Source organism: Nicotiana sylvestris, chromosome 9 (assembly GCF_000393655.2).
Source record: "Nicotiana sylvestris chromosome 9, ASM39365v2, whole genome shotgun sequence".
NCBI lineage: Eukaryota > Viridiplantae > Streptophyta > Magnoliopsida > Solanales > Solanaceae > Nicotiana > Nicotiana sylvestris.
Window position 1 is genome coordinate 87,676,940 of NC_091065.1, and position 72,089 is coordinate 87,749,028.

Genomic DNA, 72,089 nt, shown 5'->3' on the forward strand with positions numbered 1-72,089 from the left:
GAAATTGTTTCCCCGTTCTTCCGAGAAAATTTTCGACAATCGGCAGAAAATTTTCTGCCCCGGTTTTTGGTGACTTCCCCGGCGTTGCCTCTCGCTGCCATCATCAATCCTTTGTTTTCCTACAGCAGACAAAAGAATTTAATTAGTTTTAATCGTGGTGGTAGAGGGTGCCTTTCCGGCGAACGATTTTTCTCTCTTCCCCTTTTCTTGCTTCTATGTCCCCATAATTGGTTAGTGGACAAAATTGCCTGCTGGGGGTCTCTAGCCTGCTGGGGATTGGCTTTCAATTAATCCCCTTTTCTGCTTTCTCTTTAAGCACATGCTGTGGGAGTCTGTTTTTAATTCCCGAAACCACTCCCTTTATGAGCTTACTTCCTCCAAAATTGCCGGGCACGATCACTGCATTGCCTGGGATCGGCCTTTAAGACTGTTTGTATTATCCTGCATTGGATGAATTCCCCTCCGGTTTCTGGTAGTAAGCTTTGAAAAATCCTTTCAAGACACATTTTAGGAAAAGAAATAAAAGATAGAAAAAGGGGAAAATCTTTCTGAACCAATATTTTGGTGGGAGAAGAAACTCAAAAGAACTTATCTGGAGGACATGACTGGTCCCCGTGATCATGACGTGCACCACCGATTCCTGACCCAGTCTATTTGTATCAATCGATTTGCCCGATGGTTTGATTTGCTGGGGCTGATAAAGGAGTGTCCATTTCGAATGTTGTAGCTTTTGTTGATCTGTCTTGTCGCCTCATAGTGCCCTTCGAGGGGTTTTCACTAATGAGACTCTCTCTTTTCTCTCATCTCCCGGCGCCTTATGGTGCCTGTGAAGGTTTTCACCAATAAGACTCTCTCATTTCATGTCCCTCATCTTACATCGCCTCTTGGTGCCTGCGAAGGTTTTCACAGATAAGACTCTCTCATTTTATTTCTCTCGGGGAATCGGGGTGTTGTAGATACGACCCTCTTTTCTGGAGATTCCCTTGACCGTCAATTCATTCCCAGTCTTACGATCCTCTCCTTTGCTGGGGATCAGTGTATCATTCTCGGCCTTATTTGCCTGACTTGGCATCTCTTGGACATTGATCGGGAGGTCTTTTGGACGTTGATGTTGGTTTTGGTGTGGGGTTAAAGAAAGGCTATAAAAATGAAAATAATTTGATGGGTGATGTGCTACAACTTTTGGAATCAAACCTTTGTTGGAACTTAAAACATAACCTCTGCCCCAGTTTTCTTGCTTGGGGAATTTATTTTTTTACACTTATGTTGCGCTATGTGCGTTACGCACACTGTGCCTATTATGCACACTATGTACATTATGCATCCTATATTCGCTATGATGCATACTATGACCGAGCCGTGAGGCGCCTACGTATCCTCTTCGAGGAATCAGGTCAAACGTAGTTCCCACGGTTTTGTATTTCTTTATGATTTCATCTTCTTCTTTTTTTTTTTTCTTTTCTTTTTTTTTTTTTTTTTTCGTATCTTTCCCATTAGTGATTCCAAAAGAGGGGTATTGAAAGAATTTGCTTAAGGCTCAAAGGGGGAAGCAAGGGTTAAACAGTGTTTGGATAGAAGAAAGAATTGCCTCCGTCATCTCATTATCCATCAAATGCCAAATACAAACAAATAAACCAAAAATTGCCATAATTAAAGAAATTACGCATAATATCTCTTGACTGCATCTGAATTGATAGCCATGTCGACACATCTACCTTCGATATCTGTCAAACACAGAGCGCCGTTGGACAATACTCTGGTCACGATATAAGGCCCTTGCCAATTTGGGGCGAATTTGCCTTTTGCTTCGACCTGATGTGGGAGGATCTTCTTTAACACCTGCTGCCCTACCTCAAACTTCCTGGGGCGCACCTTCTTGTTATATGCTCTTGCCATTCTCTTCTGATACAGTTGACCATGGCACACTGCTGCCAATCTTTTCTCATCTATCAGGCTCAACTGTTCCAATCGAGCTTTTACCCATTCATCATCATCAATCCCGGCTTCAGTGACAATTCGGAGGGACGGAATTTCGACCTCCGCTGGTATCACGGCCTCAGTTCCGTATACCAACAAGTAAGGAGTTGTGCCTATGGAGGTCCGGACGGTAGTGCGGTACCCCAATAAAGCAAAGGGTAATTTCTCGTGCCACTGTCTGGACCCTTCCACCATTTTTCGCAGTATTTTCTTGATATTCTTATTGGCTGCTTCGACTGCTCCATTTGCCTTAGGACGATATGGGGTGGAATTGCGGTGTGTAATCTTGAATTGTTGGCATACCTCTCTCATCAAGCTGCTATTAAGATTCGCACCGTTATCCGTGATGATCACTTTTGGGATCCCAAATCTGCAGATGATATGGGAGTGAACAAAGTCCACCACTGCTTTCTTAGTTACTGATTTGAAGGTTTTAGCCTCAACCCATTTGGTGAAGTAATCAATGGTCACTAGAATGAACCTATGACCGTTGGACGCTGCTGGCTCGATGGGCCCAATGACATCCATGCCCCATGCTACAAACGGCCAGGGTGCTGACATCGTATGTAACTCTGTTGGCGGAGAATGAATCAAATCTCCATGTATCTGGCACTGATGGCATTTCCTTACGAAAGTGATACAGTCGTGTTCCATGGTTAGCCAATAACACCCTGTTCGAAGGATCTTTCTTGCCAATATATATCCGCTCATGTGTGGCCCACAAACTCCGGCATGTACTTCCGCCATAACCGTCGTTGCCTGCCCGGCATCTATGCATCTCAACAATCCCAAATCCGGGGTTCTTTTGTACAATACTCCTCCACTGAGGAAGAAACCATTCGACAAACGCCGAAGGGCTCTTTTTTGGTCCCCAAAAGCATGTTCTGGATATATCCCCATCCTAAGGTATTCTTTGATATCATGAAACCAGGGTTCGCCATCCGCTTCTTCTTCTATGGCATTGCAGTAGGCGTGCTGATCACGGACCTGGATGTGTAGAGGATCAACATACATTTTGTCAGGGTGGTGCAACATTGATGCTAAGGTGGCTAAGGCATCTGCAACCTCATTGTGAACTCTCGGGATGTGTTTGAACTTCACCGATCGAAATTGCTTGCTCAGATCATGCAAGCATTGTCGGTATGGTATGAGCTTTAGATCTCGTGTTTCCCATTCACCCTGAATTTGATGTACCAAGAGGTCCGAGTCTCCCAAGACCAAGACGTCTTGGACATCCATGTCAGCAGCCAAGCGCAGACCCAAAATGCAAGCCTCATATTCGGCCATATTGTTGGTGCAATAGAAGCGCAGTTGAGCCGTAACAGGATAATGCCGTCCTGTTTCAGAAATGAGTACTGCTCCTATTCCAACTCCTTTTGCGTTTGCAGCTCCATCGAAGAAAAGCTTCCAACCCGGTTCCTCAGGTAATTCCAAATCAGTCGTGTGCATCACCTCTTCGTCAGGAAAATACGTTCTTAAGGGCTCGTATTTTTCGTCAACGGGATTCTCTGCCAAATGGTCTGCCAGTGCCTGGGCTTTCATGGCCGTCCTCGTTACGTAGATGATATCAAACTCTGTGAGCAGAATTTGCCACTTTGCCAACCTTCCCGTGGGCATAGGTTTCTGAAAGATATACTTCAATGGGTCCAAGCGGGATATGAGATAAGTAGTATATGAAGACAGGTAGTGCTTCAACTTCTGAGCTACCCAAGTTAGGGCGCAGCATGTTTTCTCGAGTTGAGTGTACTTGACCTCATGCACTGTGAATTTCTTGCTAAGATAGTAGATGGCCTGCTCCTTCCTTCCTGTGTCATCATGTTGCCCCAGTACACAACCAAATGAATTTTCCAAGACTGTCAGGTAAAGGATTAGGGGTTTCCCGGGCTTAGGTGGGACCAACACGGGTGGATTAGACAGATACCCTTTGATTTGGTCGAAAGCCTCTTGACACTCTGTCGTCCAACCTTCTGCAGCATCCTTTCTCAGTAGCCGAAATATGGGCTCACAAGTTGCTGTGAGTTGAGCGATGAACCTGCTGATGTAATTGAGTCTACCCAGCAAACTCATTACCTCTGTTTTGTTCCTTGGCGGTGGCAAGTCTCGGATGGATTCAATTTTGGATGGGTCTAACTCAATCCCCCGTCGACTGACGATGAATCCTAGCAACTTTCCTGATGGAACCCCGAATGCGCATTTGGCCGGGTTAAGCTTGATATCATACCTCCGGAGTCTTTGGAAAAATCTCCTTAGGTCTGCCACATGGTCCTCCTGACGCCAAGATTTGATGATCACATCATCGACGTACACCTCTATTTCTTTGTGTATCATGTCATGAAACACAGCAGTCATTGCTCGCATGTACGTTGCCCCAGCGTTCTTTAAACCGAACGGCATTACCCGATAGCAGTAGGTTCCCCATGGCGTAATAAACGCTGTCTTCTCAGCATCCTCTTCGTCCATTAGGATCTGATGATATCCCGCATAGCAATCCACAAAGGATCCGATCTCGCGCCCAGCGCAGTTATCGATCAAGATATGAATGTTGGGTAACGGGAAATTGTCCTTGGGACTCGCTTTGTTGAGGTTGCGGTAGTCGACGCACACCCTGATTTTTCCATCCTTCTTTGGGACTGGTACCACATTGGCCAGCCACTCGGGATACCGAGTGACCCGAATGACCTTCGATTGCAACTGCTTAATCACTTCTTCTTTGATCTTTACACTCATTTCTGTTTTAAATTTCCTTAGTTTTTGCTTGACCGGAGGGTATGCCGGGTCAGTGGGCAATTTGTGAACCACTAAATCGGTGCTCAATCCAGGCATATCATCATATGACCATGCAAAAACATCTTTGAATTCCCTGAGAGTTTCGATCAATTCTGCTTTGACATTCGGCTCAATGTGGATGCTAATTTTGGTCTCTTGGATGTTATCAGCGTCTCCTAGGTTCACAGCCTCAGTGTCATTTAGGTTAGGCTTGGGTTTCTCTTCAAATTGGCACAGTTCTCGGTTTATTTCTTCGAAGGCTTCCCCTTCGTCACCTTCGGGTTCATTATCACAAACGACCTCTTGCATCATTGAGTCAGATTCAGATTGATTATTTAGACTAGGTCGAAGATCCGCTGTACATGCCATGTCATTAGGACCAGTAAAAAGAGAACTGTTCAGAGAAAAAAAGAACAAAACAAGAAATTAAAAACGGGACAAAAGAAAAGAACTTTATTAAATTTGCAGGATAAAAAGGGTTCACACTTTTACAAAACGAAAGTAAAATTGGGATTACACCCTTGAATAATCCGATCAAACAAACAAACAAACAAAACATTAATCAAAGCCTACTACCAAGACTCCCCTCGGACAGGGAGAGGAGTAACCGTCCAATTGTTGGTCTTGGCCTCAGGCCCCACAAATTGTATCTCTGCTCTGCTGGAACCCTCTCCAGCTTCCACCATACTGACATCCGCGAATAGTCTCTCAAAACTCTGATTCAGGTCTTCACTTATGCCGATCAAAGGTCCTCGAATCTTTGGGATCGCTGACCCCTTGGCACTAGCTTTAACAAAAGACCTCGAGAGGCGTGGCACTGGTTTAGGCAGAAACCAGACCCTCTTCTTCATTTTTCGCGCCTGCTTCCTGTCTGCTGCGGTTGGTTTGAATCCCAACCCGAAAGTTTCCAGATTCTTAGGAAGGGAGACAGGTTGGACTATCCCTTGAAGTTCAACTCCCAGGCCTTTTCCCGGCACAAACCCATTACCCAGCATTTCTGATACCATCATTACTGTTGCGGCAGCTACCCTAGGGTGCAGGATGATTTCTCCTTCAGAAATTTTGTTGGCCGACCCTGTATCGAGAATCTGGTAGACCCAAGGACCCTTGTCATCAGTGGTCTCTATGAAAGGCACAATGGTTCCGCCCATGGTGCATGTTGTATCCTCACCGTGCAACACGACCTCTTGTCTTTCCCACTCGAACTTCACTGTCTGATGTAGGGTGGAAGGCACCGCTTTAGCTGCGTGAATCCAGGGTCGTCCTAACAGCAAGTTGTAAGATACCGTGGCGTCCAATACCTGGAATTCCATGGTAAACAGGACCGGGCCAATGGTTAGTTCAAGTACAACATCCCCCACAGTGGCTGTTCCGTTTCCGTCAAACCCTCGGACACAGATGCTATTCTCCCGGATTCTTCCACGGTCAATCTTTAACTGGTCCAGGGTGGATAATGGACAAATATTGGCGCTTGAGCCATTATCCACCAATACTCGGGTTACCACCGAGTCTTCACATTTGACAGCTAGGTATAGAGCTTTGTTATGCTCCGTACCTTCCACCGGTAGGTCATCATCTGAGAATGTCACTCTGTTCACCTCGAAAATCTTGCTAGCAATGGTTTCCAGGTGGTTTACAGAAATCTCACTGGGTACATGGGCCTCGTTCAATATCTTTAACAGGGCCCGACGATGTTCCTCGGAATGGAGGAGTAATGACAATAGTGAGATCTGGGCAGGTGTTTTTCTCAGCTGCTCAACCACAGAATAGTCTTGCACTTTCATCTTCCTCAGGAAGTCTTCAGCCTCTTCTTCTGACACTGGCTTCTTGGTTGCCACTGGGTTTGTTTTTCTTAACTCCACCGGAGCAAAGCATCGACCTGATCGAGTCAGCCCTTGCGCTTCACAACTGACTTCTTCCACCTGTTTTCCTTGGTATGTCACCACTGCTTTTTCATATTTCCAGGGCACAGCCCTGCTGTCAAGCATTGGCAGTTGGACCACCGGCTTTATGGTTACCCGTTCTCTACATACCCCTTTCAACACGACCGCCGGTGTGGGCAGGATCCCTGGTATTACCAACTTGCTTGGCTCGGGTTTGCTTGCTATGGCGGACGGGTTCTTCCCCCATATTACTACCGGCTTGACGCCTTCTCCCTGCGACTGTACATTTGTTCCTCCACTGGTTAAGACTTCTTTTGGGGCAGCTTGGATCATCATCACTGTTTGTGAGGGTTTTCTTAATTCACCTCCCTCACACACCAACTCAATCATGTGAGCTTCGTGGTGCGCTGGCAGCGGGTTTTGGTTGATGTTAGGAGCCTCCGGTGTCTGGACCTCGATCTTATTGGTGTCAATAAGATCCTGTATGGCATGCCTTAACTTCCAACACTTCTCGGTATCGTGCCCGAGCATCCCTGAACAGTATTCACAACTGATTGAACGATCCAAATTCTGAGGCGGAGGATTTGGTTCCCGAGTATGGACAGGACTAACCAAACCTAATTGCCGCAGCTTGTGGAACACAGCGGTGTAGGTTTCTCCCAGTTCGGTGAAGGTTCTTTGTTTCCGCAACCTGTCATTTCTGGCATCTGGATTTCCCCGGAAACCTGCCCCTGAAGGATTTCTATATGCCCTTGGTGGAGGGTAAGTGTTTTGTGGTGGTGCATATATGTTCTGGGGAGCCGGTGCGCGCCATTGTGGGCGAACCGGGGGCTGAGTGTATATCTGGGCTTGGTGTACGGAACAATGCGGTTCTCGAGGTGGATAGAAATTTTGTGGTGGGTTGTATGGGTAGTTTGACCTGTGAGGCCTGGGTTGGTTGTAGTGCGGCCTGCCAGCCCTGGACCAACTGCCTGCCTCGATCGTGGCAACCTCTTCTTTCTTTCTTCTTAGCGCACCTCCCGTGCCGCTTTGAATAGCCTGGGTTGTGGCCTTAAGTGCCGAATAGTTTAAGATCTTGTCCGACCTCAAACCTTCTTCTATCATGACCCCTATTTTGACCACCTCGTTGAAAGATTTTCCAACCGTTGTCACCAAGTGACCAAAGTAGGTTGGATCCAATGTCTGCAAAAAGTAGTCTACCATTTCTCCCTCTCTCATGGGAGGATCGACTCTAGCTGCTTGTTCTCTCCAGCGGAATCCGAACTCGCGAAAACTTTCCCCGGGTTTCTTCCCAGTTCTCAATAATGTGAGACGGTCGGGGACTATCTCTAGATTGTACTGGAAATGACCTGCAAAAGCCTGTGCCAGATCATCCCACGTGTACCACCTGCTGAAATCCTGCCTGGTATACCATTCCAGTGCAGATCCGCTCAGACTTTGGCCGAAGTAAGCTATCAAAAGCTCATCCTTGCCTCCTGCCCCTCTCATTTTGCTACAGAATCCCCGCAAATGTGCCATGGGATCACCGTGCCCTTCATATAAATCAAACTTGGGCATCTTGAACCCAGCCGGGAGTTGGACATCTGGGAAAGGGCACAGATCTTTGTATGCCACGCTGACTTGATTGCCCAGCCCGTGCAAGTTTCTGAAGGATTGCTCCAGGCTTTTGAACTTTCTTAACACTTCATCCTGTTCAGGGGCCTTAACCGGCTTCTCAACCTCTGCCGGTACTTCCAAATGGGGATTGTAAACCTGTGGTTCCGGTGCGTGGAATGTAGGCTCAGGGGGATAGTATTGTGTATCGTGAGCCTGAAACAATGGCTCACTGGTCGTTCGCTGCAAAGGGGCTGATGCAGGTCCCACAAAAATGGGAATATTGGATGTTGGGAGAGGTTGATGGGGTGGTGGAGCTTGGGAATCATGAGGGCTTCTTTCTTGATGATAGAGGGGGTTTGGGCGGCTTGTGGAAGGGCCAGAGTGAGGGTACTCCGGCACGTGTCCCAGTGTCTCAGGGCTCTTTTGCGTTTTGGCCAGGGCTAGCTGCATTGCATGCATCTCTAGTCCCATCCTTTCAATCTTTTCCATTGCCTCTTTTAGCAACTGGCTCATCGGCCTTTCTTCCTCATTACTATTCTCAGAAGTGGTCATGCTTGTTGCTACCGGTCCTTTGGATCTGGTTTGGTATGAATGTGTTGCCAGAATTCTTTAACAACTAACTGTCTTGTATCAGACAACAACAAACTTTGTTAGTGTTAGAGCTTAACAGATTTGATCATAACACATAGAGGATGCAATGCACCTAGGCAATTAATCGTTTCTACATGCCTTGCCTCAAACAACATACGTCATCCCGGTTTGCTCATTCATCCATTTTTAAAGTACTTTGGGAAACCCTGTGTTTTATTTTGTATTTTTATTTTTATTTATTAAAAGCGGTCGAATCTTATGGGGATTGCCTACGTATCACGTCCCCGCGTGAATCAGACCAGGCGTAGTTCTGCCTTAAAGTAAAGAAACACAAAATTCTTGTGAAATCGTTAAATTCATTCTCAAAATTTTGCTATTACAAATTACTTCAAGCAAGGAATAGCAATAGTACAGACTCCACAGTTCTTAAGCCGTTTTGACTAAAAGAAAAGAAAACAACATATGGAAAAACAACAAAACCAAATAAACAAGACTCAACCAAAGATTAATTTTCCAACTTAGGGGCCCGCGAGGCATCATTCGGCCTTTCCGCGGCCCTTGGTGTGAGGTCTCTCTGCAGACCTTTCAACTCATTCATGATTCGGTGGACGCAACCCATGATGGAAACAAGGAGGGTCTTCCGAGGCATTTGCTCGCATGCCAGGCATCTCATGTAGATGTAATGCCCAATCTCGTCGATCCTTCCTCGAATGTTGTCCCTTTCTGCGAACAAATGCCTTATCTGTCGGTTCTTCAACCCCAGTGTTTGCGCATTGTTGGCAAGCTGATCCTGGAATATCTCCATTCGTCTTTCCATTCTGGTCATTGCATCGTAACATCGCCTTCTGTCGGCTTGGGCATCTCGTGCTTGTTTGACGATCCGATCATGTAGAGTGGAGTTCGTCTCCCTCAATATTCCGATGCTCATCTCATAATCCCTTATGACCTGTTGCAAACGCTGCTTCCGGGCCATTGTGTGCCTTGCCCATCTGACCTTCATCCTTGCTATGCATGCTTCTGATTGTTCTAATTCTTCTTGGCTCTGGATGACCTGACTTCTCAAACTTGCTATCAATCTTTCGTCAGAGCGACGCTTCTGTCGGTCAACGTCACTCTTACTGTCTTGGTGAAGGCGGGCCTTCAAGATTTGGTTTTCTTGGGCTAGCTTGTTTCTTTCAGCCTGCTCCGAAGCGGCTTGCACATTGTTCTCGAATGTAAGTCTTTCGACTTGTTGCTTTAGCTTCCCGATTTCAACCCGGTAACCTTCCTCCCTTTTTAACCATCCCCATTGCTCTTGCGAATCATCTGTGAAGTGTTGGACGTGTGCCCTTTTAGCAGGTCTTTGCCGAATCTGAAACCTTCCTTCGAACCAAGCATCGTACTTTGGGTCTACCTCACCTTTGGCTAGTTCTCGCACCATGGTCTTGGGCTCCAAGAATCTACATTCATGCCACAGTTTTCTAATCTTCCCCTCGGGGAATATGACTCCCGGGCTTAATTCTAAGGCATGCTTGCTCATGTCTTCGTCAGTAGGGACTACTTGAAACCTGCCCAATTGTCGTAATACCCGATGAGGGGCATATGGCTGGATGCTGCGAAGGCCTATTAAGAGAACATGACATTCTTCAGCCGACATGTAGATCACCTCAGTATCAGCCAACCAACCGAATGCCCATTCAATTTGGTCAGCTGTTGTTGACCTTAACCGTGTAAACCATGCTTCGACGCCTTCAGGAAATCTGGCGCCTGTCATGCGCTTCTTGAATCCGCTGATACAATTCCTCTCGGTCAACCCGTGGTTCATGTATCCTACTCGGTGATGGAGATGTTCCTGCATCCATAGCTGAAGTAACAGGTTGCAACCTTGGAAGAACTTGCCTCCTTCTCGGCATATAGTCAGAGCCCGGTAGATTTCGGACAAAATCAAAGGAACCACAGTACTATTGGTTCTTTTGATTGCCACGTCGGCCATCCCTACCAGACCTATCTCTATCTTTTTATCCTTCCTTGGACAGACCATGACTCCCAAGAATGCTGTGATAAAAGCCAAAGTACGTCTTGCTTCCCATTTGTTTCTGTTCCCTCCGTGAGTTAACCCAAGGTTCGGTTCCTCAAAACCCTGCGGGGTTCCGTACCGCTGATACAAGAAATGGAGATCACAATATCCTCTCGATAAATCGTCATGTTGTACCTTCCGACTAATGCTTAGTAGATCCAGAAACGCATGCGGAGACACTGGCCTTGGCGAAAGCAAATATTGCCCTCTTAACCTCTCATTCAATCCCGCATATCCGGCGACTTCCTCAAGTGTTGGTGAAAGTTCAAAGTCAACAAAACGGAATACATTGCGGGTTGGGTCCCAAAATGGTATTAGAGCTTCAAGAATATCTGTCCTTGGCCTAACGCCCAACAAATTTACAAAACCTCCCAATATTCTTCCTACTACCTCTTTGCTATTGGCTTCCAAATCATTCCACCACATGTGGAGTTGTAGGGGGACCTCGCTGAGGGCCGAGAATGGTTCATTTTTCTCTGTGCTCATCCTGCACATTTATTAAGGTGACCTTTTAGGCCAAAACAGAAACCTTTATTTTGACTCTAAACAAAAATCTTGGAAAACAAAACAAACAGTATATGTATTTATATACATGTGTGTACATATATGCTTTATGGTATATCATTATTGGTAAAATGGAAAGGGGAGTTGGACCCGATGAGGGTTGCCTACGTATCTCACATCCGGTGAGAATCAAACCCGCGTAGTTCGGGCGAATAAACTATTTTTGAGAGGACCCTTTTCCATTTTCTATATTTTTTGTTTTTGTTATTTTTCCCACGACAATCAAATAGACTATTATTTTTCATTCATAACAAACAAACAAATTAACGAAAAACATAAAACATTCCTTCTTTTTTGAGAAGGTGGGGTTGGACCCGATGAGGGTTGCCTACGTATCTCACATCCGGTGAGAATCAAACCCGCGTAGTTCGGTCAAATAAGAATAAGTAGGCAAATAATAATAAGCAGATGGACTAACCCCTTTTTTTTGAATTTTCGTTTAAAAGAACTACTTTTAAAAGAAGCAAGGAAATATTATTTTTTGATTGATTTTCTTTTTAAAAGCAAAACTAATATTTTTGAATTTTCATCATTTTTTTATTCTAAAAAAGAAGAAAATATTTTCGGAATTTTACCTTCAATATAAGAAATGCTTCTAACATGTTTTTTGAATTTTCTAAAGAAGAATCTATTTTCGGATTTTTCATTTATCTTTTTGAATTTTGAACCTTCTTTTGAATTTTTTTTTTTGGATTATATATATACTTATTTTTGGAACAAATAATAAAATCACATTCAACGCTGGACTTTTTTTTTATTTTTATTTCTGGCGTTTTCATAGACAAACAAAATAAAATAAAATAAAATATTTTTTTTTTTTTTAAAAAAAAAACAAACTCTTTTTCATTTTCATTTAATGGCAAAACAAACTATTTTCTTTAATATTTTTTTTTTTAAAAAAAACAGATAGAACAATGGTGATTTTTTTTTATTTTTCCTTTGCTTTTAATATAACAAACTAACAAGACATTTTTTCATTTTTAAAATTTCGGCAGAGTTTCGACTCTACTCGGACTTCTATGCTGTTATTTTCTCCTCTTTTTCACGATTTATTTTTAATCTGTGGAAAATAATGAAAACATACAAAATCTTTTTGAATTTTCATGCTTTGTTTTATTTGTAATTTTTTATTTTATTTATTATTTCTTTCAAAAATGTGGCATGGGAGACATAACGATTTCCAAGACTTCTTGGATTCCGCAAATGCTCCTCATGCGCTTTTCCCAACATATGAAGCGTGGGGGACATATGGGAATTCCAAGACTTCTTGGATTCCACAAATGTTCCCCATGTGTTTTCCCAAAAAGCAAGCGTGGGGGACATAGGGAATTCCAAGGCTTCTTGGATTCCACAAATGTTCCCCATGCTTTGATTAAAATAACATTATGCTGGGAATGACCCAATGACCCATACGCCCTTGACTAAATACAACATGTAGCACATAGGATGCCATAAGATGGTCTATTATTTTCAGGTTGCTTGTCCTAGACGGACCCAACCCCTGTGTTGAGTCCCCTAAGTCAAATGCACATGATGCAAATAAACGTTCCTACTAGGGATCCGGCATGTGGCTTTGTTATACTAGGTTCAGAACCTGGGTGTTTGTTCTAGACCTGGCTTACCCGAGCGGACAGCTCGAGCCGAGGGGGGGCAGCGTACCGGGAATACAGAAGCTTCACCGGCTTAGCAACTTATCCGAACCTCGTTCTAAATTGGGATTTGACACTATACAGAAAAGAAGTCATACGAAGTACGCCCTTCTTCATGATTTAGAAGACTCAGAGAGAAGATGGGTTTCGGCACAATTTATATACAGTTCACATAATATCAAAGCGGTAAAAGCAACATTTAGCACATTAGGCTTAAAACATGTAAAAAATCAGATAAAGCCAAATATAACAATTTATCTAAGCTCGAATTTCTAACCCTGAACCAGTGGTTCTGGGTTATTAGTCCCCAGCAGAGTCGCCAGAGCTGTCACACCTCCTTTTTCCGCGCCCGTGGGGCGCAAGGAGTTTTTTCCAATTAAAGGACAATCGAAACGGGATTGGTTTATTTATTTCAGAGTCGCCACTTGGGAGATTTAGGGTGTCCCAAGTCACCAATTTTAATCCCGAATCGAGGAAAACAATGACTCTATATTACAGTCTGCGTACCAGAAATCTAGATAAGGAATTCTGTTAACCCGGGAGAAGGTATTAGGCATTCCCGAGTTCCGTGGTTTTAGCACGGTCGCTCAACTGTTATATTTGGCTTATTTATCTGATTTTTAATACAATATGAACTTATGTGTAAATTTATTTTTTACCGCTTTACTATTATTTTTTAGGAATGTGAACATCGCTTAAAATATATCTTTGGACTGTGTCACATGAAATGCACCCACAATCCGAAACATATTTTATTTGATGTTTTAGGATTTGGATTTGGGTCGCATGAAATGCACACCCGAGTTTAAGAAAATTAAATTATTAAAGGTGCGCCTAAAGAGACTATCGCGTTATTATTTTGCGGAGGCCGTGAAATTCGTTAAACGACCCTCCTGAATTCTAAGTAATTTTAAACAAGTATTTACTGAGGGCCCCTCAATTTGTATTTTTATTCGGCGAGGCTCATCTCATTCTTATTTTTTTTTAAAAAGAATTCGCAACGTCATGAAAATGCGTCTCGGGCCACGCCACAATCAATGCGCCCGTGACTAGAGACATATTTCGACTCCGTTGAAATTTGGATTTGGGTCACATAAATGTGCACCCGAGTTTAGGGAGATAACATTATTAAAGGCGCGCCTAAAGCAACTAGCGCATTATTATTTTAGGTGGGGCCGTGAAATTTTCTAAACGGCCCGTCCCGGAATCTAAGTGTTTAATACATACATTTAGAGGGCCCCGCGGCTTGTGCATTTTTTCTTTTCTTCTTTTTTTTTTTTTTTTTTTATTATTATTTTTTTTTTGCGAGGCTCGTCTCATTTTTACTATTTAAGGACAAACTTAAAACAACTACGATTTCCTACTAGTGAAGCCATCCGAGATTAAACAAAAAAGCGATTCTAACAGGTAATAATATCCATGGTAAAAATGAAAAATAGAATAACCTCGTTCATATGCTCATATTTACTTCAAGCATGCAGTAACCAAACATAAAAATACCATTTTTAACACAACAACAAAAATTGCATCGTTGACATTCATAAATATAGAATATTTTCATTTATTGCCTTGAATCATAACATGCGAAACGAACAAAATAAAACAAGGGACGAAGAACACCAACCTTCGAACCTCGACAATCCTAGAACGACAAACAGTGCCTCCTACGGAACTTGAACCGGACTTCACCGAACAAGGAACAACAACGAAAACTCGGAATGACCTCGACGTTCCGGACCTCGACGAGCAAAACAACCTCACCGGACTGAAGCAACGACTGAGCTACTCAGCAACGCAGCAACGCAGCAACAGCTGCTATTTTTCGGCGCAGCACTATCGCGTGAAGCTGAGGTCGTCGGGGTGCAGCGAGGGAGGGAGTTTTAGCGGTCGTCCATGGTGGTTTTGACAATAGGGTGGTGATGTTTGGACGATGAGGGGGAGCTGTTGGTCGTGGTCAGTAGGGTCGTTGATGCTGCAGCTGTTCCGGCGAGGAAACAACAGCTGCTGCGTGATAGCAATGGACGTGGGGGTGTGACCGGTTCAGTTGCGACGCAGTAGGGTTTTTGGACGGGTGTTTTGAAGAAGACGGAGGAACAGTGGTCGTTTGGGCAGCTGGGAGGTTGTCGATGGTTTGGGATCTGTTTGGTGGTGACAGGGAGATGAACGGAAGGTTGTGTGGTTGTTCACGGCGAGGGGGGAGTGACGGGGTGGTGTTCGGACAGTGGAGGTGACGACGCTGCTGCTACTCGTCGGACTGGGTAGTGACGATGGTGGAGCTGGGAGGAGGAGGGTCCGTGTGGTGGTGGTGTTTGGAGCGTTTGGACGTGGGGAAGGTGAAAAAGGGGGGGGGGTCCGGTAGGTTTTTTTCTCTTCTTCTTCTTTGTGAAGAAGATGAACAGTGCCAAAGAATTTTTCCCGTTTTTTTTTCTTTTCTGACCAAAATCCCAAAAGTCCTCCCCTTTCATGTTTTGTCCGTGTATTTGTAATGTTTTGCCCTCAAAAAATGAGCCCCACGCGTGGTGGGGTTCAAGGCATATGTCCCCCACGCGTGGTGGGGTTCCCCACGTGTCCTGGACACGGTTTATTATGGGCTCGGTCCGAAAATTAGGCCTAAAACCGGGTAGTTTGAACCCGAATATTATTCTTTTGCCCGGACCCGAGAAATAGGAATACGCTGCTTAACTAGTCCTATGTAAGCAAAATAACTACCAAAAATAAGACTAGTATTTAAACGAAACTATATATTTTTAAATATTTTTTCAAGATTTTAACATAGCTACAAAAATATTAATAAAACTATTTTTTTGTAATTTTCGTAAATATTAAGATAAAATATGAAGTACTATTTTTGTATTTTTTCAAAGTTAAAACGACTATAAAATATTAATAAACCATTTTTTGTAATTTTCGTAAATATTAAGATAAAATATGAAGTAATGTTTTTTTTGTATTTTTCAAAGTTAAAATAACTATAACATATTAATAAAACTATTTTTGTAATTTTCGTTTTTTTTTAATAAAGAATAAAGACAAAATATGAAATAATATTTTTGTATTAAAATGACTTCAAAACATTAATAGAATTATATATATATTTTTTGTTAATTTTCGAATTTATATAAAGTACCAAAATAAAGTACAATTTTTGTATTTTTCAAGTTTATGAGAAATACATAAACTAAAATTTATATATATATTTTCTGATTTTTTCTTTTTTTGCAACAAAATAAGGTAAAATAGTTAAAATAGTTATACTAGACCCAATTTCACATATTCACGCTAAAAATGTGAAAATTCTCGGGGAGGGTCAAAAATCACGTGCTTACATCAGTGACCGGTTTTAATTATTCAAATGATTTTGTTTTTGTTTCGATTTTGGAAAATTGTAATCAAACCCTTGGCTTCATTTGAGGGTTGATTTTGGAAACGCCAGTCCCCAAGTATTTTTATGGGTCAATCTAAACAATTTCGTAGTTTTATGACTAAGTTCGAACTTAGTCTTAGATTTTTTTACATATTAAGAAGTTTTTCATGTTATTATCTTAAACTTCTCTTTGCTTTATTCTCGCCTTTATTTTTAAGGACTTACAGAATAATTTGCATTTTTGTTTTCCGAAAATGCTTCTGTTAACCTCATGATTAATTTAAACTTGAGTTATATAAAAGAAGGCCTTTTTATATTTCGACACTTAATGAAGAAGACGTCTCAACTTCATAATGGTGTTATCATACGATAAAAGAAATAGGAATACACATGTTTCTCTGAAATAACTTTGACAAGTTTTTATTTTTTGAACCTTGTCTAGTTCTGAATAAAACTTTACATGTATTTGAATTACATCTATAACTTTCTCGTAACTGTTTTTCTTGTAACAGATTTAAAAGAAGAATAATAGACACAGGGTTTTTCCTTATAACCCATTTTAGTACATAGCCTTTACCCTAACTATAGTGAGGTTTTTCTTTGGCCTTAGCTCATAGCTTTATGACTTTTACTCTGCACTTGACTCTTTCAGGCTTGATTTTTCTTTAATCTTCTTTGCCTTCTTTATACACATGTCCGTGTATATTATGTAGTCCCCCAAGTGTTTGAGTATTGAAGTATGAAGCCTCGAGCACTTGATAGTTTCTCTCATTTGGTCCTTTTCCTGAAAAGGAAAAATATACGGGACTCGGAGGGACGATTATAGATGAAGACTGCATAACCCGTTTGCATTTCTATCAGAATAATTGTAACCTTAGGCCAGGAATTTTAGGTTACTCCATGTGCCTTACAAGCCGTGACTCATCATTTAGTATGGGTTACCTTTTTGCCTATCATCTAAAATCGTTAGTAAAATTTTAACAATTCAAAAATGAAACTTAAAATGGTTATACCTGACCGTGGGTTTTCCTTAGAAATAGTATCTCTTTAAATGAACAGTATTCCAATGCGAAGGTAGTATCTTGCCATCCATTGTTTCTAGTTCATATGCCCCTTTTCCTGCAACATCACGCACTCTGTAGGGTCCTTCCCATGTTGGACTTAATTTCCCTGTGTTAGCTACCTTTGTAGACTGAAAAACCTTTTTAAGCACGAAGTCCCCAATTTTGAAGAACCTGAGGCGTGCTTTTCTATTGTAGTATCGTTCTATGACTTGCTTTTGTGCTGTCATTCATATTAAAGCAGCTTCTCTCCACCCCTCGAGTAAATTTAGGTTGACCCGCATCTCCTCGTCATTAGATTCTTCTGTCGCATGTGTGAACCGTGTACTTGGTTCCCCTATCTCAACTGGAATTAAAGCCTCAGCTCCATAAACCAATGAGAACGGTGTTTCTCCTGTACTTGTTTTTGCAGTTGTGTGATATGCCCATAAAACTCCAGGTAACACTTCAGGCCAATTTCCTTTTGATTCCTCTAGTCGTTTCTTTAAATTGTTGATAATGACTTTGTTCATTGATTCTGCCTGTCCATTACCCACCGGATGATAGGGTGTTGACGTAATCCTTTTAATTTGCCAACTTTGAAAAAATTCTGTGATCTGAGCTCCAATATACTAGGGACCATTATCACATACGATCTCCTTTGGTACGCCGAATCGACATATGATATTCCGCCAAATAAAGTCTCTGACTTCCTTTTCTCGCACCTGTTTGAATGCACCTGCCTCTACCCATTTAGTAAAATAATCAGTGAGAACAAGCAAAAACTTTACCTGACCTTTTGATTGCGGTAAGGGACCTACGATATCCATTCCCCATTTTATAAATGGCCATGGCGCAATGACCGAATATAATAATTCCGCAGGTCTATGCATATTTTTACCGTACCTCTAGCATTTATCACATTTGGCCACGAAACTTTCTGCCTCCTCTTCCATTTTAGGCCAGTAATAACCTGCCTTAATGAAGGTTCTTACTAGTGATCTTCCACCTGCATGATTCCCGCAATGACCCTCATGTATTTCTCTCATTACATACTCTGTTTGCGAAGGTCCAAGACATCTTGCTAAGGGACCACCGAACATTTTACGATATAGATTGCCTTATTTTAAGCAATACTGAGCGGCCTGTCTTCGAAGCGCATAAGCCTTTTTCTTGTCATCAGCGACGGTTCCATACTGCAAAAAAGCAACAATTTTGTTCCTCCAATCCCGGGTTAAGTTATTAAAATTTACCTCATTCGCATCAGGATAAAAAACTGAATGAAATAAATGTATCACTGAGGCATTTGCATCGTTTGCCATGTCGGCCGCAGATGCGAGATTAGTTAGGGCGTCTGCTTCAAGATTTTCGTCCCTGGTTATTTGTCTAACTTTCCAATCTTGAAATTGTTTTATCAATTCCCGTACCTTTTTCCAAGTACTGCTGCATCCTTGCTTCCCTGGCTGTATAAGTCCCCAGCATTTGATTAACTATGAGTTGTGAATCACTCTTGATTATAATCTGATTTATGCCAAGTTCCTGTGCCAGTTCTAAACCTGCAATCATAGCCTCATATTCTGCCTCATTGTTAGTTATGGAATGACATTTAATAGCTTGCCGAATGGTTTCACCCGTATGTAGTACCAATACGACCCCCAAACCTGCTCCTCTCACATTAGATGAGCCATCAGTGAATAAAGTTCAAGTTCCTGGGTTAGCTCCATTGAACACCTGTATTTCTTTTTCTACTTCTAACTATATTCCCTGACTAAAATCAGTCACGAAATCAGCTAATACTTGTGATTTTATAGCAGTTCTAGGTTGGTATGCAATTTCGTATTCACTTAACTCTATTGCCCACTTAGCTAACCTACCTGATAACTCATGCTTATGTAATATGTTACGTAAAGGGTAGGTAGTTACCACAACGATAGGATGACACTGAAAGTAAGGTCTTAACTTTCTAGATGTCCATGATTAACGCAAGTACAAGTTTTTCTAACTGAGGATACCTCGTCTCTGCATCTAACAAAGATTTACTTACGTAATAGATAGGTGATTGCTTACCTTGCTCTTCTCGGACCAAAACAACACTTACCGCCACTTCCGAAACAGCAAGGTAGAGGAGTAGCTTTTCCCCAACCTTTGGTTTTGCCAACAAAGGTGGATTTGATAAGTACGTTTTCAAATTCCTAAGTGCTTGTTGACATTTCTCATTCCATTCAAAATGATCCTGCTTATTAAGGGCTGAGAAGAATTTAAAACACTTCTCTGATGATTTAGAGATGAATCTTCCCAATGCCGCAATTCTCCCTGTTAATCTTTGAACTTCTTTCTTGTTTGAAAGTATGTCAGGGATTTCCTCAATGGCTTTAATATGTGCAGGATTTACTTCAATTCCACAGTTAGAAATAAGAAAACCCAAAAACTTGCCTGATGCAACGCCAAATGCACATTTTTCGGGATTTAACTTCATATTAAATTAACGCAAAATTGAAAATGTGTCAGATAAGTGTGATATATGATTTTTTGAGTACTAAGTTTTAACAAGCATATCATCTATATATACCTCCATAGTATTTCCTAAATATTCCTGAAACATTTTGGTAACTAACCTCTGATACGTTGTACCTGCATTCTTTAGACCAAAGGGCATTACTTTATAACAGTAAGTCCCTCTGTCTATCATGAATGAAATTTTTTCTTCATCTCTTGGATCTATTTTAATCTAATTATAACCTGAATATGCATCTAAAAAACTTAATAATTCGTGACCTGCAGTTGCATCAATCAATTGATCTATGTGTGGTAGTGGAAAAGAATCTTTAGGGCAGACTTTATTAAGATTTGTATAATCTACACAAACCCACCACTTACCGTTTTTCTTTGGAACCACAACAGTATTGGCTAACCAGTTAGGATACTTTACCTCTCGAATGGAACCAATTTTTAGCAATTTTTGGACTTCTTCTTGAATCACATGATTCTTGAAAGTTCCCTGCTTTCTTTTCTATATGACGGTTCTTCATTTAGTTTATGAGTCGTCACCTCCAGTGGTATTCCTGTCATGTCAGAGTGGGACCAAGCAAAACAGTCCATGTTAGTTTTCAAAAATTCAATTAACTTACCTTTCATTCCTTGGTCAAGATTAGCTCCGACATAAACTTTTTTATCAGGACATTGAGCGAATAACACGCCAGGTTCTACTTCCTCTATTGTTGTTTTGATATTTTCATTCTCTTTCTTGAATGATATCAGGCCTTGAGTCTACATCTGTTCGCCCTTGTTCAGTTGAGGTTTGTGTTGTGATGTCCTCAACTGTCTTCTGTGATTGCTATTTGCCTTCACTTCTCGTGCTTGTATCTGCAACGGAGTTAATAGCCCTGGATGTATGTTGATCTCCGCGAATTTGATAGATTCCCCATGGCGATGGAAATTTGATAACTTGATGCAAGGTTGAAGGAACAACATCCATTTCATGAATCCATGGTCTCCCCAGAATAATGTTGTAAGCCATCTCCATGTCTACTACCTGGAATTTTGTATCTTTGACGACCCCTTCAGCAAAAGTGGAGAGTGTTACCTCTCCTTTAGTGACGACACTGGAATTATCAAATCCAGATAGAGTATGCGCCTTTGGTATTACTCTATCTTTAGCTTGCATCTCACGTAGCACTCTTAGCAAAATAATGTTCACGGAACTACCTGGATCAATCAAAACTCGTTTCGCATTAGTATCATACACAATTAAAGATATTACCAGTGCATCGTTATGAGGGATTAATATGCCATCTGTATCTGCATCATTGAATGTAATATTGCCTTCTTCTAAAACATACCACACCCGTTTCCCTTAGGTAATAGTTACTTTGAAAGTTTTGTTAGCTGCAGTATATACCGCACCATTGATGTCTTCACCCCCACTTATAACGTTAACAGTTCTTTTGGGAGAAGGTGGTTTTGGAGGCTTCTGCCTGTTCTTCATGTAAGCTTGCTTGCCTTTCTCGCTGAACAACTCAGTAAGATATCCTTGTTTTAATAAATGATCAACTTCACTTTGTAAAATCTGCAATATGCTGTTTTATGCCCGTGGTCATTATGGAACTCGCACCAATGTTCAAGGTTGTGCCTGTTTGGATTCGATCTCATTTCTTTTGGCCATCGAACCTTATCTCCCATGCTTTTCAAAATAGCTACGAGCTCGGAGGTGCTGACATTGAAGTTGAAACCTCCGAATCTCGCTTTTAAATTTCTATCAGCATCCCATGACTCATAGTTGTTTCGCTCGTTCCTAAATCTTGATGAAGAACCTGATTCTCTGTTTCTTGATCTATGATCGTGCCTTTGATTATCCTGTTTTGACCGTGAGTCTTTTCCCGCAGGTCCCATATAGGGCTCGTACCTATTTTTACCGGATCTTTATTCGGTCTCTGCACGTCTTGAATGTATACTTTCTTCTTTTTGAGATCGTGGAACAGTATCTTCCTCAATCCTCAACTTCGTGCTATACCTATTATAAACATCATTCCACGTTGTAGCTGGGAATTCTCAAAGGCTTTCCTTGAGTCTCCTCGTAGCTTCCGAGCTTTTTTCATTCAAATTGCTTGTAAAAGCTATAACTGCCCAGTTATCAGGTACACGCGGCAATGTCATTCTTTCACGTTGAAATCTGTCCACGAATTCTCTAAGCAATTCTGAATCTTCTTTCTTGATTTTGAAAGTATCCTCTATTCTTTTTTCCACTTTTTGGGCTCTCGAGTGTGCTTTGATGAAAGAATCTGCAAGCTCAGCAAAAGAATTTATAGAATTTTCAGGTAAAAGGGAATACCATATTAGTGCTCCTTTGGTGAGTGTTTCACCAAATTTCTTGACTAATATCGATTCAATCTCCTGCTTAGTCAAATCATTACCTTTTATGCCCGTTGTGAATGCAGTCACGTGGTCTCATGGGTCTGTTGTTCCATCATACTTTGGAATATCAGGCATTTTGAACTTTTTTAGAATTGGGAGTGGGGCAGCACTTGGCTTCCAGGGTTGTTGCGAATATCTGTCCATGTCTACCCCTTTGATTATGGACGACACCCCGGGTATCTACTCTATGCGTTCACTTTGCTCTTTGAGCTGTTTCTGCAAGGTTAGTACTAAATTTTGTAAATCAGAATTAATTACATTACCTGGTTCTCTCTCCTGCGATTTACTGGGAGTTCCACCGCTGCCTGAGTTAACAAGTCCGGAACGAGGGTTTTCTATAGTGTTATTATTTGGAGTAGGTGTGGGTGTTGCAACAGGTAACTGGTTAACAAGCGCCTCAACAGCTTTGTTGACCTGAGCAGTAATTAATTTCTGCAAAGCTTCATCAACAGCTTCAACATTTTCAAATTGAGCATACTCGTTTATTTGAGATCCATCAGGAGTACTCTCACGAGATTGCCGTGGAGAGTCCTGCGGAGTAGGAACTTGAATGTTAATATTCTGTGGACCTCCCTGACTTTGTTGGTTCTCTTGGTTTCCTGGGGTGTTGTCATTGTTATTCGACATAATTGATGCAACAAGGAAGGTCAAGTGAAAAGAAAATAGATTATCAGATTCCCGGCAACAGAACCAATTTGTTTAACCAAAAAATAGAATTTTATTCAAAGCTAGAATTTAGAAGAATGAGGGTTACTGATAATCAAAAGAATATGTAGAAGAAAGTAATTTGGGGTAACCAGAGTGTAATCAGGAGAAAAACAAGTGAATCAAAGTATATTCCATCGTATCTTCCGTTTACATGTGACCAGATACCTCCCTTTTATAGGTATCTTGAAGATATGCGTTTTTCCCAAATCATAATGAGGCTATTATGAATAATTAAAGACATTGGATGCTACGTTACACAATCATTGTAATCAATACAAATTCTCTAACGTATCCAGTATTTAATGCCTGTCGAATTCCGTATCTGCGCTCTTTATTATGATCAGATCCATTTCTTTTGATAAATGACTTAAATAGGTACGAGCGCTGAATCCTTTGAATGTCCTCCCGTGCCTCTTCCTTTGCCTTTGCTCGTTTCTATTGCTGCCCGTGCCTCTTGACTAATTATAATTCTTTGACTATTTGACCAGTCCACGTGTCTCAACATGTCACTTACATATATAAATGCAATTTTTCCCAATACATGCTCCTATTTAATTATTATGTTTTTATATACTCTTTAGATATCTTTTTTTTAAAATTTTATTAGACTTTTAATAATTTATACATTGTTTTATTTAAAACAAAGAAATACTTTTTTACCTAAGTCAAAATTCTTTTACTCGATTTCCTTCATCCTGTTTGAATGGGAGGGTAAGATTAAGAAAAGGAAAGCTTTAATTTTCAAAATTTAAAATCAGAGAGAGAGAGAGGCCGTCACGTTGGAGTTAATCATCGCAGGAAGCCACGTGGAGAACTAGTAAACGTGGATCCCACCGCTGACGTGGTAAGTATGAGATTTAAGGGAAGAGGGTTTAGATAGAGAGAGACAATATTATCAGCGATTAATAGAGAAAGAAAAAAAGAAGAAGAGAGGAGCAGACAAGTATAGAGCGAGAAACAAGGCGCGGAGAGGCCGTCCAAAATCAAGCACGCGGAGAGCAACTCTGTGTGTGTGTGTGGAAGAGAGAGAAAACTCTTGCCATTTTTTTCCTCCTCTTTCCTTCTTCGTCTTCCTCTTCCTTCCTCTGTTCTAGGGCACAATATATCATTATCTCTCCTCGATTATCGTACTGTTTTTTTCTTCATAAATATACATATTCAAAGCAGCAAACAGCTAGATCAGTATAATTACAATTTAGTTACTAAACAAATTAAAACTTTATATTAATTAGATAGATCTTGCTGCTTTGAATCCCCTAATCGATTAGTTCAATCAAACCGATCACATTTTGTCTGTGAGTGCAATTTGTGTTCGTTATCCGTAGAATTGATTGAGCTAAGGAGATCTATCAAGAAGGTTCTCGGATCTGCGGGAGATACTCAATCGGCCGTTGATGATATTCAATCAACGATGAAATGGGCAACATTGCTTAAAGACTTCAAAGAAAAAGTCGGTCTCGCTCAGTCTCCTTCTGCTACACCTTCCCCTTCCTCTTCTGCTTCCTCTCCTTTTCGTGATAGCAATGCTTCTTTTCCCATCCATGACTTCACCTACTCCCCTTCAAGGTAAAACCTTATTTCTTCACAATTTGGAGTTCTCTATTACTTTTTTCTATATTTTAATTTGAATTCCTGCTGCAATTTTTTGAATCATTTTTTTACTTATTATATTTCTGCCTATTTCTGATATGCCGTGCAATCCGTGTGCTGAATTAACTTGTCAATGATCAGGACTATTTCCCTAGGCATTTCATTTGTACTGAGGGATAGTAACCATATATGTCTTTATAGCCAAGCCCCACTAGTTTGGGTTGAGATTAGTTTTTATTAAACAATGAACCTATTTCGGTTTGAGCAAAGGGTTTCAAGTGCCAAATAAGCTGCAGTTGGAAAGTTGGCTGGCCTGTTTGTCCGTCAAATTTGGTTATCTATTGCACTTTAATCATGCTGCCCATTCTTATGACGACTAATGTGATTCAATGAAGGACTATTGAGAAAAAAATTGTAGAAAGCTGTTGATATTGATGAGTGAAATAATTGTGTATTGATTATGAAAAGGCTTAATTGTACACGAGTGGATATTTTAATGGTCCCTACCTTTTCTTTTCTTTTGAAGTCATTTAACGTTGTAGGAGTGAGAATAGTATTAGAGAACTGCTTATCAAATAGTGCAAATTGAGATGAAGTTGGTGTATGTTTTTTTCTTCGTAAGTAAGGAAATGCCGAAACATTGTATGATTGATGATTTAACCTAGAATTAGTTATGCTATTGACTTTTGCCTTTCCTAACTGGAACAGAAAAGAATTACCTGGAAGCGTTTCGTCACTGTTGCTTACCAACTAATAGAAGGAAGTTCTAATGTACTAGTAGTAGGAAACCTATGTGGTAAAATACAACAACAACAAAAAACCCAGTGAAATTCCACACGTGAAGTCTGAGGAGGGTAGTGTGTACGCAGTCCTTACCCCTAACCTAGAGAAAGTAGAGAGACTGTTTCTGGTAGACCCTCGGCTCAGAAAAGATACGAAGGCAGTAAAGGTAAAAAGCAGGGAATAACAATAAGCATCAATATGTGGTAAAATACCAGAGTTTGATATCAAAACTAAAGTGAAAAAGACGTGTGCTGTTGGGGGTTATCTTACTTATGACTTGAATTTTGTAGGTGTCGTTGAATTTCTCAATTTTTTGTAGGTTTGGATGAATCAAATAATGGTACAGAACCAAGTAAATCTGTAAAACTAAATTATTGAGGCCTGAAGTATGGGTATGATTATATGGGGTATTTTTGAAGAACATTTGCCAAGTTTCGAGGGTTTTGTAGTTGAATGGTTCTGCCGACATGTCTGTCCTTGAACAATATTTTGTCTATGTAGTAAATTGGACATTTGTCGAGGGTTTGCCTGTTCCTATGCGTTATTGAGTGAAAAACTGGTATAATTACTGTCACAGATAGTAAATTTTGCAAATAACAAAATATGTTAGTCCTATATTAATTCTATCTCCTTAGAGGCGGAATGATCTTACCGTAACTATCTTGTCACTACACCAACGACTCCTTAGATTGTGCTATGTTTTTGTAGGTTGGCTTTAAGTGAATCTTTCATATGAAATGAGCTGCCTGTTGAAATAATGTTCAAGGAGTTTAATACCTAACCTTGTATTACCCTTTTGCTTCTGTTATTAAAAGCAGTGACAAACATGAACTGGAGTTGGATTTTAAGAGATATTGGGAAGAGTTCCGCTCGTCAAGCTCGGAAAAGGTTATTTTCATATAGATATGAAACAAAGTAATGCATACTGTATTCATCAAAGTAGTTAATGGGTCTACTCTTTTCTTTGTTGCAGGAGAAGGAAAAGGCTTTGAACCTGACCGTTGATGTTTTCTGTAGATTAGTGAAGCAACAGGCAAATGTAGCTCAACTGATTACTATGTATGGAAGCTGTAGTCATAGCTGTTTGTGCAATTTGTTTTTGACTTTCTTTTTCCACTCTATGCATGTCAATTTGCATTGCTGTCAACACCTCTCTTTCTCCCACACTGAAAAAAAGAAATGAAAATTAATCTGCCCACTGTTATGAGGGCTGAGGCATGAATCACTTTAATCGATCATCATGGTTATTTATGTTTTTCTTTCCATTCCCTTATTTTTATTCTAACCCTGTCAAATGCACCGAGACACTGCTTATTATTTCCTTTATACTTTATTCTGATATCAGTGTATGGCTGTTAACCTGTAACTTGTTCCTTCTTACAGGTTAGTAGAGACGCACATATTTTCTTTTGTTGTTGGAAGAGCTTTTGTAACCGATATTGAAAAGTTGAAACTTAGTAGCAAAACAAGATCTTTGGGAGTTGAAAGAGTGTTAAACTTTTTCTCTGAAGTTACCAAGGTTGTTTACTTTTCTTTTTATATGTGAAATTTATGTTTATTTAGAGCCCAATGTTCCTAGTTTGATTTATTTATCTATGAATGTATGTTTTGATTATATTAAGCAGGATGGCATCCGGCCTGGTGCAAATCTGTTGTACGCGATAGAGGTCCTTGTCTCTGGTGTATGTCCTCTAGCCTCTTGAGTTTTTAGTTCTTGATTACTCTTTTAGTTCATGCTAATGAATTTTCAGAGTATTTAGACTTTAGATAATTTCTTTCGTCAAGTGTCCTTGGCATATGTTAAATATAAATGCACGTTTATCAAGGCAGTAAATTTGTAACTCAGTACTACAGTCTATATTTCAGTCATATATGTATGGATGCTGCTTAAGGTTCACGAGAGGATAAAGATGAAAACCTAGTTCTTTGATGTAAATCCAATTTTCCTTATTGTAACAAGTATATATGTATCTACAGCCCGTTGACAAACAATCTCTCCTTGATTCTGGAATCTTGTGCTGTCTCATTCATATTCTCAACTCACTTCTTGGTCCAAATGAGGGATATCTGAGGCAAAAAGTTAGCAATGAAGAGGAGCTGTTAGTAACTGAGGAAAATCAGGATAATGTGGAATCGAGCCGTCGGCTTGAGGTACCTTCCTTGAATGTTCTTTCTTCGTTATGACTTTGTGAATTTTTTTCCGGTCTATGTTGTCCAATGCAATCTATATTATATTATATCCAATGCATATATAATGCAATCTATATTATATATGTATCTATATTAATGTCGTTCGCTTTTTTTACCCTTTTAAAATAGAATATACACTAGACAAATTAGTCATTTAATTATTTTTCGAATTTTTAAGACTTTAAAATCAACTACAAATCTTAATTGTTAAATCTTTCCTTATAAAAATAGTTTTCTTGTTTGAAATTTGGACCATATAAAGCTTTAGAAATTTTACCTTAAAAAATCCGTTCTTTGTTTGAAGTTTGAGCCATGTGAGGCTTTGGGGTCTGAAGTAAGAGTTGCAATTTTACATGAAATTGGCTACAGTTACTATGAATTTACATGTTTCCATATTGATTATCAATAATAAAAGGAATTTAGAGAAAAGAAAATGATTTGCTCTTTCCTCAAATAGAGATGAAATTTTTTTTTGATTTTTTACAACAGAAGAAGCGTTTATCAATATGGAATAGAATTTTTTTTTCCCTACAAATAAATAATTCCATACTGAATAAGTTTGTAATATTTAATACTTTAAATAATATTTAAGAATTTAAAATAGATTTATATTGGCCAAACTTATCATTTAATTATTTTCTTAGTACTTAGCACTTTAAGATCAATGACAAATTTCCTTACTAAAGTATTTTCTTATTTAAACTATCATATATGAAGTCGTAACATTTAGGAATTTAAAATCAATTAAATTTTTTACTTTATGCCTTTTCTTATCTATTTATCTATCTATATCTATACTATGTTAAAAGGACGAAGCCACTTAGCGAAATGTCATTCTCCTTTTTTACCCGTAAAAATGCTTTTGGCATTAATGAAATTGCAATTTAAGTTAGTTGTCTAATATTTAGGATTATAAAGTCAACTAAAATTTTCCTATTTAGTTTTTTCCTTGTTGAACTAGGTAGGAAGGAACTTTAAAATCGATTAAAACTCTTGTCTTATATACATTTTCTTATTTAAAGCCCATCAATATTTGAGTTGTATTGAACTACCCCTATAAGATTCTTTATTATGCAAAACGTGAGTTAGCAGAATTCTGTAGGAGTCAAACACACAATGATTTTTAAATATAAAGATTCAAAATTGACATGATTTTTCTCATTATTTGAAAATCGAATTCTTATTGGATAAATTATAATTATAGTCAAATATTTTGAAATTAGAATGAGCTAATATAAGAATTTGAATTAATAAAACTAAGTTAGTTCCTTTAATGTTGAGAACAAATAGTTAAGTTGTTGAATTAACTAATTAGCAAAAGAATCCAATTTAATTATTTTATAAATTCATCATATAAGAAAAATTATTTGTCAAATTGACAAAGCACTTGAGGTACATAAAATATATTTTTGTAAGAAGAGTATCAACGGTGAAAGAAATAAAAAAAATATAGCAAAATCGATTTTAGTATAAATTTTAGTTTCAAATTGATAAAAATGCAAATTTGAGGCAGTAAGGATAAAATAGTAAAAGACATACTATATTAATAAAATATTATCTTTTTTCTTTCTTTCTTGCATTCGGTCCAACAATGAAAACATCTCGCTATAATTGTTATATTAAGCTATTTTTTTGTAAAATAATAGTTCAATGTTAGTCATTCTTTAAGTTTTACGTTGTCACTATTAAATTTTTAGGAGGTACATCGCCAAGATTTTCATTCCTAAATTTCTAAAAGACCAAAAAAATTTAATTTTAATTTGTGTTATTTGACAAATCTTTAAAGAATTGTGATAAAAATATTTTTATGCTGTGTTTAGTATTAGGTCACATAAGTACTAATAATTTTCGTAAGTTTCGTCAGAAGTCCTGATAAATTGCAATAAGACATCTGAAAATTTTCGGGGGGATAAGATTTCTTCATTTGTTAAGCTATCTAAATGGGAACGATATTTTATTATTTTTAGAAATTTTTCTTTAAATTTTATTTTATAACTGAAGCAATTTTTTCTCTAAAACTTGTGTATTCATTGATATAGGTACACGCCCAAAGCGCGTACCCTAAGACTAGTCCTTGCATGTGTTGTCAAGAGTTGTGGATTTGTTTGAGGATAATCAAAGCTTCTTGAAGCCAAATTCTCAATTTTTATCACTTTATTTAATACATTTTTTGAATCTTCAGAAGTCATATATTCTCATCCATGCAGGTTGAGGGAAGTGTGGTACATATCATGAAGGCATTGGCCGCCCACCCTTCGGCTGCACAAAGTCTGATAGAAGACAATTCCCTTGAGTTACTTTTTCAAATGGTTGCCAATGGTTCGTTAGTTGCTTTTTCTCAGTATAAAGAAGGTCTCGTGCCACTGCATACCATTCAGCTACACAGACATGCTATGCAGGTAAAGCTTATATTTGCAGCTGCAAAAGAGATTCGCAATGCCAAAGCATTGGGAGTAATTTATTTCATCTACATGACGAAATTTCAGTTTCTAATCTTGTTTCTGTCCTGTATTGTTTTCTCCCCAGATACTTGGTCTTCTCCTGGGTAATGACAATGGTAGCACTGCCAAGTATATTCGGAAGCATCATTTGGTATGCCTTTCTAACTTGTGCTCTAGATAGTAATGTGTTTAAATAGGTTACTATAATCTTGTAGAGTTCTTTTTGTTGCCGTTTGGTCCTTAACGAAGGTGGAAGTTTTATTTGCTTTTAGCTATGAATAAAGTTACATCAGACTTACAAGCAACTTCCTGGTCCTGCTTTTCCAGAGCATAAGCTCATCGGATTGATCAATACTATCTCTGAAGGTGGTACCATCAAACATTTTTCAAGAGCATTTACAAGGATTTTCCAGACTCTAGAATAGCTGTTTCATGATTAATGAAAATGCTGTTTAATTGATTTGTCGTTCAAAATTTGAGGCGTATTTGAAATATGGAAAGACATCCAAAGTGAACCTCAGGGCGTCTTTAACAATCTCTTGTGAACCTAAAAACTACATGAATTGGATATCCTTTTTTATTTTCTCCTAGATTTGGTATTTGATCTGTTGAAAGGTAAATGCAGACCGTTTTATCAGTATGTTGGATAACAAATTGGTTCAGCAATTTTAGATCTTACATTGAAAAGCATGTTCTGTTTCTCCACAAGGGTTATTCCTCTCTTATTTGTTGATAAATTCTAGTCTTTGGATCTTTGCGCTAGAAGGCTAAGTCCTGCAGATGGAATTTTCATTTTATTAAGTCCTTTATAGGAATCCTTTACCCTTGGGTGCTTGGCTCAATCATCATCTGTAACCATCACTTTTGCACCCGAGGGTGTAACCTAGTGGTCAATGAAGTGGCTTGAAAACCATGAAGGCGCAGATTCAAATCCCAGCGGAGGTGAAAACACGGTGATTTCTTTCCATCTTTTTAAGCCTTGGTGGATAGAGTTACCTTACCTAGTACTTGTGCTGGTGGATGTAAGAGATACCCCGTTGAATTAGTCGAGGTGTGCAAGCCGGCCTGGACATCACAGTCAGGGGCAGACCTATGTTTTGAGTAAAGGGGTCACCGGACCCCGTTAACCTCGTCAAAAATTATAAATATATGTATATATGTATATATATATATATATATTTGTTTAAAACGGGCATATATTTTGTTTGGAACCCTTAAGATCAAAAGTTTGATGGGCGCACTGGTTGAACAATCCGCTCGTGCGCCTCCGCAACTTTCAAATCCTGGGTTCTCCTCTGATCACGGTTATAAGAAAAATCTTTTCTCTGGTGTTCTCTTAGGGAAAAATGCTTCTTGGTGATAGCTTCTTGAGAACCTACTTTGGCATCCTTTTCTGGAGTTCTTTCTGAGTGTTTGAGATTCAAGAAAGGTTGTCCCAACATTCTACTGAAGGGTAATATCTGACAACAAGTGATTTTATATTCAAAAGTCCTTGTACACTGCATTTTCTTCAGAAAGCTTTCAAATGCTGTTCCTTGAACTTGTCAAGAGATCTAAAACCTTTGTCGCTGAATCTTTCTGTGGGGTTTGTGTCAGAGTGTAATATGCGCAATTTAGTTGTGCCACAGTGCACACTTGGTTGATTATGCATTGATTTGAAACATTGAAGTCCAGGGCTCGATTGTTATTCACAAGTTGGGTGCATTAACTTGGATGTCTTATTGCCATTATTCAGTTTTCTCTTTTGTTCTTTCTGAATTTAATAACTAAAAAGTCACTTTGAGCTTGTTCAGCGCTTGAAATTCTCTAAATAACTTACATGAGCAATGTGTGTCCTTTTCGTTCTTATTTAGTCTGGAATCATTTTTTTTCATGGTGACTTGCTGAATATACTTTGCCATTTAATGGATGTTTGAATATTGTGGAGCAAATAGCTGTATACATCTTTATCTCTTTCATTGTTTAATGGGCTATTAGCACTACAATGTTTTGTACTTAGAAATGTGATATTCTTTGCACATCCTATGCTGATGCTCATCATCTTTGGTGCCCCAGATAAAAGTTCTTCTCTTGGCTGTTAAGGATTTTAATCCAGATTGTGGAGATTCTGCCTATACGATGAGCATTGTGGACTTGCTTCTTGAGTGTGTTGAATTGTCGTATAGGCCAGGTAACTCTCTTGCTTTCATCTCGTAGCCAATGCCCTTTTGTGATTATTGAGTAGTTGCGACTTCCACTTAGATGGTTGGTCAACTGTTCTGTGATTCTGCAGACTGTTGCCGACTATCTTTATGTAAATAATCCGTTGCGTCCTTTGTCCAATTATAGTTTTTTTGACGCTATTTGTTGCTGATTCTAGAAAATTTTGACTTGTAGAGGCTGGTGGCATCAGGCTTAGGGAGGATATCCACAATGCTCATGGTTATCAGTTCTTAGTTCAGTTTGCTTTAATTCTCGCAAAGGGTCAAGGTGATCAGAATTCTCATTTCAAGTTCCTTCCTGATCAAGGAACTACTTCAGATTATCCACATTTGGCTAATCATGTGGGTAAAAACGACTTGGAGGGAAAAGGAGGGGAGACTTCATCACAAGATCTGTCCCCTACTCTCTCTAGGTTACTTGATGTACTTGTTAATCTTGCTCAAACTGGCCCTTCTGGGGCATCTGGCTTAAAAGCTTCAAAAGCTTCTCATGTTAAGCCTAGTGGGCACGGAAGAAGTCGTACCTCATCATCTGATAGAATTGTTGATGAGGTCTGGGATAAGGATAATGACAAAGTTAAAGACCTGGAAGCTGTTCAGATGTTGCAAGACATTTTTCTGAAAGCTGATAGCAGGGCACTGCAGGCTGAAGTACTTAACAGGATGTTTAAAATATTCTCAAGCCATCTTGACAATTACAAGCTTTGTCAGCAGTTACGGACTGTGCCCCTGTTAATCCTTAACATGGCTGGCTTCCCACCATCCTTGCGAGAGATAATTTTGAAGATACTTGAATATGCTGTGACAGTTGTAAATTGCATACCTGAGCAAGAGTTGCTATCACTATGTTGTTTATTGCAGCAACCAATCACACCCGATTTAAAGCATACTATTTTGTCTTTCTTTGTAAAGCTCTTATCCTTCGATCAACAATACAAGAAAGTTCTAAGGGAAGTTGGTGTATTGGAGGTTCTGCTGGATGATCTGAAACAGCACAAGTTTTTTTGTGATTCAGAGCAGCATATCGATGACCCTAATCATTTAGAGAGGAAATCGAGCTCAAGTTCAAGCAGCTTTAAGAAGCATTTGGACAGTAAGAATGCTATACTTTCTTCACCCAAACTAGCGGAATCCGATTCAGGGAAGTTCCGTCTTTTTGAAGTTGAAGGCACAGTGGCAGTTGCCTGGGACTGTATGGTCTCATTGTTGAAGAAAGCAGAAGTAAATCAAGCGTCATTCCGATCAGCAAGTGGGGTGAATATTATACTCCCTCTTTTGGCATCTGACATTCATCGTCCAGGTGTCCTTAGGGTGTTGTCATGCTTAATCATTGAAGACGTTGCGCAGGTTCGTGAGCTTTGGTTTTCTTCTTTCATTTTGTAGCTTTTTCTTTCTTCTGCGATTAGCTTTTCGGATTAGTTTCTTTATGAGGTAATTTTCCTCCATCCCATTCAAAAAAAAAGAAAGAAAAAAAGAACCAAAACGTTCGTCCTATCAGAAGTAGGGCTGGTTACCTTAGCGCAGTCTTTAAATATAGTCCTCCTATCCACATTGTCTGTCCTTTTTTTGGTCTTCTAGCAAAGAGTAAAATCTTAATTTTTTATTTTATAAATTAATCACCAAAAGTGCTCTTATGTTTTTTGTGCCTGCCATTTGATGAAAGACTAATATACAATCTTTAGAATTACTTTTCTTAAAAACCCCGTTCCATAAGTTAATACTCCAAACGTTGCCAAACTTTAAAATGCGCCACAAAAATTGATGGGTCTTACTTATTTCGATGCATATGGTTTGTATTGTTTCTGAAAACTTTTTGGTCTTCCTCGGTGGAGTAAACTGTACCATTGCTGAAATTTCGGATCAAGTTGCTTAGCATGAAATCTTTTGGAATTTGAATTTCCTGCTGATATAACTATCTTTCTGATTGTCTATATGCTTTTGCGAGTGTGAAGAGGGTGCAAAGGGAGCTGAAATTTACTTTGAAACATAAAGATCATTGAACTGTTATATTAACCTACAACTAGCAATGGTGTGTAGAGGGAGCTGAAATTTACTTTGAAACACAGATCGTTGAACTGTTTTATTAACGTACAAGTAGCAATTGTATTTTTTGGAAGAACATGGTGCCTTTTAAGAGAGCTGCTACTTCTTTAATTGTTAGTTTCTGGCAATCTACCTCTTTAGCAGTTAGTTGCTAGAATAGTCCTGCTCATATGTTATAAGTTCCTCCCTTGTGCTGTAGTATTGGACTATAATTCATTCTGGCATGTAAATCTGTTATGTCCTTTGTTAGTCATATAAGTCGGATTGGTTCGCCTACATATTTTCTGATCCTAGATCATGTCTTGCTTGAACATTTGCTGCAAAAAAGTTGATGATGTTTGTTTGTCAGGCTCATCCGGAGGAATTAGGAGCACTGGTTGACATTTCAAAAAGTGGGATGATTACAAGTGCTTTGGGAACTCAGTACACACTTCATAATGATGCTAAATGTGACACTTTCGGAGCTTTATGGCGCATCCTAGGAGTTAATAACTCAGCTCAGAGGGTCTTTGGTGAAGCAACTGGGTTCTCTCTTTTATTGACCACACTTCATGGTTTTCAAAGTGACGGAGAACCCACAAATCAGTCAAATTTGACAATTTATTTTAAAGTGTTCACATACTTACTGCGTCTGATGACAGCAGCTGTTTGTGATAACACTATTAACAGGACAAAGTTGCACGCAGTCATATCTTCTCAGACATTCTATGATCTTCTGTCTGAATCTGGCTTGATAAGTGTCGATTGTGAACGGCAAGTTGTACAGCTATTGTTGGAGCTTGCTCTTGAGATAGTGCTTCCTCCCTTCATGATGTCAGAAGGTGCCATATTACCTAATGCCTGTGAAGAGGAATCAACTGGATTTATTATAGTTACCCCGTCTGGTACTTTTGTCCCTGACAAGGAACGTATCTATAATGCTGGTGCTGTTAAGGTGCTCTTACGTGCTTTATTGCTGTTTACTCCAAAGCTACAATTAGAGGTATTAAACCTTGTTGATAAGCTTGCTCGTGCTAGCGCCTATAACCAGGAAAACCTTACATCTGTAGGTAAGAAGAGATTTTACTTTGGTCAGTCTTTCAATTCTAATACCATACTAATAGTCGTTGCTCGTCAGGTTGCGTGGAACTTCTCCTTGAAACAATTTACCCCTTCCTATCGGGGTCATCGCCGATACTTTCTCATGCTTTAAAAATCATCGAAGTTCTTGGGGCATACAGGTAATGACACTCGACTGCTGTTGACACTCGAATGATGTAAACTAGTATTGTGCTGGACACAGATACAAGTTTTTCGAGTCACTGCAAAATTAGTATTAATAATAAATCAGTTTATTTTGCATGTATAATTTCTAAAATAGTCTCAACTTAACAAGGAAGAACAAATTAATGACTATCAAACCAATGGTAAATAACATATTCCATATATTTCATGTTTTTCAAGAGATACTTTAGTGAGACACCACGGTTGTCAAAAAACTAAAATATAATACATATGCCAAGTTAACCCAGTGTTATGCAATATGAAGGAGTCATGGGTTGAAATTTCGTCTACACCATGTTATGACAACCATCCTTTTTCTCTAACTTTCCATTTTTGCTTAAAGCAAATGTGGATGAGCAATCAGATAGTGTATCGCAACAATGAATGAAGCTGAGAAAGCTGCAAGGAACTGATTGTAGGGAGTTAGTATCTCTTCCGTCTAGTAGAAATACGAGGGTGTTCCAAATGAGTGAGCTGATGTTCTGACTTTAAAAGCATTTCAAGAAGGACATGCCTAGTTTGTTCTCAGACACTTTCTTTTTTTGTCATTGAATATGTAACATCTTTGCTACCTAAAGTTTTGACCATGCTTCCTACATTGCTGGCATTTGTTGTTTGCTTTAGCATGCAGATACATAAACTAACATTAGTCATGGTGACAGGTTATCTGCATCTGAACTTCGGGTCCTTGTTAGATACATTCTGCAGATGCGACTGGCCACTTCTGGTCGTTATCTAGTTGATATGATGGAAAGGTTGATTCTTACAGAGGATATGGCCTCAGAAGATGTTTCCCTAGCACCATTTGTCGAGATGAACATGAGCAAGGTTGGGAATGCTTCAATCCAAGTGCCCTTGGGAGAAAGATCTTGGCCACCTGCTGCTGGTTATTCGTTTGTTTGTTGGTTTCAGTTCCGAAACTTATACAAATCACAGTCAAAGGAGAATGATGCTACAAAAGCTGGATACGCTAAGGGGCAAGGCATATGTGGGCAGCATCATGGCCCACATGCCCTGAGGTTATTTTCTGTTGGAGCAGTAGACAGTTCAAGCACTTTCTATGCAGAACTTCGTCTTCAGGAGGATGGTGTTCTCACGCTTGCAACTAGCAATTCTTCCTCTTTGTCATTTTCAGGGTTAGAAATGGAGGAAGGGAGGTGGCATCACCTTGCTGTTGTGCATAGCAAACCAAATGCTCTGGCTGGCCTCTTCCAATCTAGCTTTGCTTATGTGTACCTCAATGGAAAGTTAAGACACACAGGAAGATTAGGATATTCTCCTTCTCCAGCTGGCAAGTCTTTGCTGGTGATTGTTGGTACCCCAGTTGCTTGTGCACGGATTAGTGACTTATCATGGAAGCTTAGATCTTGCTATCTTTTTGAGGAAGTTCTTTCCCCTGGTTCAGTCTGCTTTATGTATATTCTTGGACGAGGGTATAGGGGCCTCTTCCAGGACACAGATTTGCTGCAATTTGTTCCTAATCAGGCCTGTGGTGGTGGCAGCATGGCAATTTTAGATTCTTTGGATGCAGATTTGCCCCTGGCTTCCAACTCACAAAAGCCAGATAATGTAGGAAAGTCAGGGAGTGTTCAGTTTGACCGGAGTGGATTTGTGTGGGATTTGGACAAGTTAGGGAACCTCTCCCTTCTACTTTCTGGTAAGAAGCTCATATTTGCATTTGATGGGACGAGTACTGAGTTACTTCGGGCTTCTGGAACATTCTCCGTGCTCAATCTGGTTGATCCAATGTCAGCTGCTGCCTCTCCTATTGGAGGTGAGTAGATTAATTTAATCTTTTATTTTGGTACTTGGTGGTGGTAAATTTTTCAAATGAATGTGAGCAATTAAATTTCTTTCATCAGTTTTCTCTCATTAATGTTCCCTAAATCCTGATTATCCACAGGTATACCACGCTTTGGACGACTTATTGGGGATATCTATATTTGCAAGCATTGTGTTATTGGTGAGACAATCCGTCCCATTGGTGGAATGGCTGTTATTCTAGCTCTTGTAGAAGCAGCTGAAACGAGGGACATGCTGCACATGGCTTTGACATTACTTGCATGTGCTCTTCATCAAAATCCACAGAATGTTAGAGACATGCAGAAATACAGGGGATACCATTTGCTTGCTCTCTTTTTGCACCGGCGAATGCCATTATTTGACATGCAATCACTTGAAATCTTCTTCCAGATTGCTGCATGTGAGGCATCTTTCTCTGAACCAAAGAAGTACCGTAGTTCCCAGAAGACACTGCCACCTGCCACGACCATAAATGAGGGAAGCATTGAAGACCTTACTTTGTCCAAATTCCGGGAAGAATTTTCTTCTGTTGGATCTCATGGAGACATGGATGATTTTTCTGCACCTAAAGATTCTTTGAGTCATATTTCTGAGCTTGAAAATACTGAAATGCCGACTGAAACATCTAATTGCATTGTTCTTTCAAATGCTGATATGGTTGAGCATGTCTTACTGGACTGGACGGTTTGGGTAACAGCCTCAATTCCTATACAGATTGCTTTACTGGGCTTTCTTGAGCATCTGGTTTCAATGCATTGGTATAGGAATCATAATCTGACAATTCTGCGCAGAATTAACCTTGTTCAACATTTACTTGTAACTTTACAAAGAGGTGATGTGGAAGTACCTGTATTAGAAAAATTAGTTGTATTGTTAGGTGTAATATTGGAAGATGGATTCTTACCTTCTGAATTGGAGCAAGTGGTTAGATTTGTTATCATGACATTTGATCCACCAGAGTTAACATCACGACATCAAATTATGAGAGAGTCTATGGGGAAGCATGTTATTGTAAGGAACATGTTGCTTGAAATGCTGATTGATCTGCAAGTGACAATAAAATCAGAGGATTTGCTTGAGCAGTGGCACAAAATTGTTTCATCAAAATTAATAACTTATTTTCTTGATGAAGCTGTACATCCTACAAGCATGAGGTGGGTCATGACTCTTCTTGGCGTGTGCCTTGCTTCTTCTCCAACATTTGCACTTAAATTTCGCTCAAGTGGAGGCTATCAAGGCTTGGCAAGAGTGCTTCCAAGTTTCTATGATTCCCCTGATATATACTATATTCTCTTTTGTCTTCTTTTTGGCAAGCCTGTATACCCTAGACTGCCTGAAGTTCGGATGCTAGATTTTCATGCCCTGATGCCAAGTGATGGCATGTATGGAGATTTGAAATTTACTGAGCTGTTGGAGTCTGTGATTGCTATGGCGAAGTCAACTTTTGATAGGTTGTCTATGCATTCAATGCTTGCCCATCAAACTGGTAATCTTTCCCAGATCAGTGCTGGAGTTGTAGCAGAGCTGGCAGAAGACAATACAGACATAGCTGGAGAGTTGCAAGGTGAAGCTCTTATGCACAAAACTTATGCTGCACGGCTTATGGGGGGCGAGGCTTCGGCACCTGCTGCTGCTACTGCTGTCCTTAGGTTCATGGTTGATCTTGCAAAAATGTGTCTTCCTTTCTCAGCTGTTTGCCGAAAAGCAGAATTTCTTGAAAGTTGCATTGACCTTTATTTTTCTTGTGTCAGGTTTATTCCAAATTTTCTTCCCTGAATGCTTAAAGTTATTTATATTTGGTTTGCTTGCTGCTTATCTTTTTTAATATTTTCTGACATGTAGGGCTGCACAAGCTGTGAAAATGGCTAAAAAGCTATCTGTGACTGTGGAAGAGAAGAACGTAAATGATGGTGATGAAACTTGTAGCTCCCAAAATACTTTCTCTAGTTTGCCTCATGAACAAGATCAGTCAGTCAAGACCTCTATAAGTATGGGAAGCTTTCCTCAGGCACAGACTAGTACAAGTTCTGAAGATATGCCAGTGATGCCGAACAATGTAGGTACAGCAGATATTGATGTTACTTCATCCCAGCCAGATTTTAACAAACCAGTTCAGGAAGAAGCACAGGCTGTTGCAACAATAGACAATGATGTCGTTGACCTTGTTTCTTCTGTAACATCCAGCAGCAACGACTTCCGTGATATGAAAAGCACAGTGGATCCTGTTCAGCAAACTGATTCACAAAGTTCAGCTTCCTTTAATATGTTTGAATCTCCTATATTGTCGGAGAGATCCTACTCCAGAACTCCGCATACCTCTTCCACGTCCCCAGTAGTAGCATTGACATCTTGGTTGGGAGGTTCTGTTCACAGTGAATCAAAAGTCCACCTAGCATCAACACCCTTGATGGAGTCTGCTTCATCTATCAGTGAATTGGATTCCTCTCCTGAGATGAAATCCACTTCTCAAGGACAATCTGCTGCAAACACAATGTTTACGATTGGTTCAAATTTGCTTCTTGAAGTGGATGACTGTGGGTATGGTGGAGGTCCATGCTCCGCTGGAGCTACAGCTGTTCTTGATTTTATGGCGGAAGTTCTGTCTGGTTTGGTAACTGAACAAATGAAGGCAGTACCTGTCATCGAGGGTATTTTGGAGAGTGCTCCTTTGTATGTTGATGCTGAATCTGTTTTGGTATTTCAGGGACTGTGCCTCAGTAGACTAATGAATTTCCTTGAAAGGCGTCTTTTGCGGGATGATGAGGAAGATGAGAAAAAGTTGGATAAGGGCCGTTGGTCCCTTAACTTGGATGCATTATGCTGGCTGATAGTGGATAGAGTTTATATGGGTGCTTTTCCTCGGCCTGCTGGTGTACTGAAGACTCTGGAGTTTCTGTTATCTATGCTACAATTGGCAAATAAGGATGGACGTGTGGAAGAAGCTGCTCCAACTGGGAAAGGGATCCTATCCATTGGTAGAGGAAGTAAGCAACTCGATGCTTATGTACATGCGATTCTGAAGAACACCAACAGAATGATTTTATTCTCTTTCCTCCCATTGTTCTTGATAACCATCGGAGAAGATGAACTACTTTCTTCTTTAGGTTTACAAGTGGAGCCAAAGAAAAGAGTGTCCTTGAACCCATCCTCGGAGGATAGTGGAATTGATGTTTGCACTGTGTTACAGTTGCTAGTTGCTAATAGAAGGATAATATTTTGTCCCAGCAACATTGACACTGATCTAAATTGCTGTCTTTGCATAAATCTAATTTCTCTTCTTCGCGATCATAGGCGTCATGCTCAGAACATGGCTATTGATATTCTCAAGTATCTCCTAGTACACCGAAGGGCTGCACTTGAAGACTTTCTTGTCTCTAAACCAAATCAAGGATCCTCTTTGGATGTTCTTCATGGTGGTTTTGACAAGCTCTTAACTGGAAACTTACCTGCATTTTTTGAGTGGCTTCATAGTTCTGAACATGAGGTTAATAAAGTGTTGGAACAGTGTGCTGCCATTATGTGGGTTCAGTATATTACTGGGTCAGCTAAGTTTCCTGGGGTGAGGATTAAAGGCATGGATGGTCGACGTAAGAGAGAAATGGGGAGGAAACTAAAGGAGATCTCAAAGTTAGATGCAAGACATTGGGAGCAAATAAATGAACGAAGGATTGCTCTTGAGTTGGTTCGTGATGCAGTGGCTACTGAACTAAGAGTTATTCGCCAGGATAAGTATGGGTGGGTACTTCATGCAGAGAGCGAGTGGCAGACTCATCTCCAACAACTTGTCCATGAGCGAGGAATTTTCCCATTGTCTAAGTCCTCTCAGAGTGAAGAACCTGAGTGGCAGCTTTGCCCCATTGAAGGTCCATATAGGATGCGGAAGAAGCTTGAGCGGTGCAAATTAACCATTGACACTATACAAAATGTTCTGACAGGGCAGTTTGAGTTAGGAAGACTAGAACTTTCAAAGGAGAGGACTGAGAATGAAACTAATGTCTCTGATGCTGAGTCTGATATTTTTTTCAATCTCATGAATGATAATCCACAACAGGACTCTTTCAGTAGTGAACTTTATGATGGATCAACTTTCAAAGAGTCGGATGATGTCAGAGATGTAGCTTCTAGTAGAACTGGATGGATTGATGACCATGATAGTAGCATTAATGAAACAAGTCTCAGCTCTGCTCTTGAACTTGGCCCCAAGTCCAGTAGTGCTTCCATTCAAAAATCTGAGAGTGTTCAAAGGAAGTCTGATCTTGGATCTCCCAGGCAATCTTCTTCTCTAAAAGCTGATGAAACAAGAACGGTGGAGGACAAGCCGGAGAAGGAACTAAGTGATAATGGTGAATACTTGATTAGACCATATTTGGAACCTTCTGAGAGAATAAAGTACAAATATAATTGTGAGAGAGTGGTTGGTCTTGATAAACATGATGGCATATTTCTGATTGGAGAACTATCATTGTACATCATTGAGAATTTTTACATTGACGACTCTGGGTGCATATGTGAAAAAGAATGTGAAGATGATCTATCTGTCATTGATCAGGCTTTGGGTGTAAAAAAGGACCTCTCTTGTAGCATGGACTCCCACTCAAAGTCAAGTTCCTCCTGGGCTGCAACAACAAAGGCCTATGTTGGGGGGAGGGCATGGGCATATAATGGTGGTGCGTGGGGAAAGGAAAAGATCTTCACTAGTGGTAATGTGCCCCATCTTTGGCATATGTGGAAGCTTGACGGTGTTCATGAGATTTTGAAGCGTGATTATCAACTTCGCCCTGTTGCCATTGAGATTTTTAGCATGGATGGCTGCAATGATCTTCTGGTTTTCCACAAGAAGGAGAGAGAAGAGGTTTTCAAGAATTTGGTGGCCATGAATCTTCCCAGAAACTCCATGTATGTTCTAACTCTAATTTGATCATGATTTTTCTGCTTCTCTTCATCTAACATTTGAATTGCTGGTTCCACCTTACTTGGATATCTTGTCAATAAGTTCACCAAAGATTAATTATGCATAGCTGCAAATCAACATGGTTCCTTTCTGGAATGCTATGATGGTATTCGTTGTAATGTTGTGGCTGGTTTGCTATAGATTTGGTGTACCGGTTTGTCGGTTGCCTTTGTGATTAAAGAAAGCCAGGTTACATAAATTGACTTTGTGCTCAATAGAGTAATCCTTTTGCTTTAATCATTCTTCATACATGCTTGTCTTTTGTTGTCTTTTAAGTGTGACAAGCATTAGAGCTTCAAGGAAGTCATTGCCTAATTTACAGGTTGGACACGACAATATCAGGGTCGGTAAAACCAGATAGCAATGAAGGAAGCCGCCTTTTCAAGGTTTTGGCAAACTCATTTTCTAAGAGATGGCAAAATGGTGAAATTAGCAATTTCCAGTACCTCATGCACCTCAACACGCTTGCAGGACGTGGATACAGTGATCTCACCCAGTATCCTGTGTTCCCCTGGATTTTAGCAGATTATGAGAGTGAGAATCTGAACTTCTCAGATCCTCGAACTTTCCGAAGGCTTGATAAACCAATGGGCTGTCAAACAACGGAGGGTGAAGAGGAGTTCAGAAAAAGGTTGGTGCTTTTACCGTTCAGTTAGAAATTTTATTTTAATTTGCATTTCGTTGGAATCACATACCTTTCTTGATCGTTTTTGGTTTCCCCATTGTTATATTTAATATTTTTCCATGTTTCAGATATGAGAGCTGGGATGATCCCGAGGTTCCCAAATTCCATTATGGTTCTCACTATTCTAGCGCTGGAATTGTCCTCTTCTACCTCATACGTCTTCCACCTTTTAGTGCTGAGAATCAGAAGCTGCAGGGTGGTCAATTTGATCATGCTGATCGTCTTTTCAATAGTATAAAGGACACATGGTTGAGTGCTGCAGGGAAAGGCAATACTTCAGATGTTAAAGAATTAATTCCAGAGTTCTTTTACATGCCCGAGTTCCTGGAGAATATGTTCAATCTTGACCTGGGTGAGAAACAGTCAGGAGAGAAGGTTCGTCCTGCTTCTCCATATTCTATTTTGATATTCCTCCTTTTATGAGAGCTAGCTTGTCTAAATAGAAGAACAACTGCCATGTTAATCCTGTTAGTTTTCTAATAGCATATGGTTATTCATCAGGTTGGCGATGTTGTATTGCCTCCATGGGCTAAAGGCAGTGTTAGAGAGTTTATTAAAAAGCATAGAGAAGCTCTGGAGTCTGATTATGTTTCAGAGAATCTGCATCACTGGATAGACCTAATCTTTGGTCACAAACAGAGGGGGAAAGTAAGTGTCTAGATATTCTTTACTTCTTTTCTTCTGTCCTTGCATCTCGCTTTCATCTGTATGTCAAAATGAGTTCTTTCTACGCTTTTGTTAGATTTTAGTTTTTATTGGCTTTGTGTTCTTTGCAATCACCAAACGACATTTCACTTTTTTAAATTAAAAAAAACAAATGACGTTGCTTGCAATACTGATCAATTCTTTCACCGTCAATTTATTCGTTTTTCTGTTTCAAGTGATTGCTTTTCCTGGATAAGTTACCGCATCCTTTTTACCATTTCTCACATGATTTGTACGATTCTGAAAGTTCAATATTATTTTAGCCCTTTTGAAAACTAAACTGTAAATATTTTGTTGACAGGCAGCTGAAGAAGCAGTTAATGTGTTCTATCACTACACGTATGAAGGCAGTGTTGACATCGACTCTGTTAGTGATCCAGCAATGAAAGCCTCGATTCTTGCTCAAATTAATCACTTTGGGCAAACACCAAAACAATTATTCCTCAAGCCCCATGTGAAGAGGCGAACTAATCGGAAGCTTCCTCCTCACCCGTTGAAGCACTCTCAGCATCTTGCCCCACACGAGATTCGTAAAACCTCATCTTCTATATCTCAGATTGTCACTTCCGGTGACAAAATTCTTGTGGCAGGGGCAAACACCTTGCTGAAGCCTAGAACATTCACTAAATATGTTGCCTGGGGTTATCCTGACCGCAGTTTGAGATTTATGAGCTATGATCAAGATAGGCTTCTCTCCACTCATGAGAATCTTCATGGAGGGAACCAGATACAGTGTGCCAGTGCTAGTCACGACGGTCATATTCTAGTTACAGGGGCTGATGAGGGATTGGTTTGTGTTTGGAGGATCGGTAAGGAGGCACCCCGTTCTGTAAGGCGCTTGCAGTTGGAGAAGGCTCTTTGTGCTCATACAGGCAAAATCACATGCCTACAAGTTAGCCAGCCATACATGATGATTGTGAGTGGATCGGACGACTGCACTGTTATCTTGTGGGATTTGAGCTCCATGGTTTTTGTCAGGCAGCTTCCTGAGTTACCCGCTCCTGTTTCAGCAATTTATGTAAATGACCTGACTGGGGAAATTATTACTGCTGCCGGTGTGATGCTTGCTGTTTGGAGCATCAATGGGGAGTGCCTTGCTGTCATCAACACATCGCAGCTTCCATCAGACTTTATCCTTTCACTTGCTGGTTGCACATTCTCTGATTGGCTGGAAACTAAGTGGTATATCTCAGGCCACCAGAGTGGAGCCATTAAAATTTGGAAAATGGTACATTGCTCTTGTGAGGAGAGTGCCCAAAGTAAATCAAGTGGCAATCCTACTGGAGGGTTAGGACTCGGGGATAGAGTACCAGAGTATAGGTTGATCCTTCACAAGGTACTAAAGTTTCACAAGCATCCTGTAACTTCCCTCCACCTTACTACTGACCTAAAACAGTTGTTGAGCGGAGATTCTGGGGGACATTTGCTTTCATGGACACTCTCTGAAGAGAGCTTGAAAACTGCAATTAGTCAGGGGTGATTGTGGGAAGCAAGGTGTGTTTTGTATTCAAAAAATATACATGGCTTCTTAGGGACAATTAAAGAATGGCCTGCAAGGTTTCACTCTGCTCGGAGAGAAGCATGGATTCATTATTCCACGTTGCGCAGTAACCGCTGATAAGATTGCTGGGTTGGAACATATCCAAGGAAACAGGAGATTTGTATATTGGCACTTCCTGGAAGACATGAAGCATATGATCTTTCGTGTGCAAGTGCCTAGTGGCTCCAGATGTAGGACTCGGGAACGAGTTGGTCTCATATGTTGTTGTTGGTCAATGTAGAGGGCTTTGTGGGATGGGAGACTGGCAGGTCTCCACAAGCTGTTGTACATAGGACGGTAATTGACAGTGTATAATGAGGTTGTAAATGGCCAAGTTTTTGCCAGGAACAGCATGTTGGCTGAAATTTGATCCAGCTAACTTTAGGGGCATATGAGTGACAGATGTAGCAGTTCGTTTTGGCTTCACTTCATTTAAATGATTTTGCAAGGGGAAGTTGCAGGCCCGTTTTTGCTTTGTAAAAAATTCTCCCAAGTTATTTATAAAAATTGAATGGGAGTCATATGCTCCTTGGTTTTCCTGTAAGAAAGGGAGTTGCTGCTTTCTCTCTTCTTCTTTTTCGTTTTTTAAAAAAATTTCTTGTATTATTCTTATTTGTTGATCGCTAGCATTTAGTCAAAATCTGCATGTCTCAAAAGCTTCGGTATTATCATAGAGTAAATAGAGTTTCTGATTGAGTACCCTATGTCTTTTCGAGTTTTTCATGTTTCTTGCATGCTAATTTGTTTCCAAGAGGTTCAAGTGACAAGGCCTTAATGCGGATATCCTTATTTTACCCTTCCAATAGACTTGATCTGCAATAGAAAAGCGAAGCTTTATAGCAAGCTTTGGCAATAGCACCAGTTGAAGAGAACTTGGAGCTGCTCCTGAACAAGTCAAGTCGCAGACAGTGTCACGAGAAAAGGAGTGCAGAAAAAGTTGATAAACTTGTTTGTGAGCATGCCCCTACCATTTACCATGACAATAAGCTAGTGTTATGAGTTTTGACTTGATATTTTTCTTCTCACCATATACCGTAGTAACATTCTTAACAGTTGATCCAGTTACCTATATTTTCATGCCAAAAGTGGTAAGATTACAAAAGATATAAAAAAAAGAAGCGTTCTCTAGAATATTTTGATGGCAATTCTATCTTTTAACAATATTCAGTGTTCATAGAATGAAATTGAAACAATTATACTTGGACTTCGTAAATGTAAACGAGATGGCCGGTGTACACCTAGGGCGGACCGTCGGCCCATCCCAAAGTCCAACTACAAGCTTTTTAACTGCAACAACTTAAATATATGCTAATTGGAGCTGAGATTATTGTGGCTGCTAGCACCAGACTTGTCCTCCAATGGATCATCGTTAATGGATTTAGATTGTACTCATTCCAATTACCAAACTCAAAGACCCCTATATTATTATTTACAACTTGTTTGGATTGTTGTTACATGTTGGTTATAATATATCATATTATATTGTATTGTTTAATGAATACAACGTTTGGATAGATTGTATCGTTTGTCGTTGTTTATGATGTCACGCACCAATAATATGAAGAATAAAATTGCAATATTCCTAATAAAAAGTAGGATACAGAGTAGAATTATTGTATAAAAAGGTAGGGTAAAAGATAAAATATAATTATTGTATTAATAAGGAAGGGCAAGATGAGAGAACAAAGCAAGGTAACAATGCCATCATACCAAATCCGTCGTTCCATAAACTAGCACTTTTCGTCATTTTGTAATGACGGATTTAACGATATGATACAATAAAATTTAAGTAACAATCAAAATAAACATAGTATTTAAAGTAACAATGCGATACAATATAATGGATAACAACCATCCAAACAAGATGTTATTGTCACTACCTCCTTTGCGCCGGGATTGGGTAGTTTGCGCGTGCAAGCTTCCACCCCGGAATCGAACCCTAATTTTCCGTCACCCATCACTACCATGGTTGGTGTTACTGGGCCAATTTTTCACACTATTGACACTGCATGACAATAGCTAAACACATAGCCACTCAGCCTCACTTTTTCGCACACACAACTTGACACTTAGAGTTATTCAGACTTAGCCAAACTTAACAACACATAGAATTACGGGTAAAATCACCCAATCTTTAATATTCTCGCAGAATACAAAAAGGACTCACGTTAGGAAAGGCTCACAATATGCTACTTGCCTTAATCCCAAATGAAATACACATATAAAAGGGGCCTGCCTATGACAGTTTTACAAAGGGGCAGTTGAGGCAGTTAAAACAATGTGCCATGCACATGATAGTCCTACAAACAAGCATAACCAATCTGTTTGAATTCAAATTCAAACCCTTCCCACGAAATTGGACTTGTCTTCAACATTTGAGTCAACTGCACATGTGCTTTGCACGTGTTTTTAACTTCCAAAGCCCATGCATTGCACACCTCTTCCGTCACATGCCTTGCACACTTGTCTTTCAGCTTTTGCCCATACTTAGTCTTCTGCCTTGCCTTGTTTTGGACCACGCCTCGCCCATAGCTCATGGCCACGTCTTGCCACAAACTTAGTCGTCCCACTGATCCACGCATGCCTTTGTCAAGTGCCATGCGCTTTCGTTGCCATTGCTGATGCCCACGAACCAAGGCTGCCTTGCCAACACTCAAGGCACCTTGCCTAGCTGACTTGTCTAAGTCCATCACTAACTTAGACACACACCCAGCTTTGCACATTGCTTGTCAACACTTCCACAAACCCATGTCAAGGGGCAATGTACAAGCCCTTGACACGGATTCTGCCCAACATTCGTCAAGTCTCATTATTAGGGCTAACAAACCACCCCCACTGGTTGAACTCGACGCCCTCGTCGAGGCTGATTTCAAGTAGTCCTCGATTTGATCTTTGAATTGCCATAATGAATTACCCTTCTCCCAAGTTGCACCTGCCTCAGGCTTGCCTTTCCATTGAACTAAAAATTCTGTCCGCCTATTCTTTTTGTGCATCCCAAGTACCCGGTGGTCCAAAATCTTTTCAATCTCGTCCTCAATTTGATTGCACACTTCAGGAGGAGCTTTCTTGATTTTATGCCTGTCCGGATCTTCAGGATCTTCCACGTAAGGCCTCAAATAACTCACATGGAAAGTTGGGTGTATTTTCATTCTTTCTGGCAGCTTCAAACGGTAAGCAACTTCACCCACCTTTTTAATAACTTCAAAAGGACCATCATATCTTGAAACCAATGCTCTATGCCTTACCCTGCTATCAATCTTTTTTCAGATTTGAGGAGTAAGCTTCAACAATACTTTGTCGCGCACTTTGAACTCTAACGGATGCCTGTTCCGATCAACATACTTTTTCATGCGTTTCTGTGCCACTTTCAAACTGTCTGCTGCTTCATCCATCATAATCTGTCTATCAAACCCATAACAGTATGCAGCTGGACATTTCCCACCAGTCTTCTGTTGCACCATCTTCGTTGGTAGCCTTGGCTGCTTTCCCAAAACAATCTCAAATGGACTCTTCTCCATGGCTGAAGATTTGTGCAAATTGTAAGAGAATTGTGCACAATCTAACAAATCAGTCCAATTCCATTGACTCGTAGTCACAAAATGTCTCAAGTACTCTTCTAGCAGGTGATTGATTCTTTCGGTTTTCCCATCAGTTTTGGGATGGTTTTCCATTGGGAACTTTAAGTTTGTGCCCAGCAAATTGAACAAGTAAGTCCAGAATCGGCCTGTGAACCGTGCATCCCGATCACTAATAACATCCTCTTGAATCCCGAAATGCTTCACCACATTTTTGAAGAATAACTTCGCAGCAAATTTAGAGGGACATTCCATTGGGACAACAATAAAAACAATATATTTTGAGAACCTGTCGACACTACCATAATCGAAGACAACCCATTGACTTTAGGGAACCCGCTGATAAAATCCATTGAAACATATTTCCATGTTTCTTCAGGAATCGGCAGAGGTTGCAACAAACCTGCCTCTTTCTTTCGTTCGGTTTTATCAAGCTGACACACAAGACAACTTTTCACATAAGCTTCCACATCTTGTTCCATCTTTGGCCAGAAATAATATCCCAACAACAGCGCCATCATCCTCTCAATGCCCGGATGGCCAACCCAAAGTGTATCATGCATCTCCTTCAGTAATTCACGATGCAGTCCGTCACCAAATGGTACAACGATTCTCCCTCCTTTGAAATGGAGAAGATCGTCCTCGATCCAGTACCTCCTCACAGTACCTTCTTTCACATGATTCATTATTTTTATGTACAATGGATCATTCACAGCAGCTGACTTGATCTTATCAAGAAAATCTGACTCATGTCATGTAATGGAATAAACAGCAGCAAAGATTTCCTTCCGACTCAATGCATCCACGACCTGGTTGTATTTTCCCGGCTTATGCTCCCACACAAAATCATATTCTGCTAGAAATTCCTGCCAACGTGCTTGCTTTGGACTCAAAAGTATTAGCAACATTGTCCGTCCTCACGACGAATTTCGTTCCCAGCAAGTAAACATGCCAGATGTGTAAGCAATGAATAACAACAACCATCTCCTTTTCATGAGCCGAATATCTCTGCTCCGCTTCATTCAACTTCCTGCTTTCAAAGGCCACAGGATGACCTTCTTGAATCAGCACGCCTCCAACAGCCTTGTCAGATGCATCGGTATAAACTTCAAAGGGTAACTCAAAATTAACAAACCGCAAGATAGGTTCTGAGGCAATGGCTTCTTTCAACACATCAAACGCAGCACTGCATTTTTCTGACCAATCCTACCTAACATTCTTCTTCAACAAATCTGTCAAAGGAGCAGCTTTCGTTGAGTAACCAGCAATGAATTTCCGATAATAGTTAGCCAACCCGAGGAAAGATCTCAATTCTTTCATAGAATTAGGCGCCTGCTACTCTACAATGACCCGCACCTTGTTCGGGTCCATCAACACTTGATTTTGGCTCACTAAGTGCCTAAGAAATTTGATCTCCTGTTTAGCAAATTCACACTTTTCCATCTTCACATACAGCTTGTACTCCCTCAAACGAGATAATACCTTTATCAAGTGAGACATGTGTTCATCCAATGTTCGACTATAGATAACAATGTCGTCTAAGTAGACAATGACAAAGTCATCCAAGTACTTATACAACACATCATTCATCAGGTTGCAAAATGTAGCAGGGGCATTTGTCAATCCAAACGGCATAACAAGGAATTCATATGAGCCATACCTCGTAACACAAGTAGTTTTAGACTCATCACCTTCAGCTATCCATACTTGCCAATAACAAGACCGTAAATCAAGCTTCGTGAACCAGCAAGCCTTGCTCAATCTATCCATCAAGTCTTGCACCAATGGAACCAGATATTTGTTCTTCACAGTCACCTTGTTCAATGCCCGATAATCAACACACATCCTAAACGTCCTATCCTATTTCTTTTGAAATAAAACAGGTGCACCAAATGGAGTTTTTGATGGCTGAATCAATCCCCCATCAAGCAACTCGTTCAATTGTTTCCGCAATTCAGCTTACTCTTTTGGCGCCATACGATAAGGAGGTTGAGCAGGAGGCATCGAACACGGCATCAACTCTATCTTGTAATCAATAGCCCTCCATGTGGCAGATTTTTAGGCAACTCCGGTGGCATCACATCAACAAAGTCACTCAAAATTTGAGTGACGCAGTCCGACACTTTAACCTTCACATCAGGCTTTACCTCAACCATAGCAGCAAGGAAAGTATCATCTCCCCTCTTCAAACCTTTTTCCACCATCATGGCAGAAATTAATGAAGCCTTCCGTTGAGTTTCTTCTCTTTTATAAGGATAAACAACCTTCACAAAAGCAGAAGCCATTTCATTAATGATCACCACTCCGTCCAAGTGAGGCATTGGAACAAAGCGATGTTTCTGCATAAAGTCAATTCCAAGGATCACCTCAAAATCTTCTAGAGGAATCACCATCAAATTAACTTTCCCTTTCCAGTTCCTAACAAACATAGGAACATCGTAAGCCATACCCACAATGGCTTGTGCTTTGGCATTCACAATCTTCATGTAAGAGGCGCATTTAGTCACCTTCAATCCGTACCTATGCACCAAATTGACAGAAACAAAGGTGTGAGTAGTGCCAGTATCTACCATAACTATCACACTTTTGTCCCCTATTCTCATTTCGATGTGAATCAACAAGGAATGAGTGTTAGTCTCGTTGCTTGTGGCATTCACCAATGAGATAACATTCAACAATTGCAAAGGATTTACTAAGGAAGCAACAACTTCTTGACCTTCTCCATCCCGATTATTTTCTGTAGCAAGCAAAGCATTAACCCTTTCTCGATTCGGATAGTTTTTGGCAATGTGAGGTCCTCCGCACGTCCAGCAACCATTGCTCTTTTTGTTTGCAATGCCTTTGTTTCTAGCAAGTCCATCACCAGCCTTGCCCTTTTCCACAACTTCTTTTCAAACGTCCTTCCTCCATTCCCCTTTCTTCTCCACCCTTTTCTTAGGTTTCGAAGTAGAAGTAATTTCAGAAAGACTACGGGTACTGCGATAATCCACCAAAGAATCTGCTTCAGCAATCGCACTTGGGAGATCTTTCACGTTCTGTCTCCTAAGTTCGTTCTGCGCCCATGCTTGCATTCCATAAATAAAGTTATGCAATTTATCATCCTCCGACATGTTCTGAATATCCAACATTAAGGAAGTAAATTCCTTAATATAGTCACGATTGATCCTGTTTGCTGCAAGTGTTTCAAGTGATCCCTAGCAAGCCAAGATGCGTTGCTAGGCAAGAACTGGTCCTTCATTTCCTTTTGGAGTTTCTCCCACGTATCTGTCTTGGGTCTGCCCGCACTTTCATCATCAACCATGTGAGTTCTCCACCACAATTTTGCATCTCCCGTTAGGTGCATGCTTGTAATTGTGACTTTCTCCCCATTTGGAACTTTGGCAGCAACAAAGTATTGCTCCATATCCCACAGAAAGTTCTCCAGTTCTTTTGCACTACGCGCTCCACCAAACGCCTTAGGATCAGGGATCTTCACTTTTAAACGTTCTTCATTTCCTTGGCCTGGAGTAGCCAACGCCCTTAGAAGAACAGTAATTTCAGTATTCAAAGTTTTGATCTCTTTCTTCAGATCTTTAACTTTAACATTCATAGCCTCACACGTTTTCTGAATACCTTCACGAAAGGGATCCATTCCATCCTTTAGACGATAAATCTCAGTAATAAGATCTGCCAAGTCCAAAGGATCATCAGTTACACCGATCATCGCCTCTAGCCTTTGCACACGATCACACAAATCCGACGTTGATCCACCAGCCATGGACACAAATCACAACTAAAGATCTGATACTAGTTGTTACAGGGCCAATTTTTTGCACTATTGACACTGCACGACAGTAGCTAAACACACAACTACTCAGCCTCACTTTTTCGCACACACAGCCTGACACTTAGAGTTATTTAGACTTAGCCAAACTTAACAACACACAAAATTATGGGTAAAATCACCCAACCTTTATTATTCTCACAGAATACAAAAAGGACTCACATTAGGAAAGGCTCACAATATGCTACTTGCCTTAATCCCAAATGAAATACACATATAAAAGGGGCCTGCCTATGGCAGTTTTACAAAGGGGCTGTTGGGGCAGTTAAAACAATGTGCCATGCACATGACTGTCCTACAAACAAGCATAACCAATCTGTTTGAATTCAAATTCAAACCCTTCCCACGAAATTGGACTTGTCTTCGGCATTTGAGTCAACTGCACCTTTAACTTCCAAAGCCCATGCATTGCACACCTCTTCCGTCACATGCCTTGCACACTTGTCTTTAAGCTTTTGCCCATACTTAGTCTTCTGCCTTGCCTTGTTTTGGACCATGCCTCGTCCATAGCTCATGGACACGTCTTGCCACAAACTTAGTCATCCCACTGATCCACGCATGCCTTTGTCAAGTGCCATACGCCTTCGTTGCCATTGCCGATGCCCACAAACCAAGGCTGCCTTGCCAATACTCAAGGAACCTTGCCTAGTGACTTGTCTAAGTCCATCACTAACTTAGACACACACCCAGCTTTGCACATTGCTTGTCAACACTTCCACAAACCCATGTCAAGGGGAAATGTACAAGCCCTTGACACGGATTCTGCCTGACATTCGTCAAGTCTCATTATTAGGGGCTAACAGTTGGTGTCACAAGGGTGATTTTCTATGCCCGAGTTTCTGCCCGAGCTTCGCCCACTCTACGACAGTCAAGTCTAGACTTGACTCAATTTTTTCGATACTTAAACTTCTTAGGAACCTAGATTAATTTTAGGCAATAAAGTAATGACATAATCAGATATGAGAAAATTTCTCAACCTTTGCATCAATATCAAAATATACAAAGGATCCCTCACTAGTTATGACCACATATTGGCTACAACTCGACTTCAACTTCGACTACGCACAATCACAAGTTGGTTGCAACCTCGTTCCCCCATTTACTGCTCATTCCCTACTTAATTGTTATTATGTGACTTGACGAGGTAGTTGGTTTGGGTCCGGAGAGGTTTCGAAATGAATTGAGACACTTAGTCTCAAAGTTGGAAGCTTAAGTTGAAAAGGATGATCGGATGTTGACTTATATTTAAACAACTCCGAAATGAAGTTTTGATGGTTCTGTTAACTTTGTTGGGTGATTTTGGACTTAGGAGCGTGTCCGGATAGTGATTTGGAGGTCCGTAGTTGAATTAGGCTTGAAATGGCAAAATTTGAAAATTTAGAAATTTGACCGAGAGTGGACTTTGTGTTACCATGCTCGGATTGGGGTTCCTTGAGTTGGAGTAGGTCCATTGTGACTTGTGTACAAAATTTGACATCAATCGGACATGATTTGATAGGTTTCGACATCGAATGTAGAAGTTAGAAGTTCAAAAGTTCATTAGACTTGAATCAATACATGATTCATGGTTTTAGCATTGTTTGATGTGATTTGAAGGCTCAACTAAGTTTGTATCGTGATTTAGGACGTGTTGGTATATTTGTTGAGGTCCTGGGAGCCTCGGGTTGGTTTCGGATGGTTAACAGATCAAATTTAGAGTTTGAAAGATTGCTGAAGCACCAGGTCTGGTGCAATCGCACCTGCGAAGGTTTTGATCGCTGGTGCGAAGCCGTATGTGCACACCAGCCATCGCAGAAGCGGCCGGGAGTGGAGGTGCACAATGCTTACAGGTGCGAAGAGTTTGCTCACACCTGCGAGGTCGCAGGTGCGAAGTGATGAACGTAGAAGTGAAAAAGGGAAAGGGAGCTGGCTTCACAAAAGCGCAGTGTTGCTTGCAAAAGCGTGTCCGTAGGTGCAGAATTTTGGTCCGTTGGAGTGGAGCCAATCACAAAAGCAGATGTTTTGGTCGCACCCGCGAAGCCGCATGTGCGGGTAAGTTGTCGCAGGTGCGAGAAAGCCTGGACATAATATAAATGTTGGGTTCCGAGGGTTTTATAATTTCTTGACTTTGCAAACTCGGATTTGGGCGATGTTTGAGAGGGATTTCAAAGGGATTCTTGAGGTTACTTATGGTTATATTTATTCAATAATTATGTTTCCCTATTGAATTTTCCACCTAAATTGTGTGGTTTTATGTATAATTTTAGGAGTTTGAGGTTAGGAATTTGGAGAGTTTACATTTTAGATTTGGGTGTCGATTTAGTGTTGGATTTTGGTAAATTTGGTATGGTTGGACTCGTGGTTTAATGGGCTTACAGATTTTGTGACTTTTATTAGATTCTGAGACGTGGGCCCAAGAGCCAACTTTTGAGTTGACTTTTTGACTTTTGATTAAGAACTTAGTATTTTCTTAAGGAATTGATTCCTTTAGCTCGTGTTGATCGTATCGAGCTATTTGTGGCTAGATTCGAGGCATTTGGAGGCCATTTCATGAGGCAAGGGCGTGTTGGAGTAGAGATTTGCATGGTTTGAGGTAAGTAATACTTCTAAACTTGGTTCTGAGGGTATGAAACCCCGAATTACGTGTTATGTGATTGGTATTGAGGTGATCCACATGCTACGTGATGAATGTGTGGGCGTGCACTATAAGAATTGCGACTTGGTCGATTCCATGGAACTATAGTTGATTAATCTTATCGTTATCCGTATTTTCACATGTGTTAAAGAAATTGAGCTGCCAATCATGTTAAAAATCATGCTTAGGCTACGTGTTGGTACTGTAGGGACCCACATAGATCATTTTATATGTTGAGTTATTTGCTAAATTGCCATTTTGTACTCAGTCACAGTTTTTACTTGCATATTATATCTTAGTCTCTATTGTCCTTTATTGATACATTATATTATCGTTGTTTGGGCTGATTATCATGATTCTTGAGAGCCGGAGAGACTATAGGGATTGATGATTGAGTGAGGCTGAGGGCCTGATTGTGAGGATATTAATGGGAGCAGACTGCACGCCGCTGCGTGCTTATTTGATACATACCATCATTGGCTTATTATAGCGCTTGGTCTAGAATTTCCCCTTTGAAGTCTACACATCCATAGTGAGCACAGGTACCTACTGAGTGTGAGTGCCGAGCGACTGGAAGGATTGAATGACTGTGAGGAATGAGTGACTATGGGGTAATTTGAGTGAATGAGAGGATTGAGTGACTGTTACTCTGAGAGTATGCACATGATTTCATTACTGTTTGTACTTCAGTTGGCATATATACCTGTCATGTAGTTATTGAGATGTACTATATCATGTTTCAATTGGACTTGACATGATTTAACTATTTTGGCTTTACCTGTCGAACTTGAGAGCATGCCTACTTACATGTACTGTAATTCTGTAATTGAACTGTACCCGTGAAGCTCATCACTACTTTTCGTCCAATAGTTAGCATTTTACTCCCGCTACACCTTGCACTTCGTGTGCAAATCCAAGTTTTTCCGGATATGGTGGGTGCTGATTATCTGAGCAACTTAGTCATTCGAAGATTTCGAGGTAGCTGCCCGGCATCCGCAGACCTTGACTCTCCCTCCCTATCTTTCAACTTTATTTATTTAGTTTCTGTATTTCATAGACAATATTTCAGTCTTGTGTTGTATAGACGCTCATGTACTTAGTGACACCTTGGTTTTGGGAACTTCCGAGTTGAGTTTTGATCTTTTATCCAGTTTATGAGAGCTTAAATTATTTAAACATGTTTTAGTTCATCTTTCATTTAAAGTTGTTGGAAATAATTGATTTGTCGCTTGCTTAGTATCATGTTAGGCGCCATCACGATAGATTAAGTTCTGGGTTGTGACATCTTATTTCCAAGAAAAAAAAAGTTAATCCAATATATACATTAAATAACTATTTGTCTAATTTTAGATGAAGATATTTGATTTGATAATGAATTCAAGAAATCAAAGAATACACACACACACACACACACACACACACACATATATATATATATATATACACACACAAATTATTTGTTCTAATGAGTGGTGTATTTTTATTTTCTATTTCCTTTAAAAGAATAAAAGTGATCAATATAAATTATGTCATTAAAAATAAAATGAGAATGTACGGATCATTTCATTTATATAAAAAATAAAAACTATTATTCATGCGATAATTTTTTTTTAAAAAAATACATTTGCCAAGTAAAATAAGATAGTGTATGTCACGACCCAAATTTGAAGGCGTGATCAGCACTTAGCGAGCAACTACTCACACCAAGCGAAACAGTATTTATCTTAGTCATGTACCAAATATATACAAATTTTGGGAAAGTTTTCCTATCACTGGAGCATCTCAATAATTTATATAATCAATTAATCAACAACCCAATCAGATAGAATATCCATAACCACCAACAGTATCAATATTTTCATAAGAATATGCAAAAGTATAGTATTAGTACAACTGACATAATATACTCAGTAAGCATTTTGACTGACCCCAACAAAGTAATGGCGAGGATTTTGTCAAAAAGATTCTGGGAAGGCAATGGATACACAACATGAATGCGGCACCTTCCACTTTGCACGTCATCAAGTTTCCTACTAAATAGAGAATATGAAAAATTTAAGGCGAATAAAGAGCTACTCGTAATGAAACTTGTATATATATACACATAAATTATGTCATTAAAGATAAAATGAGAATGTTAGGATCATTTCATTTATATAAAAAATAAAAACTATTATTCATGCGATAATTTTAAAAAAAAATACATTTGCCAAGTAAAATAAGATAGAGCATGTCATGACCCAAATTTGAAGGCGTGATTAGCACTAAGCGAGCAACTACTCACGCCAAGCGAACCAGTATTTATCTTAGTCATGTACCAAATATATACAAATTTTGGGAAAGTTTTTCTTTAACTGGAGCATCTCAATAATTTATGTAATCAATTAATTAACAACCCAATCAGATAGAATATCCATAACCACCAACAATATCAATATCTTCATAAGAATATGCAAAAGTATAGTATTAGTACAACTAATATAATATACTCAGTAAGCATTTTGACTGACCCCAACAAAATAATAACGAGGATTTTGTCAAAAAGATTCTGAGAAGGCAATGGATACACAACATGAATGCGGCACCTTCTACTTTGCACCAAGTCATCAAGTTTCCTACTAAATAGAGAATATGAAAAATCTAAGGCGAATAAAGAGCTACTCGTAATGAATATATATATATATATATATATATATTCCTCCCCGACCTATGACCATATTACCAACTACACACCTTTTCTTTTCGGGGGTCCTATAAACCCCTGAACTATTTTAAAGTAAAATTATTTATGCCCTAAAAAGCTACAGCTAGATGCGTGCAAAGTGGTGAAATACAAGCGCCTAAAATGTGTATTTCTTGCTTAAAAACTTTTTTTTCACCGTTTCTCCTTCTTCCTTATTTTTCTATTTGTAGACCTTCATTACCATATCCGGACAAAAGGCAAAGACTTACATTTAATGGGTTCTATATAATACTTGTTTGATGGCCGAAACTCCAACGAAGACCCTTTGCTTTGGCGAAACTTCATTGTTGTTGACCGTTTTGACTGTTTGTAGGTTCTTACTGAATCATGCTTGTTGCTCCCTCTCGATGTAGTTCTATTTCTGTTATTAAGCATATCTGCTTTTGGTTTCTGGGTTGATTTTACGTTGTACTAGATTTTCGCTCCGGCATTTTGCCATTGAAACGATGTCTCCCTTGTTCGTGCGAGAAGAGGTTTAGAAGCGAAGGAGACTAATTAGTTAGATGTAATTAATTATGTGATGTCCAATCAAAAGATGATACTTGTATATGTCAATCAATTTTAAAATTATTTTTGTAACTTCCACTTGCCTTTAAGAGAGTGTGCACACTCTCTATGCCACGTCAGCACTTAGGGTGATGTTTATTATACTTTAAAATAGTTCAGACCTGAAAAAAAAGGTGTGTAATTAGTAATATGATCATAGGTCGGGAAGAATTTTATGCATTATCCCTATATATATATATATATATATATATATATATATATATATATATATATACTCGAAGAAAAATGGACAAAAGAACAAGATGAATTCAGAGAAAAAAGGGAGATTCTTTGAATTTAAGGAAATTGAAAAAACTTTCAGTAGATGAAATTTGCTGATTAGTTTGTTGCTGCTATCAACAAATAAAATTTGATGATTAGTTTGTAGCTGCTGACAACACTGTTAGAGTTTAGGAAAAATAATATTTTGTGGCCACAATATAATAAATCCACTGAGTGTCTTTTAATTTGACAAACTAAGATTTTACTTAAAATATCTCATATTTTTTTTCTCCTTTTGATAAAAGGAGATACGAATTCTCCTGACCAAATATAGTATACAAGATTCACCATTAAGAAATTATATCAACAAATGATATTCTCTTCCTCTGCTATAGTAAGCTAACTTGAATGCAACTCTTCCTTTTCGTCAACTAATGTTGGACATAAAACTCAGTCGACCGTAAAAGTCAAACCTAAAAAGAAACCTATATATCATTAAAAATTTAAAAACCACTATTAATATAACAAGTCATTGAAAAAATCACTTACCAATTATTTCGCTTCATAACCAAGCACGAGCACACATCAAAGCCTCCAAAGTAGTAGGATAAAGTCAACTATGATGCAGACTAACCAATCTCCCACTAGTGCTAAATGTCGATTCTGAAGCAATGATGGAGACATGATAAGAAATCATGAGCAATTTTTTGTAAAGTAGGAAATTTTAATCTGTTTGTCTTCTACCAACTTAAATTGTCAAATAATGGTCTACGAGGTAGCACACTTTCTTCTAAATACAAATCTAACTCCGATCTAGTGTCTATGTTCAAGCTACTCAAACTTCACTAGAATTAGATATTGGGACTCATATCACGACCCAAAATCCACTATAGGTCGTGATGGCGCCTAACGTCACTATCAAGCAAGCCAACGGTGATTGATCAATTTAATTACTCATTTTTTATTACTTTCGAAATCATAATTTCCCTTAATTAAATAGTATGAGATAGAATTTACAGGGTGAAATGATAATAATTTCGTGAACTACCATACTAAACATCCAGTAGAAACTCCCAAAACTCGATGTCACAAGTGCATGAGCCTTGACTAGAAAATATAATAAAATACCACATATGTCTGGAATACAAGTTAGACAGGAGAATAAATAACGCTAATGGAAACTCTGTATTCTGCTGAACGTAACAAGGAATGCAACTCATGGTAAAGTCCCCACAATAGCTACACCTTTGCACCCAAAAGACCACCAGACATATATGTACCCACACAATAGCAAGTGTAGCATGACTACGTAAATTAACACGTACCCAGTAAGTATCTAGCCTAACCCCGAAGAAGTAGTGACGAAGGGTCAATATCGACACTTACTATTGGTCCAATAAATCTTATTCAATACGGAGTACACAAATATGAGGCAGAGTAAATAAGCGAAACAAACAAGTATAAATACGTGGTACAATCCTCCTCTCAACAATAAACTCAAGCTCGCAATCATCGGTCATCCCCTCTACCGGAGTATACATATAAAATAGTTCCCACCAGATAGATCGTTACAATTATAATCAGGAAAATTCAGAGATACACTGACTTCTTGTCAAATATTACGCACGATTCCATAAGTGTATTTTATATAATTGTCGAGGTTTACGACCTAATCCCATCATAATGTGTTGACTGCCGAGGGTCAAATGGCATGAACCATAGACATATCTATTATACTGTCGAGGCGAACGACCCGCTCCCATTAGAGTACGGTACATAATCACGCCGAGGTAAACGACCCGATCCCATTAGAATAAGAAGCTTTAACGGGTCCTTGACCCCACTCACGAATAAACATGTGAGTTATAAATTTTAAAGAAAACCTTTCGATGAAAACGCATAGCGCGGGAGAAATTCATAAGAGGAGCACAATTATTCTGTGGCTAATCATGTAGCTCGTCACATTTTTACAATAGTGAGTCTATCACCCTATGCAAGTCTAGTCTCAAGTCGTAATGTAAAATAGATGAATTAAACAAGCAAGGATAACTTCAAATAGTACAATTATAGCATGGCGTGAGCTTAAGTTTACCCGGACTTAACCAGGAATTCTAGCATACGTACGGATACTCGTCACCTCGTACGTGCATAGCTCCCACAACATGTAGCACATAAGAATATAATACCATATGGGGGTGAATTCACCCTCACAGGGTTAGACAGGAGACTTACCTCGCTTTGAAGCTCCATAACTGTCTCCAACATCTCTCTGACACCTCGAACCAATGGCCATCATTCCAAACTAGTCAAACAATGTAAACCAATCAAAATATACCCCCAATACGTATAATTTAATAATTTATAATGATTCCCAACTCTGCTAAAAAAGCTAGCAAGGTCAATCCTTGGGCCTGTGTGCCGGGATTCCGAACTTTTTTGAAGAAAAACTTCACTCATAACATTACGAACTCAGATATACAATTTTTTTTCCTAATTCTATTTCCAAAACCATGGTAACAATCCAAAATAATCAAATTCTACGTTTTCCTCTTAAAATCCCACAATTTCAATAAATTGACATGTATAAATACGTATATAACTCATCGATTTAACTCATAATAGGTGGGAATAGCTTACCTTGCAATAGATGATGAAAATCTCCCTTGAAGCTCTCCAAAATCGCCCAAACCAAGAGAGAAATGAGCAAAAATCTCGATTGAGCAACATATATTCTGCCCAGACGTCTTTGCACTTGGGGGTCAACCTAGCCGCACCTGCGGCTCCGCTTCTACGTAAAAATGTTCGCTCTTGCGGAAGTCAATAAGGCCCCAACTAGGTGAACCTGCAGCACAAATTTCGCACTTGCGAGGCCGCTTCTGCAGGAGCCCATCTGCTTCTGCGATGCCAGCCACACCTCTCCGACTCCATATTTGCGGAGCCTCGTCACATCTGCGGCATCGCAGATGCGGAAATGCTCCTCGCATTTGCGACCACTGACCAGCTCACCCAGAACCGCTTCTGCGAACCCTTGGCCGCTTTTGCAGTCTCGCACCTGTGGCTAAAAACCTCGTAGGTGCGATCACACTAGAAGCCTTAAGCGTTAGCAATTCCTTAAGTCCAAAACTCATCCTGATTCCAATCCGATTCGCACCCGAGGTCCTCGGGACCCCATCTAAACATACCAACATATCCCAAATCATGATACGAGCTTAGTCAAAGACTCAAATCACGTCGAACAACATCAAAATTATGAATTGACGATAGAAACCTTTCTTTAAACTTTCAAAATTCCAAACTTCGACGAACGCGTTCGAACCATATCAAAACATTTCGGAATGACGCCAAGCTTTGCGTACAAGTCACAGATCACGATACGAACCTATTCTAAGGCTTGTAAACCCAAACGGACATCGATAACATCAAAATCCACTTCAAACCAAACTTATGAAATTCTAAAACTTCCAAAAATGCAAACTTTTCATAATAAGCGCCAAAATGCTCCCGGACCACCCGATACTCAACCCGAACATACACCCAAGTCCAAAATCATCATACGAACCTATTGGAACCTTCAAATATCGATTCCGTGGTTGTTTACTCAAAAGTCAAACCTTAGTCAACTCTTCTAACTTAAAGCTTCTAAATTTAGAATTTTCTTTCCAAATCAACTTCGGGCTTCCTGAAATTCAATTCTGACCACACATACAAGTCATAATACCTGAAGTGAAACGATTGGTGGGGTCGTTATATTCTCCCCCACTTAAACATATGTTCGTCCTCGAATGTACTAAGAATTGTTCTAGAGTTGTCCAAAATCACTGTTTAACACCTCGTGCACCTACCCATGCCACTACAACCCATGTGAGTACATTAGGTCGAGCCAAACTGAAGATCCTTCCTGCTACCTTAGCTAACAAGCCTTGGAACTATGTTCCAACATCCGAAATTTTTCCACGAGACCCGATTCCAACATACTAACACCGTATCAATCACTATACACTGTACCTAACATGACCATGCTCCTCTGCTGAAATCACACTGTGTACCACATAAGTTTCTTGACCATAATAACATCCTCCGACCACATTAGCTGAAATTGCATGAACCCGGTGCCCGCAATACACCTCATAACACATCTAAGCCATGTTCCAACTCTCGCAATACTGCCACGATGGAAGAGATATGTAGAAACTCATAACCACCTACCAAACGAACAAATCATGGAGTCTCTCCTCCTGACAAGAACCATTACCTCATTCTGAATTGAATAACGATGTTTGCTCTTTAGTATACCCTACATAACTTCGATCGCACTGATCCCAGGTCCAATAATCTTGTCTCACCCAGTACAAGCTGCTCGGGTAATAATCCACCTCAAACACTGTCTAGAATCTCATATGAATTCAACAAAGCACCAACAAGCTACAAACTCGAATGTGATACATAAAAAAAACGAACTCTGGAAAAGAACTACCCAGCCTATGTATTGAATAGAACGGTCGAACAGATGCTATGAACCCTCCTCAGAGAATGAGAAACAAAATACACAAGAATAGACATAGGGAACCATACTCAACATCTCACTATTGCAGCGTACAACCCGATCCACACATGACACCGTTGCAGCGTGCAACCCGATCCAAACAACATACCCGTGGAGGCATGCCACCCGATCCACACATAACAAGAAATAAGGAAATACCCATCAAGCCATACTGCTTATACCTACAAAATACTCGAATATTGACCACAAGAACGCCAAGTACATAATACAACCTTGGGAGATGGATGGTGCCATACGCTACAAAACCCAAGCACGACTAAGGTGTAATAAATGACTTGTATCTCGAGAGCCATCCTGCTCATATAACACCACATGCTACACGGGACCACAGAATATGTGCGGATAATCAAGCCGTCTCACAACCCACATAACACAATGGAGTATTACATGGAATAGCTGACGACAGGAATAACATCCGATGCCCGAAGACTCCTCCATAATCAATGCTATGCTGAATGAACACACCCGATCTGATGTAAATCTACTAGCGAACCTCAAGCTGACTCTGCTTATCCCATACTGGGCTAATAACCTTTCGAGGATTCACAATAACCCTATTCATGACACACAAGAACAACCGTCAAATCCGGAACAAACTCCTACAGTCCACAACCAAGGAATATAGCGCCTTTCAATCATAACCTCTCTATTGGCGTCAGTGCCAAAATTTCCAAACCTGTTTCAAATCTCCAACCATCGGATGACTAACACATCACAATTATACGATCTTCCTATAGGGTATACTCCCACAAGCCTCCGCACTAGGTAGTAAATTATGAACATTAATGGCCATCGATTATGCTATTTATATAATACTGACCAAGCATCCGCATTTCAATACCCAACACTCTTACCACAAAATAGACCATCCCCCGGCTGCCTGAAAATAGTGCCAGCCTACTCTAAAAATTTGAAATCCCCCAAGCTCCTCCGAGCTCGTGACATTCTTATCAACACCAAACCACAATCTTGATCCTCAACTTCCAATTTCCATACCACTCACTACACTTATCCTGCCGCTACGCGAAAGTACAAGAATATCATTATAACCCCTGAACCACCAATAGAATAAACACTTCATCATCTAAAAACCTTTCCTTCAACATATTTTAGTGGAACAATTGCGACAGGAAATCGAATTCCCATAACCATAGAAAATACCAACCTCAAGTTGTGGTCTACACCACCATAATCCTTTCGGGATTCCTTTACACATAACATGCCATCATAATCAAGTACCTCCAAATCAATCAAATTGTGGTGGTTGTGCAGCCCGTACATACAACCATGAATCACTTGTATAGCTTAACATATCGAGGAACTGATCTTTTCCACAACCATAGTGATTCATCCCATCACCGATTGACCAACTCCTTCCAGCTTACTCTTGACTTACCTTTGAAATAATAATAGCTCCCTTCAGATACATAACATACCTCAAACAACACTCATCCTAAGTGGCCCCCAAATCATGAGATCATGTCGTCTCATCATCCATATGCCATTTTATACCCTCTCCAGGCATTCAATGGTATCTCCAACTAATATACCATGCTGATTAGATCTTCTGCAAATCTGAAGTTGTTTCTCCCACTCCTCAACCATTGCACCGCAGACCCGATGATAACATAGAATACTCCAAGTATCCTTCACAAACTGCTGCAAAATCCCCGTCTTCAGCCACACAACGAACCCGAAATCCTTAGGCACTACACTTTAAATTCTTGAACCCACTAGGACCATTATTGGGAGTCACTCACTCTTACCTGGTACCGAATATAACCAAACTCCAATGCCCTGATAGAACATGAGCACCCTCTCAAATAAGCAACTGACTAAATTCTTTTCCTTGTACATCACATCCACGAGAAGCATAAACTCCAAGTCTTCTTAAAACCTGCACATGAATCAATAAGTCCAAATATAGAACACGTTCATCGAGTTCTTTGCTCAACTTACTCCTGATATTTTCTTTTCTTAGTCATAATAATCCACCAAGGAACCGATATCCAGAAGCCGCACAAGCAGAAAACCACACGATCCAATCACAGATGGTGGGCTCCCCCATTTAGCTTTAAGCTATAATCAAATAAATAGAGCCCACAAAGATTCCTCTTTCTCAATTACCATGATCTCGTACCTTTAACCCGCCAAATTTCTCAAAATCTTTTGTTAAACTTTTCATGAACATCCTGAATTATCAACTACAATCACATTTTCGATCTCTTACTGTAGTAAGTAGAATTCTTCGTAGAAATTTCATCAAACTCACACATCTACTGACCTGCTCACAGGAGATAGCCCACATGTGGAATATCTATATCGACATCTTCCAACGATGCTGCAATGGGTACAACTACCGCGAAATCAGTAAACCCTTCAGAGCCCATACTTATCCACTAGCTGTAAAAGTCGGTTCATTCCCATAGACATCAACTGAAATTCCGACAATACATTCCAAACTCGAAGTCATATTTCACACCTCTTCATATCAAACAAACTCCCCTCTGCCATAATCAATCCTCCTTCGCTAAACTCATCCCCTTTAAGCAATTTCTCGGCCTCTATTGTTCATACTTGACCAGCTAGCAACTCAACCACCACAAGACACCTCCTACCATGTCCTTCCTCACCCGCTGCCCAACTACTGCCTCCAATCAAGATCCATACCTGTAGCACCTGAACTAATAAATTGCTACCCACTCTAAGCCTCCTCGAAAATCATCTTTCTCGAACCATCAACATTAGAAACACCAATTGGATTCTAAAACCGCTACACACCGCCATCTCTAACAATCGCTTCTTGGGCACCATTCCACAACACCCTACCCCGAAGGCAAATCAAAGAAGGCCATCGATGAGCCTTAACGCGTCAAAACAAGGACGACGACACTACATCACAATTGAGAATTCCACCATGCTCGAAAATATTGACTCGCATTACTCCATCAAACAAAACCTGATCATCTATAATCCGATTGCCTTTCCTCACCTAGAATTTAATGCTGAACCGCTAAACCACGCACTGAGAGATCCTCCTTTCGAGTCATTCACTGCCTCGACACATAACCAAGTACCCTACCATTACACTAACACCGTGCGATAATAATGCATGAACATCATATCAATCTGTGAATAGCCTCAAAATCATAGGAAATACAGATACTGAGCTAAAATGATAGAACACCCTTTCGCAATGCGACAATAATAGCCTGCTCGAATACGTAAGGAAAAATATCTTGCACCACATCTGCAATACCATTACAACTCCTCGATGCCCAATTGGTAATAAGTGCTTCACGTCGCATAAGATTGATTAGTAAGGAAATAAAGGCATAAGCCTCAAAGGAATCAAATCGCACGATGCAGAATCAAGAAGGGAAGTGCTCCTAACAGCCCTATAACTTTCGAAGATAAGTACAGACATCTCCGTACCAACCCGCAAGACTCTACTAGACTTGCTCATGACTCGTGAGACCTAAGTGGACCTAGAGCTCTGATACCAAGCTATCACGACCCAAAATCCACTATAGGTCGTGATGGCGCCTAATGGCGCCGTCAGGCAAGCCAATGATGATTGATCAATTTAATTACTCATTTTTTTATTACTTCCGAAATCATAATTTCCCTTAATTAAATAGTATGAGATAGAATTTACAAGGTGAAATGATAATAATTTCGTGAACTACCATACTAAACATCCAGTAGAAACCCAAAATTTTCGTATTGACCGGTCAACCTAGAAATACTTCTTCGCACTCACGGAATGTCTCTCGTGTTCGAGAAGAACATAAGTATGCACCAGACACCAGCAATCTTTCTTGACACGGAAATGAGAATAACTCTCTCATACGACCTCAAAATTTCACAATTCTTGTTGCTATGGCTCCATAATTATAATACAAATATAATGGTTCAATCTAATCACAAATCAAAGGCCGTTTGCTCAAGATAGTATCCTTTATGCCCAAAGTAATCATGCCAAAACATACGCCTATGTCCCAAATCATTATCCAAACCTAACAGGGCCGTCAAAACTCCGATACGAGGTCGTTTACCCAAAAGTCAAACAATGGTAAACTCTTCCAACTTAAAGTTTCTGAATTGAGAATTATTTGTCCAAACCAACTCTGATATTTTCGAAAATCTAATCCGACTACATGTGCAAGTTATAATACATGAGGTGAAGCTACTCAACGCCTCGAATTGCCGAATGACATGCTAGAGCTTAAAATGACCGGTTGGGTCGTTACAAGTATAGTGTGAAAGACTTAGGGGTTAAGGAAATTTGTGGACCTAATTTAAAGTAAATAAATGTAAAAATGAGAGAAAAAACATGTGGTCAAAATGTAAAGAAAGTCATGTCATATCGCTTGTTAAGTCACGTCATATGTCATGTCACATTACTTGTGTCATCACATAGATGTTGACCGGATATTAGATTTGACCAGAATCGATCCATATTTCGAAAAATAGGACAATTATCAATAATTGTTTGAAATTTATAAAAATGTACAAAAATGGTAGTATTTAACTAATTGCAATAAAATTATAGAAATCCTCATATGTTTTAAAAATAGGAATAATTATCAATAGATTGCATTAAAGTTAAATAATGTGCAAAACTACTTTTTTCTATTATTTTTTGACTAGGAAGCCTACAGAAATTAATTTTTAAATATGGAGAGTCAACATTGACTGCCAGCAACAACTACACCAATCAAAATATGAGCATCATCCTGTCACGACCCAAAACCAACCAGTCGCGATGACGCCTATCATAGTTCTAGGCAAGCCGACTACTCAGACAATTCCAACGCTTTTAATCTTTGATGGATACTAAAACAGTTTAATTAAAAGAAAATCTTTTAAAACATGATAGAATATCATAACTCAATAGATAAATTCTTCCCAAAATCGGGTGTCACTGAGTACATGAGCATCTATATAATAACATAGTCTAGTACATTGTCTACAAAGTAAAATAGAATAAATAAACTGAATGATAAGGGAGGAGAGTCAAGGTATGCGAATGCCAAGTAACTACCTCGATGATCTCTGAGGGTCTGAACTCTGCAAATCAGCAACCGCCATGACCAAAAACGACTGGATCTGCATATGAGGTGTAGGGTGTAGCGTGAGTACAACTAACTCAATAAGTAACAAATCTAACCTTTGGACTGAAAGTAATAATGAGTTTGGGTAATACAGTCCACATGCAGTATTAACAGTACGGAAGCTTACACCATATATGACATTGAAATCTCAAAAATTTTATATTCTACAAGTAAAGGTTCATGAATTTAGACATGCTTTCAGGTTTTGCAACAAAATTCAACATAGAACAGGGCAGGTCCAGCCCAGGGCAGATCCAGCCCAAATGCAAATAAACTAGGGGAGATCCAACCTAGAATGTAAATAATAAGGGCAAATCCAGGCCAAATGTAAATAACTGCTAGCATTGCGCCCACTGTGGATGTGCAGACTCTAGAGGGGTCGATCTAGCTAAAGTGCTATAATAAGCCAAATCTTGGCATGAATCAATAAAACCCGCTATGGAGTGCATCCCGATCCCATGAATACCACTCACAATAGACCCTTAGCCTCACTCAATCAATAATATCTCCAGTATCTCGGGCTCACCAGAATAATGATAACCAGCTCAAACAATGAAGATATGATGTATCAAATAAGGACAACAGAGACTGAGACATATTATGGAAATAATAACTGTGATTGAGTACCAATTGACAAATTAAGAAAATAATTCAATATGTGACACGACCTCTGTGGGTCCCAACAGTACCAACACGTAGCCTAAGCATGATTTCTAACATGTCTAACAGCTCAATAGCTCTAACATATGGTGAGAATACGGGTAACAACAAGATTAATTGATTATTCAGTTCCATGGAATCGACCAAGTCACAATTCTTACGGTGCACGCCAACATGCCCGTCACCTAGCACATGAATCACCTCAACATCAATCATATAACACAAAATTCAGGGTTTCATACCCTCACAACCAAGTTTAGAAGTGTTACTTACCTCAAACTGTGCAAATCCCTACTCCGACAAGGCCTTATCTCGCGAAACAGCCTCCAAATGTCTCGAATCTAGCCACAAACAGTTCGATACAATCAACACAAGCTAAAGGAATCAATTCCCTAAGAAAATACTAAGTTCTTAATCAAAAGTCAAAAAGTCAACTCAAAAGTTGACCCCCGAACCCACGTATTGGAATTTGATAAAAGTCACAAAATTCGGACACCCATTGTTGATACCTAATTTTTCCTCATATATTTTTAATACATATATATACTTTGAAAATAGTACATATGTAGTTATAAGCATGCATAAGTATTTTTTTATAATTTTTCTACAGTTTTAAAAACTCCAAATCTATTTATTTCTCCTCTTTTTATTATATAGATATCCAATAATTACCCTTCAAATTACTTTTATGATGATTTAGCCATCCAAATTCTTTATTTATGCCAACATAGTATTTAAATATTTTTGTGCATTTTTCGTAATTATATTTACATTTTTTAAAGCTAAATTGCACATCTTTGCAATAATAGCCCTTACTAATGTATAATTACATTATTTATGCATAAGATGATCTTTTATATTTTTAAAATGTTAAATAACTATTTTAAATTATTTTAGTACACAAAGATATTTTTTGTACGCATTTATTATTTTTTATAAATTATTTAGTTATTAAAAGTGGCTATTTAAAATTTGGCCTTATTTTATTTCAACTTTGGCCTTAGTTTTAACCCAATACCCAGCCCAATTTTAACCTAAACCTACCCAAGCCCAATACCCATCTGCCCCAACCCAATACCCGGCCAAATTCTGGTCGTTGATCATTTTGATCAACGTTCCAGGTTTCCCCCTTCCTAAATTAAACCTAATGCCCCCCCAAAACCCTCTCATTTCACTCACCGTCCCCGCCATCACATAATCCTCTCATCTCTCAAATGCTCTCAAACGTAACCCTAATTGGACCTCACAGTCACTCATCTATGGCCATCCGTGGTGGTTTCTTACCACCCCCAGGCCTCTAATGGCCTCTCTTTTACTGGTATCATCTCCAGGGTCCTCAAGGGACCAGGGTTAGTTTGCTTGCATCTATGGTCATTTCTTGCCTGTTTCAGGCTGTCCCGGTTTTATTCCGAGTAACATCTTCCTATATCTATGGGTTTCTAGGTTTGCTTCTTCATCTCCTTAATTGTTCTTCTCGAAACCCTAATTTCCTTTTTCTGAACTTCTTAGATCTGTACAGATCTGAGATGTTTGGACCTATTTCATATGATTTTTTTTACAAAAACCTTCTGATTTTTACAAGGATCTTCTAATTTTCGAATGGTTTTCCATTTTCCTAAACTAGGGTTTCCCGAAAATTTCTTTTTCAAAAATGTTTAATAGTTTTGAGTGTTTGATCTTCTGATTCTTATGTGTCTTGACTGATTTCGTAAGGTTTGCTCAAACCTTAACTCATTTATACTAAAAACCCTAATTTTTGACATTCTTTGTTTGGTTTCTGAGTGCTTGTGTACTGACTGTGTTCTTGCCTTGGTTCTTGTAATTTTTCTTTAGCCATTTAGATGTCTCGTGGTTTTTTTATCCTAATATGTCTCTACTGAGTTTCTTAGTTCAGCTTTTCTACAGATCCTATACGTTTATGTTCATTCTGACTATTCATGTTAAGACCTATATCTTTCTCCTTAAATCGGTGTCGTTTTCTTGATTTACCAACTTGTTTCGTTAAAGTTATGTGTCGAATCCTGACTATTCATTTCTTGCCTTATTTTGTCTGCGAAAACTTGCTGACTCTTTATGTGATTTTCTCTTTGATTGAATCCTTGACTATTCTGAAGTTCTTATTTCCTGGTTTGATTTGAACTTTTTTCCTTTAACGAAACTTTTGATTCTTACCTCTCTACTCGGTTTGATTGAACTTCTTGCCTTAATTAATTTTCCCTTGCCTTATTTGTTATCTGCTGATTCTTATTGATTGTTTCCTTAATTGAAACTTCTATTCATTTACCCCTAATTACCTACTCTATACCCAAACTTTACCTGATTCTTTTCCTTAAATATCTAGCATGCTTTTATCCGTTAATTTGATTATCCCTTGATTAAGGGAAAGACTTGCTGATTTATATGTGTGATTGATTCCATGAATTTCCCCGATTGCTATTTAATTGATACCTTACCTTATTTTGTTTAAATCTTGATTACTATATAAACTCCCCTTATTTTAACTTCTGGACACGAACAATAGTTCACAAAAAAAACTGTCACTTTACACTCTAAAAGGCTCTCTCTCTGCTCTCTCTGCTCTCTTTGCTACTTGTGATCCCTATTATTCTAGCCGGCTGCAAGCCAAGGCCGGGAATTGCACAATATCTTGCTCACATCTTGTGTTTTCTTTCTTTAAACTAGGTATGCTTCTAATTAATTTTAAGAATCAAAACCTATGTGTTTACTTACTGCTTTAGTCATGTGGCCTGAGTCCATTCTTGCTTTTGTTTACTGCCTACCCAGCATGCCTAATATTACCTATTCAAACTTGTAATTAGCTTGTTTCCACTTTACTTGCCTGTTTGCTATGTCTACATATGAAACTAAAACTATTTGACTGACTTCTGTCTATATAACATGCCTAGACTCTGCCTTATGTAATTA

At 39.5% G+C, this 72,089-nt stretch overlaps 1 protein-coding gene across 3 annotated transcripts; it reads left to right on the forward strand.

Moving 5' to 3' along the window:
• Window positions 1–24,021: 24,021 nt before the first annotated feature.
• Window positions 24,022–45,940, forward strand: LOC104234757 (protein SPIRRIG). Of its 3 annotated transcripts, none has more exons than XM_009788380.2 (19): window positions 24,022–24,671; window positions 26,294–26,366; window positions 26,452–26,537; window positions 26,862–26,997; window positions 27,104–27,160; window positions 27,456–27,629; window positions 29,876–30,067; window positions 30,195–30,260; window positions 32,165–32,279; window positions 32,486–33,657; window positions 34,703–35,402; window positions 35,471–35,573; window positions 36,279–37,390; window positions 37,520–39,170; window positions 39,262–42,315; window positions 42,693–43,001; window positions 43,124–43,430; window positions 43,557–43,703; window positions 44,062–45,940. In XM_009788380.2, the coding sequence occupies exons 1-19, from the start codon at window positions 24,517–24,519 to the stop codon at window positions 45,238–45,240; spliced, it is 10,788 nt and encodes a 3,595-aa protein (XP_009786682.1). In that variant the 5' UTR covers window positions 24,022–24,516; the 3' UTR covers window positions 45,241–45,940. The 3 variants fall into 3 exon arrangements, 2 of the variants coding, with proteins under 2 accessions (XP_009786682.1, XP_009786683.1); XM_009788381.2 differs by having other exon boundaries at window positions 26,297–26,366; XR_011402234.1 differs by lacking the exons at window positions 43,557–43,703; window positions 44,062–45,940 and having other exon boundaries at window positions 42,693–42,756; window positions 42,842–43,001; window positions 43,124–43,256.
• Window positions 45,941–72,089: the final 26,149 nt, after the last annotated feature.

Excerpts from the sequence above, each read along its gene's own strand:
- LOC104234757 (XM_009788380.2), top strand. The coding sequence starts at position 24,517 with ATGAAATGGGCAACATTGCTTAAAGACTTCAAAGAAAAAGTCGGTCTC. Across the intron at positions 26,998-27,103 it reads TTTTCTCTGAAGTTACCAAG|GATGGCATCCGGCCTGGTGC; the intron begins GTTGTTTACTTT and ends TATATTAAGCAG. Across the intron at positions 43,704-44,061 it reads GTCACAAACAGAGGGGGAAA|GCAGCTGAAGAAGCAGTTAA; the intron begins GTAAGTGTCTAG and ends TTTTGTTGACAG.